General features: G+C 39.5%; 1 protein-coding gene across 1 annotated transcript; it reads left to right on the top strand.

Moving 5' to 3' along the window:
• Positions 1-60,852: 60,852 nt before the first annotated feature.
• On the top strand, positions 60,853-63,977 carry LOC149834936 (zinc finger protein GAI-ASSOCIATED FACTOR 1-like). Its single transcript, XM_090010338.1, has 4 exons — positions 60,853-61,429; positions 61,528-61,924; positions 62,016-62,266; positions 62,841-63,977. The coding sequence occupies exons 1-4, from the start codon at positions 61,243-61,245 to the stop codon at positions 63,644-63,646; spliced, it is 1,641 nt and encodes a 546-aa protein (XP_089866464.1). The 5' UTR covers positions 60,853-61,242; the 3' UTR covers positions 63,647-63,977.
• Positions 63,978-72,089: the final 8,112 nt, after the last annotated feature.

The following is a 72,089-nucleotide window of genomic DNA, read 5'->3' as shown; positions in this document are numbered from 1 at the left end:
AGTCTTCGCAATATTTGAAACAGAAGCCTCACACCTTCTGATTCACGGGGCTTTCAAACAGAGCCCTCCGCCAAGCATTTGGGAACATGGTTTTGAGCTTCAATAGATTCAAACATTTTCAGATAGGGATTCAGTGCAATCTCTGTTGTACACCCCTGTCCTGGGTTAGTCTGATCTCCGATCGAGGGCATGATGTTATGCAAAAATACACAAATGAATGGAAGAGCCATAGAACGCATGAACTCTTGAGAAAAATCCAGAGAATTGGATGAAATCAAACCGGAATGCAGTAGATAGCGTAGTGCCATCGCTATTAGCTTGAATGGAATATCGTGAAGGAAGGTATATGAGATACTATCCGATACCATTAAAACAAGGAATCAAACATAAGCAGATATTCAGAATAAAACGGAAGAGAAAAGAGAAACAAAAAAAAAATGGGTAAGTCTATTGGAATACGAATGTTCCTTTGCTATAGCATCAGGTAGATCGACGTTGCGATATACAAGTCGATCTTACCAATTATGCAGAAGAATGGGATCTAATAACAAAAGAAATCTTACAGAAAATCCCAAAGGGGAAAGGAAACTTAAAAAAAAAAAAAAAATCAGAAAAGCATGTAGTGAAGACATAGGACGGATAAATAGTACAGAAGGAAAGGGGAGAGGGGACCTACCGTGATCATACAGGGGTCTTGAAGAAGAGAATCGAGGCCTCTTGAGTCGCTCCTGGCTTATTTATATTGCTGGAATTGAAGATCTTTCAATCGATTAGAGGAGAAGCTTCAGGGTAGAGGGCAATGATCTTCTGAAGGAGAGAGAAGGGTGTTGGGTTGAATCACGGTGATCGATCGGCTTCCTTCCGATCATCAAGAAGGGGACCAGAGAGGAAAAGGAGAATATTAAGAAGAAGAGATTAGAAGGAAGAGGGGAAAAGAGAAGCAGTGAAGAATGCAAATGGCGGGGTGAGAACAGATGATCCCATGGGGCCTCCTGCGAGCTCTTTTTAAAGAGGAGAAGGAGGTTTGGGAAGGGCCGAGCGGTTAGGGATCGAGGGGGAAAAATGGCGGGACGATGATCGGAGGGTTTTGGGAGATGTAGGGTTTCGGTGGTGAAGGGTTTCCCATGGAGAGAATCGGGAGAGAGAGAGAGTGAAGAGCGAATGGAAGGGGCTGAGGGTTTCGGCTTCTTTTCCTCTTTTTTCTTTACGAAGGAAAAACCCTAAAAGGTTTTTGCAAAAGACCCCCTTCGGTTTTCAAATTTTTACGAAAAAGGGGCTTCCGAGGTCTTTAGCAAAAATCGATTTTTACACTCATTTGTTTTTCTCATAATTTTCCCATTTTTTTTTGGTTTTTGAGTTATCTTTTAATTTTTTTGTATTTTTAGAATAAAATCCTAAAGTTTGTGAGAAAACAAAGATTAAAACTAATTTTTTTTATGTTTTTGCAAAAATATTTACAAAAGGGAATTTTCCTGAGAATTTAAAAGCTATTTTGAGAAAATTTCTTCAAAAATGGGTTTGGATCCGGATTTTGAGGAAATATGGATTTAAAGCACTGGATTCAGATCCAGAATTGAATTTGAGTACATCCATATGGAATTTAATTCAGAAATTCTGAAGAATAATTGAAATTTAGCCTCGGTTTTCTCAGAAAATGGGACCGGGGGCAAAAGGGTCATTTTTACAAAACTTTGAAAAATTTGGGGTGTTTACAGCATCCCACACGATTTTTGGGGTTGGCTTTAAATGAGCATTTAGCATTTCAAATCTTGCCCCAAAACACGTGTAGACACTTTTAGAAGGACCTTTGGAATTCCAAAGGTTTTCCAAAAATCGTGTAAACCTCTTTAAAGAGTCTTTGGAATTCCAAAGGGTTTCCTCATTGGAAATGTAACTCATTTATAGCTGGGCTGGGAAATAGAAATTTCCTTAAATGCAATCCACGAAATTGGAGGGGTGATCTTCTACCAAAAACGCCTCTCAACACAAAGACTTAAATGCCCTTTTTCCCAAAATCTACACTAATTAACTAAGTCAATATAAAATTTAACCTAACTATTTTAATATCTATGCAAATGAGTCAAAGGGCAAGAACAAAAAGTAACGAATTGCACAAAAGCTAATTTAAACATGGTATCTATCTAATTTAAACCTCTACACGAAAATGAAAAATACTAAGTAAACTAAACGAAAATTTGGAATTATAACTAATCTAATTAAACTATGACTAATTTAACATCAAATACGTCTAACATTAACCTAACATACAGAATTTTTAATCAAACCAAAATTTAAACAAAAACACTACATGAAATCTATATGAAAATATCAATTAAACTAAAAACAATTAACAATCAAAATCGACCCAACTATCTAAATTACATTACACTAGCATACTTTACTGAATTGTAAAACTAAGAACCAGGAAAACTAAACTACTACTATGTTGAACATGAAACAAACAACACAGAGAACGCTAGATCAAAAACCTAATGCAATCGACTTCCTAAATCTAAAACGAAAATACACCAACAACTAACACCACAATCAGATTAAATCTATTGACATCTAAACAAAAATTAATGAATCTAAACTAATCTAACAATATGCTGAACATGAAATAGAAAACACAGAAAATGAATTTTACACAACCCTACAATTGACTACACTACGAACAAAACAGAAATTAAGAAGTAAACGAAAAATGCTACATGATGAAGACTAAATCCAAACAATAATGAAAACACATTAAACTAATTAATCAAAATACATTTAACCTAAATACTACAGCCGGCTGGACATCCTATCTAACAACCAGAAAAACAACATTCGACACTTAGTTTTCTCAAGATCTAAAAACGAACAAGACAAGGAAGGACATCTACACGGATTCTAAAGGACTGAATTCAACTAAAACAACATACATGAAGATGGGAAACACTAAAAAAAATGCAGGCACACTTCAAAGCACACGTACACACCCAAAGGATCCAACGTTGGATTAAAAACATCAAACAATTAACTAACCCACACACCTAAACATTCTATGTGCTGGTTGCAAGCACAAAAACGCTATTCTAAGGCTGACAAAATACAGAAAACGCACAGCCACCAAAACTCACACACAAAATAGGTTTTATCTAGAAGAGAGGGTTGAGAAGACCAACCTCCAGGGCAGTCCGACGACTGAGGGGGAGAAAAGAGCGGACTTTGCTTGGCTTCGCGCCACGAGGAACCTTGTTGATGTTGTCTAATCCTTTTGTTGTCTTATTTGCAGGGATCCATAGTTGATGTGCTCCGGGGTTCAAGGTCGACCGACCATGGAGGAGCTGGACCTCCACCATGATGGATACACTCCAGCTGCAGCTGCAAATAAACAAAACAAAAGTTAGTTTCAGCAGGGTGATAAGCAAGACAAGATCTGAAAAGAGAAGAAGGGGAGAAGAAGATGGCATCTCCATTGGTTCGGCATGGCATCCATGGCCAACCATGGATGAGGAAGAAGATGGATGAGAGGGGCGGCTGGGTGGAAGTGGAGTTGAGCTAGAATCGTGCTCCTAGGGCACGAAAATCAAAACAAAGACAAACTGGAATGGGCGCCCCCTCTCCCTTTTGACGTTTTGGCTTCTTTGGGCATTTTTACAAAAACAGGTTTAAAAACAAAAGATTTGTTGGGCGCTTCATTTTGCATGGGGGTTTAAAGAAAAGGTTTTATGAAAATGTGAATGGGTTTGGAGCTGGGTGGATTCTATGTAATTTGACCCAAATCCAGGATCCAAATGGGCGTCTGGATCCAAATCTCTCAAATTGGCTCCGATATTTGACTCGTTACACTGTAAATGCCTTAATTCCTTCAAATTAACTCCGATTTCGATGAAATTCGAACCAAAGCTTCCTAACCTCATTATGCATCTAAGTGTATGCTCTTAACCTATAGATGATGCATTTATGCATTGAAAACATGTTAAGAAAATGTGATATTTATGCATCATCATATCATATCCGAGAAGATAGCAAGCATACACCTCTGAAAAGTGGCTGGGGCATTGCAAAGCCCGAACGACATATGTCTGAACACGAAGGTGCCATAAGGACATGTAAATGTCATCTTCTCTTGGTCGTCAGGATGGACAGCTACCTGATTATATCCTGAATATCCGTCTAGAAAGCAGTAGTAGCTCTGTCCCGCGAGTCTCTCTAAGATCTGATCAATGAATGGCAATGGGAAATGATCTTTCCTAGTTGTCACGTTCAGCTTCCTATAATCGATGCAGACTCACCATCCTGTAGTGGTCCTCATCGGAATTTTCTCACCCTTCTCGTTCTCCACAACAGTGAGTCCTGACTTCTTCGGTACCACCTGAATCGGACTGACCCACTGACTATCAGAAATAGGGTAGATAATTCTGGCATCCAACCACTTCACTACCTCATTCTTCACCACTTCCTTCATATTGGGATTTAACCTTCTCTGCATATCCCTCACTGGCTTGACTTCCTCATCACAATGAATTTTATGCATGCATAATGAAGGATCAATCTCCTTCAGATCAGCAACTCCCCAGCCAATCGCTGCCTTGTGCTCTCGAAGAATAGTCAGCAATCTCTACTCCTGCTCCTCAGTGAGCAGGGATGAGATGATCACAAGCAGAGTCTTATCATCTCCGAGGTATGCATACTTGAGAGAATCCGGTAAGGGTTTCAACTCAAGTTTCGGAGGTGACTCGATCGAAGATTTGGCGGGGGTCTCCGCAAGTGGTGGAAGAGTCTCAATGATAGCTCTCCAGGGTGGTCTCTCTGACGACACTCTAGACACATCTACGCTATCTATACAACTATTCTTCTGTATATGGTACAACTCTAAAGAATCCTCAGTAATATACAAATCGGGCTGCTCCTCCAATAACTCATGCACAATATCTACATGAAAGCAGTCCATGTCTCCCGCTGGTCCCATAGTGGCATTGAAAATATTCAGCTTGACCTTCCTATTGCCGAATGAGAGATCCATGGCTCCAGTCCTACAGTTGATGCACGCATTGGCAGTTGCCAAGAATGGTCTGCCCAAAATTATCGGAGTCTGGTGCTGGCTATCCACTCCTTCCATATCCAGAATGATGAAATCGACGGGGAAGTAAAAATCATCCACCTTAACTAGCACGTCCTCCAAGACACCTCTCGGTACCTTGACAAAACAATCTGCCAGCTGAAGTGTAATAGGAGTCGATCTCATCTCTCCAAGCCCGAAAGAATCAAAGAAATACCCGGGCAGAATGTTCACGCTTGCTCCAAGATCGAGCAATGCGCGTTCTATCCGGATGTTCCCTATGGTACAAGCAATGATCGGGGCTCCAGGGTCCTTGAGCTTTGGTGGTGTCTGATGCTGAAGTAATGAACTCACCTGCTCAGTAAGATGGACCCTGTTAGAACTCTCTCTCTAGATTTTTGCTTCTGCGTACATAGCTCCTTCAGGAATTTGGCATATGCCGGCACCTGCTGAATCGTATCAAGCAAAGGTAAGTTGATCTGCACATGCTTGAAGATGTCAAGCATGTCCTGGATCTTCGCACTCTGTTTCCGTCTAAATCCGAGAGACTCTAATTCTTTGGGATAGGGTGGTGGGGGAATATACTCGGGTGGTTCCTCCTCTTTGTGAGAGGGCTCACTCCTATCCTTCTTCTGCACTGAGGATGAAGATGATGAAGATAATGAAGATGATGGTGGGGATGGTGATGATGGTTGAGCCGACGAAGGTGAAACAATGGTCTCTGGCTCCTCTATCCTCTCTCTACTCTCTCTCTCTTTGCTCTCAACGTGATACTCACATCCACTCCTCAGGGCCATAACAGATTTGGCCTGCTGCTGTGTCTTAGTATGAAACAGACCTTCAGTCATCTGGTTCTTGCCCTTTGGGTTCATGACAGCCTGGCTCGGCAATGTACCCTCGAGTCTCCTACTAATAGCCTCTGCTAACTGTCCCATTTGCGACTCTAACTTCGCAATGGACTGCGTATGTGAGCTCAAGATCTGGATACACTTCTCAAAGGCATTCTGATTAGAGGTTTTCACCTCTTGGAATGCCTAGAGAAGTCTCTCCTCAAAAGATGTTTGCGGAGCAGACTCCTGCTGAATCGAGGGAGGAAATAAAGAAGACTGAGAATAGCTCGGCCTCAGAAATGTCTGAGGAAAAGATGGTGGCCGAGCTGGCTGAGAGGATGTAGGCATCTGCATGGAAGACTGTGGATTCTTCCATGAAAAATTGGGATGGTTACGCCAACTCGGATTATATGTAGATGAGAATGGGTTATTCGGCGGTCTGACGTAACCCTGAGCTGCCTGAACTTGTTCTTGAATAAATTCAGGGTACTGAGCTGCCAAAGGGCACTTAGTGATATCATGTGTCAGATTGGCACATAGAGTACACACCTGCTGAGTCGTAGGTGGTCCTGAGAGAAGCTGGTCCAACTTCTGAGCAATCATATCTACCTTGCACTGTAGTGCAGTAGATGGACCAATCTCAAGAACACCAGCTTTCTTCTGAATGCTAGGTGTGGAGAGAATTCTCGGCCAATGTATCAAACAACCTCCATGCTTCATCCTCGCTCTTCAACATGAATGTCCCCCTACATGAAGAGTCGATCATCTAACGATTCCTGTCAGACAATCCATCATAGAAGCTTTGCACCAGTTGCCATCTCGGCACCTGATGATGGGGACATTTCCTGAGGAGATCCTTCATTCTTTTCCAGGTCTCATGGAAGTGCTCACCATCTAGCTCCACGAAGCCAGTGATGGTTCTACGATATTGGTTCGTACGACCAATGGGAAAGTATTTCCTAAGAAACTCATGCTGCAACTGATCCCAGGACTCTATTTCTACAGAATCTAAGGACTTTAGCCAATACTTGGCCTTGTCCTTCAATGAAAAGGGGAATAGAGTCAACCTCAAAGCGTCATCATCGAAATTTTGTATCTTTATAGTAGAACAGATCTCGAGGAATTCATCTAAATGCCGGTAGGGATCCTCGTGACTAAGGCCATAGAAAGATGGGAGCATCTGAATAATGTTGGCCTTAATCTCATAGTGAGGCGCTCCTACATCGGGTCTCTGAATGCAGGATGCTTGGACATAATCTGTGGGAATGAAGTATTCCCGCAGAGGATGTGGATGAACTGGGGGTGGAGGTGGAGGATCCATGTCAGCCATTGTTGTCGAACTTCAATGAGAATGTAAAATTCTCTCTGGGTTGTCAACAAATGGATGTAATGGTGTTCCTAGACCTCGTCGCCCCTGCATACACTGGTACTAAGACCAGATGTAAGCACATGACCTAAATCTCAATCTAAACTAACACAGATACTAAAATGTAAATAACACAAATACAACAACTACTACACAAATATGCTAAACTAATTATGTCAGAATTATCTAACTAAGTAAATGAAATAACAAATTAAACTGCTCTAAAGTACTTAAAAGCTAAATACAGAAAATCACAAACTAAGTTTTTCTAAAACCCACCTGTCTAATCGCTCCTTGCAGAATGAATATAAAGTGAATCCTAGAAAGAACAGTACGTGAATCCTATATTTACTAACTATGTTAATCCTATATTCACTTACTAATCCTACTAACTAGAAAATAAAACAACTAAGTAACTAACTAAAACAGATTAATAAATCAAACTCTAAGAAATAAAATAAGTAATTCGGCGTTCCCTAGCAACGGCGCCAAAATTTGGTTGATCTTTTGCAAATGGTATTTTTAAAACAATAATTTTCAATAAAAGCTTTGGAAAATCGTCAACCAAAGATATAAAAACCGATTTTCCACAAAGTGGTAAGTACGAATCGAATCCTCAGGGAATAGGAATTACTCAGAATATTTCTCAAAATTTAATTTATTAATTACAAATCTCAATCTACAATTACACAGTTAATACAACTATAATTAATCCCTAAAAGAATTGAAAAAGCAATTCAATCTTCAGTTGCACGCCAAGGGTATTTTGGTCCTTTCGCCGATTAGACAATCTTCGCACTTGGACAATGAATCCTGGCAAAACGAGTATGCTTTTCAACCTAAAAACAAAGGAAAATGAAAAGTTAGTAATTTATTCTAATAATGCAAACTATAAATGAAACTAAGTCTAATTTTCAAGAAATTAGTAAAACAAATTCTAATTAGGAGAAAACAATTAAATAAAATTTCAAACTAATTCACAAATCAGCTAACCTAAGTCTAACAATGCTGTATGATGCAGATGCAGCTCCTAAGATGCAGAACTGGATCTGCACCTAGTATGGCTCGATGTATGTTGGCCAGACCATCATCTCGTTGATCCAGCAGGGCACCACGGGTCTGGCGTGGGCTACGGGCCTTGCTGGTGTCGTGTGACTGCAGCTTCAAAGCCGTGGTCCCAGGCGGTACTCCATGGATCTACTGAGAACCGGTTGAGGCCAGTAGGCTCCCTCTTGTCAGACAATAGCAGGGGCTGCCTTTGTGCAAACCTAGTTGGCTAAATCGAGGGGTTCCGTCTCTCTCTAGCCTTGGGGTTCAGGAATGTTGTGGCAATGGCGCTGGCCACTACTCATAATGGAGGGTCAGCCATAGGGGTCCGTCGTGACCTGCTAGATTAGACAGTTGTGTTGCACCATTGATGTAGAAACAACAGTGAGTGGGTAACCCCATTCGGGTGCTCGTTGGGCCTTGCACGCATAAGTGGAGGATGGGTTTCTCCTCGAGCACAAGCAACAATTAGTACCCCTTGTTGTTTGGCATTACCTTGAGGTGGCGGCTACATGACCATGACACGGGCGTGCTTAGGGCAGCCCAATGTGGCATGAAGTCCATGTGACTTCAATCTGTGTGTACATAAATAAAGAAATGTGCATATATAAGATAAATAAAGCTTGCCGCAAATGGGGCTTAGTTTATGGGTACAAACGTGTATGCCATAGCTCATAAACAAATATGTAATTGTGGGCTCCAAGTCGAGCCATGTTTCGAGAAATGCTATGTTAATGGTGTTTATGGCACCCGAATCTTAAAATGCATACAAGTATGTAAGCCGAGTCGGGTTTAGGATTTTTGGAAATCCCTGTGGTGTGATGGCTCGCACAGGAAAATAAACAAAAATGAAAATGTATGCAACATCATAAAGTTGTGAGGCTCTCGGTATACCTGAAAGACGGTGTATGTTACCGGACCCCTCGTTGTGCGATGACTCGCACCTGGTTTTAAAGAAATGTTAAATGTATACATAATTATAAAAACCTTTGAGATTCTGGGTACGCCTGGAAGAAGGTGTATGTTACTGGATTCTTCAAGCTTTGGGTGCACCTGAGAGAACAGTGTATGTTACCGGATCCATGGTCTACCTTGGAGAGGGTCGGATACGATGTTGAATGCCTATGCGTACTCATAGGGTAATGGAAAGATAAACATAAAAAGTTTACATTGTTCTCGTAGATGTTTATGAATAAATGTTGTAATCCTTGTAGTGGATCTTGTAAATGATAAAAACACATAGTGCATGTAAGAATGAACACACACCTGGTATTTTCTTGTTTCATAGCAAAGTAGAAAGCATGCCTATTTCAGTAGAATTTTCCTTCTTAGCAAGTTATATTGCCTAGAACTTTACAATTATGATATCTGCAAATGTTGAACATATTTGTACACAAGACACTGAGCACAACATATAAATATAATCCTTCTTACGCAGACAGGGGAGACTGACCCTTCTGCATTAAAAATTTTCAGGTAACGCATAATTGGAGCATCGTGGCGTCGTATTTGGAAGTAGTCGAGAGATCTCAGTTTTTTAGTATTTTCTGTTTAAACTCTGAATAGTTAGATTTGTATTTCCATTTATGAGATGTACTTAATGATTTAATAAATGGATGAAATGATTTCATCACCTCTCTGGCTTACCTGTAACTCGCCCGACGCTTGGACTTGTCACTTCCGCTATTTCAAAAAAAAAATATTTACTCCAAAATTTTTACTATAAAAAGTTGGGGCGTTACAGTTATGGTATCAGAGCAGGACTGAAAAATCTGAGATCTTGGCTCTTTCAGTGACCGTGATGGCTTTGTAAGTATGTAGAAATGTTGTTTTCTTAATGTAGAGATAAAAACATATAATTGCATATTATATTTTCATGGATTTATAACTAAGGTTGTAACGGCCTTTTTATTGCCCAAACAAATGGCTTGGGTAAACCGTTGCAATGATATTATGGAGATGCTACATAACCTAGCCGAAGTGGTAGGCCGGCAGGCTACTACAATGCAGCTGATGGGCGACAATTTACATCATGTGACCCATTAGAGGATACATAGAAGATAAGTGCCACCTAAAGTACGTTATAGATTTTTCTGGAAGAAAAATGTGGACGCGCTTGAGGGCGTAGCTTCCCAAGCTAGTCCCGTTAAAACTCCTGCGAGAGTTGAAGTTCTTGACCGAAACTCAGAGACTGCTTGTGCATTTTACCTTCTCAAAAATGATTGGTGAATCGTAACGAGTCTTAAAATTATTATCCCAATCGCATTGGAAACGATGATTATTTTGATAAGAGTCATCAGATCAGGCTCTAAGTTAATGTTTTCTCTTTTCCAACTTAGTTGGAGATGTTAGTGACCCTATCATTGATGAAGGGTACATTCCCGAATAATCTTTCGGATAGAAGTCGAAAGCCTTGTCTGTGCTCGTTGAACCTTTGAGTTCCTCGTTGGAGGATGTTGTAAATCCCAGGTTGTTCTTGGTGATGAGAACGTAAATGATGTTATATGCTTAGCAAATGGCTTTTGGGTTGCAGATGATGGCAATCGACTCCTGAGAGGGTCATAGTTGGGGACTACATAACACTAGACTTCTGGGTGTTATGGTTTTTGAGAGAGCGTTGTGGGAATTCTTGTCTCCCAACCACACTCGAAAGGGATTGTGGTGAGTTGAGTTGGCTCAGATGGTGATTCCTGGTAATGTCAACGTTGTCATTAGGGTGGTGATGCTCTAATGATGTCATTAGAGTGGTGATTCTCTAATGATGTCATTAGAGTGGTGTTTCTCTAATGAAGATTGTTGGAGTGGTGATTCTTCAACAATGCCGTTAGAGTGGTGATTCTCTAATGATGCCGCTAGGGTGGTGATTTCCTAACGATGCTATTAGAGTGGTGATTCTGTAATGAAGGTTGTTAGAGTGGTGATTCTCTAACAATGTCATTAGAGTGGTGATTCTCTAATGAAATAGTTGAATTTGTGACTCTTCAACAATACCATTAGGGTGGTGATTCTCTAACAATGTCATTAGGGTGGTGATTCTCTAATGATGTTGCTGGAGTGATGATTCTTCAGCAATGCCGTTAGGGTGGTGATTCTCAAACGATGCCATTAGGGTGTTGATTCCCTAATGATGTTGTTGAAGTGGTGATTCTTCAACAATGTCGTTAGAGTGGTGATTCTCTAACGTTGTCATTAGAATGATGATTATCTAATGAAGTAGTGATTCTTCAGCAATGCCGTTAGGGTGGTGATTCTCTAACGATGTCATTAGGGTGGTGATTCCCTAATGATGTTGTTGAAGTGGTGATTCTTCAACAATGTCATTAGAGTGGTGATTCTCTAACGATGTCATTAGAATGATGATTCTCTAATGAAGTGGTGATTCTTCAGCAATGCCGTTAGAATGATGATCTTCTAACAATGTCATTCGAGTGATGACTCTTTATTTATGATATCAGAGTGGTAATTTCTGGATAGCATGTTAGAGTGGAAATTCTCTAACGTGGGTCGTCTAGAATGGTGATTTTCTGACGATAGCGGCCTTATGCGGTGTTGCTTGAGGTCGTTCGAAGAATATATGTATGGAATGAGTTATTGCACCAATAAATTTTATTGAGACATTGTTTGAATTGTGCATCGTGCATTTGAGAACTATGAAAGATTGCCAGGAATATTACTTAGCAAGCATGATTGTGTAACCTAACGATTAACTATTATTATGTTTCTGTTCTGATAGATGGCATGGGAGGCCAGGTGCAACGATAACATAGACACTGTGAACAACCTTGTTGAGGTTGTGCAACAGTAGGTGATTGCAATGCAACAAGTGGGTGCGAACCTCCAACAGGTGGCCCAAGATAGGCAGAACATAGGTACAGTCACTTACAAGCGCTTTATGGAAATGGATCCTCCTGCTTTTAAGGGCAAGACGGACCCTAAAGCTGCAGAGACATGGATACGCGAGATAGAACATATTGTTTGTGTTCTGAATGTTCCATAGGAACACAAGGTGAACTTCGGTACTTATCATTTGAAGGACCACACTGAGAAGTGGTGGGACACGATCTCTGTGGTCAAGCTCCAGAATGAAAAGGTTACTTGGGACGAGTTTGTTGAGGTTTTCAACTCTGCATATTTCCCTAAGCATGAACGTAGTAAGAAGATGCAAAAAATTTTAAACCTACAACAAGGGGCAACAACACTGGTGGATTATATCGCTAAGTTTTGCTGTCTAGAACGATATTGCCCAAATGTATACACCGTAGAAGAGGATCAAGCAATGAAGTTTGCTCGTGGATTGAAGCCAGCTTTGAGAACCAAGGTGTTCACCCGAGGGCCAAAATCACTCGATGAGGCCATCGAAGTAGCGACCCTATTGGAAGAAGACTGGGTCAAAGAGCAAAAGAATCAATGGAATAAACCCGAGCAACAGATCAAGGTGACTACTAATGAGAAAAATCCTAGTGAAAGGGAGTTCATACCATCTACAAAAAAGAAAATGCGGCAGGAAGGCTACCCGAACCGCCAACAACAAAGGAAATCGTAATAGCCAAAGGTTCAACAAATTTGTCGACAGTGCAATGAGGATCATCCCTTCGGAGTTTGCACTCTCTATAATGGAAAGTGTTTCAAATGTGAGCAACCAGGACATATTGCTAAGTTTTGCCTGAAGAAGTCTACTGAAAATTTAGTTTAAGCTGATTCAACTCCATTGAAGGAAAAGATGTGTCATTAACTAAGAAATACCATAACCTTTTTGTCAATTGATGTTTATGATTTCGCGAACGAAATCCTTTTTAAGGAGGGTAGGATGTAAAACCCATGAATTTTAAGAAATTTTCAATGAAATAAAAACGTGTGTTTATGTGAAATAATATGGTTTATGAAATATTCAATATGATTTTGAGGCTTGCGGGCCAGTAGAGCGAACCCGGTAATGAATACTAGAAAGGGTACTTGGATCCGAGCTTTAGCGAGATTCGATGATCCGACCTGGTTCACGAGGCCAAGTGGGGAAATTTGATAGTTCTGGGATAATAGTGTGAGATCCGAAGCACATTTAAGGTGAGAGGGTGCAAGGTTGAAACAAATGGGAGAAAAATCCACGTAGCAACGGGAGAGATCCACCAACGGGGGTAAACGTCTCAATAGGACATAAAGAAAATTTCTTTGCAAAAGTACACAACAAGCAGTGGTGTGGTGTAGTGGTAGGACACAGTTGTGTGGAGCCACAGCCCAAATTCAAAACCCATGGTGCGCCCACGTAGAAGTGAAAAGCATTATTTTTTTTATGAAATCCAGAACGAAACTGAAAGGGTTATATACAATTTAATTCACACACTTTGCAATGAAAAGGAATGAAGCACAACTGGTGGGGCTCCTTACCCCTTATGTTGAAGACCCTAGTTCAAAACCCCATGTGCCCAAATTATCTTTTTGCACAAAAAAGTGACGATTTTACTTAAGTGGAAAAAAAAACTAATAAACAAAGGGAAAATCGTGGGTGAGTTAAACCCCTACTTTCTAGACCCTCTCCCACAATAAACGTGTGGGAGTTGGCCTTTTTGCTTCCTCTTTTCCAAGAAACATGGGAAATCCCCCCCAAATGAGGTGGGGGTACCACTAAAGCAACCAATAAAGGTAGTTAGAGAAACTTTTGCTGAAGGTAAGGGGGGGAATTTAGGAAATGCTTACACCCACCAAAAAAAACGTAGGATGGGGGTTTGAGAGTTGAGAATTTGAAACTCCCCTAAGAAGGGGGGAATTAAATGAGAAAGTTATGATGGGAAGCCACATGAGACTACCCATCTCTCTCTCTCTCTCTCTCTCTCTCTCTCTCTCTCTCTCTCTCTCTCTCTCTCTCTCTCTCTCTCTCTCTCTCTCTCTCTCTCTCAATGTTTCTTTTTTTTCTCTTCCGGTGGTGGTCGACCTCCATTGTTGGGACTGTGTGGACTTTCACTGGCGACGTGGTGTGTCGCTCCAACGAAGGAACGAAATTGCATCTGTGTCGTCGCGAGACTCCAAAGAGGTAAGGAGTATTATTTTTATATGAGTGTTTGATGTCCCGTAGCCCAAATACGTTGCAGCACCATCGATTTGATCTTGAATGACACCATTTACACTAGTTGGCAGTTGGTGTCATGAGGCATACTCGAATGGGTTCTGAACCATCCATCCGCTTGAACCATGAGGCATGGAGGTTCAGCCAACAACCTCGTTGGGGTTGATGCAAAGATTGTGTGTTGTTGTTACATGTATGCATGTGATCTGGTGTAAAGCTACAAAAAAAAGGAAATATATATATATATATATATATATGTTACCTGCATAACCACAATATAGTTGAAATAGAATTTCTTGTAATATTATTCTGTAACGTCATGCTCATTCACTTCCTTTCAGTCATTTTTATAAATTGGGCATATGTAAATTGATTTATACCTGAAACGTTAGCCAATCTGTGTATATACGTATCCAGAATTTTATATGTGGAGCTAGTTGAGTATACAGACCATTTCTACATACCTGCACCATATTAGTTCAAGGAGGAATAATAAACATAGAGATAATAATAATGTAGGTAAGGGGCGTGGATGCACTAACTAGGGTCTGCTCCACCAGCAAAGACGTTGGGTATTCTTTTCACTGAACGTTCAACCCATGCTGGACATTATCAGATTGAAAAAAAAATGGAAACCCATTATTAAACTGGGTATTGTGAAAGTAGTCATTTTACGTTGGTTGAGGTCTTGAAATTTTAACATACCTAGGTAGGCATGATGGAGTCTTCCTTTTAAAGGGATTCAGTCATTTCATGAGAAGTAATACCATTTATTCACAGATTTGTATATGTAGATCAAAACTAATAAGTAGTTATAGAAATATGTATTCTCACTATCGGTTGGACCTAGTTCAATATGGTGATTGTTTCATTGTAGCGTCAAGATCAATGAATTCATTAACGATTCAATGATATATACTGTATCAAACTCAGTAATGACCCCAACCGTTTTCACAAGGCCTCTACATAGACGGGTGTAATCAGCTGGTAGTTGTTAAACATGATTCTAATCTAACTTGAGTCTTTGCCAATGCTAAACCACATCCAAATCCGATTCATATAATATTGGATGTGAGGCTTGTTCCGTTTAATATGAATTTTCTATGTATAGCACAAGAATATTATGGGTTCAGTTTCACTGTTTATATAATTTAAATGTTGCATTAGTTCGTTTGGGTGTTATCTAAACCAAGTTTGAGTATGGAAAATGGACCGAACATACTCATGTAATTCTTGTTAGGACAATATATATATATATATGAAAGAGTTTTACTCAGTATGACACACTCGGTGGGCTGAACCCCGTCAATGGAAGTGGGTGCCTCACTGACCCCTAGCTGGACTACCCTGCCACTTCTGGCAGCAGTCCATCAACGGGCTGGAAATTTCACTAACGTCAGCATGCAGGTTGAGCACGCTGGACCTGCACCTAGTATGGCTCGATGTATGTTGGCCAGACCAGCATCTCGTTGATCCAGCAGGGCACCACGGGTCTGGCGTGGGCTACGGGCCTTGCTGGTGTCATGTGACTGCAACTTCAAAGCCGTGGTCCCAGGCGGTACTCCATGGATCTACTGGGAACCGGTTGAGGCCAGTAGGCTCCCTCTTGTCAGACAATAGCAAGGGCTGCCTTCGTGCAAACCTAGTTGGCTGGATCGAGGGGTTTCGTCTCTCTCTAGCCTTGGGGTTCAGGAATGTTGTGGCAATGGCGCTGGTCACTGCTCATAATGGAGGGTCAGCCATAGGGGTCCATCGCGACCTGCTGGATTAGACAGTTTTGTTGCACCATTGATGTAGAAACAACAGTGAGTCGGTAACCCCATTCGGGTGCTCGTTGGGCCTTGCACGCATAAGTGGAGGATGGGTTTCTCCTCGAGCACAAGCAACAATTAGTATCACTTGTTGTTTGGCATTACCTTGAGGTGGCGGCTACATGACCACGACACGAGCGTGCTTAGGGCAGCCCGATGTGGCATGAAGTCCATGTGACTTCAATCTGTGTGTACATAAATAAGGAAATGTGCATATATAAGATAAATAAAGCTTGCCGCAAATGGGGCTTAGTTTATGGGTACAAACGTGTACGCCATAGCTCGTAAACAAATATGTAATTGTGGGCTCCAAGTCGAGCCATGTTTCGAGAAATGCTATGTTAATGGTGTTTATGGCACCCGAATCTTAAAATGCATACAAGTATGTGAACCCGAGTTGGGTTTAGGATTTTTGGAAATCTCTGTGGTGTGATGGCTCGCACAGGAAAATAAACAAAAATGAAAATGTATGCAACATCATAAAGTTGTGAGGCTCTGGGTACACCTGAAAGACGGTGTATGTTATCGTACCCCTCGTTGTGCGATGACTCGCACCTGGTTTTAAAGAAATGTTAAATGTATACATAAATATAAAAACCTTTGAGATTCTAGGTATGCCTGGAAGAAGGTGTATGTTACTGGATTCTTCAAGCTTTGGGTACACCTGAGAGAACGGTGTATGTTACCGGACCCATGGTCAACTTTGGAGAGGGTCGGATACGATGTCGAATGCCTATGTGTACTCATAGGGTAATGGAAAGATAAACATAAAAAGTTTACATTGTTCTCGTAGATGTTTATGAATAAATGTTGTAATCCTTGTAGTGGATCTTGTAAATGATAAAAACACATAGTGCATGTAAGAATGAACACACACCTGGTATTTTCTTGTTTCATAGCAAAGTAGAAAGCATGCTTATTTCGGTAGAATTTTCCTTCTTAGCAAGTTATATTGCCTAGAACTTTACAATTATGATATCTGCAAATGTTGCACATATTTGTACACAGGACACTGAGCACAACATATAAATATAATCCTTCTTACGCAGACAGGGGAGTCTGACCCTTCTGCATTAAAATTTTTCAGGTAACGCATAATTGGAGCATCGTGGCGTCGTATTTGGAAGTAGTCAAGAGATCTCAGTTTTTGAGTGTTTTTTGTTTAAACTCTGAATAGTTAGATTTGTATTTCTATTTATAAGATGTACTTAATGCTTTAATAAATGAATGAAATGATTTCAGCACCTCTCTGGCTTACCTGTAACTCGCCCGACGCTTGGACTTGTCACTTCTGCTATTTCAAAAAAAAAAATTTACTACAAAATTTTTACTATAAAAAGTTGGGGCATTACAATTTGGGTTTGGTAACCCCATTGAACAAATCAAATCCCAAACTAGATTTTTAACCCTCTAGAAATTCCAGATTTCCTTGTAGTAGACTTGTGGGTTTTGGATCTCCTTCATGGGAGATCTGATTCACTCCAAAAAAAATATAGTAGATTCATGATTAAATCTATTGTTTTCTGTATTTTTTGAGATTTTTTTAAAATTATTGGTATTTGTCAAAAATCAGTTTTTGCAGACCCTTGTGAAAATCGTGTTATATGTTTGTCAGGGTCAAGATTGACCTTAATCTACTGCGGTGCTTAAATTCGTAGGTCTAATGCCAAAACTATCAAAATAGGAGTTGTTCCTCATGAACTCATTTGTCATTTTCCAAAATTTCAGGATTTTAGGACTTCAGTTTCTACCATTTACAGATTTTAGAAGTCTGCCTGTCAAATCCCTGTTAATTTAATTTTATCAGACTTAGAGGTCTGATAATCCTCTATGTCCTCCCAATCTGTAAGTCAGATGCCAAAATAATAAAAAAAGGAATTGTTACTCTGTGTGTCAGGGACATCCCCCTAAAATTTCAGCCATTTTAGCTACTGTTTGCCATTTTTCTCTGATATTTTATGAAAATCTATTAGTTTGCCCTAAATTCCAGAGTCACCGGATTCTGACCGAACTTGTCGGAGCTTTAGATCTCCGACCATAGGTCAAATCCTAAATCTGTAAAAGAAAAAATCCTTGCCTAACTGTCCTATGTCATCCCATAAAATTTGGTAGATTTCTATGGTAGATTAGTATCTGAAACCCTGCTATCATTAGGCTAGATCTAGATTTTTAGGCAAAAATAATATAATTTAGGGTTTTTACTTTAATTTCCATATTAGAAAATGCCAAAAAAATAGATTTTTGAATTCCATTCTGTTTTTAGGGTTAGTATAGGTATCCATGCCAAATTTGAGCTAATTTCAAGTTCATTTCTCTTGTGTGTTAGTTAATTTCTAAAATCAAAAGCGAAACTCAGGCGAAATTCAGTGTTTGTTATATTTTTGCATTTTTAGGGTTTTAGAATGCATATAATCATTTTATATCATGTTATATTTGATTTCCATGTCATTTGCATTTCAAAATCCCCACTTTACAAAAATTATTCTGAAAACCCTGATTTCAAGGCCATAGTCTTGCTATTAGAAGCATTTTGGTCATTTTACCTCAATATCGAATTTTCAAACTTTGATTTTCATATTTTCAATCATATCATATTATCTTGTGTTTGATTTATTTTTATTTGGATTTTAAAACTCTCATTTTACAAAAATTATTTCTGAAAATCCTGATTTCAAGGCCATAGTCTTGTTATCATGGGGCATTTTGGTTATTTTCACAACAATTTTGAATTTTCAAGTCTTATTTTCGTATTTTCAATCCATTTTCATCATATGTTTCTCATGTTTATATCAGGGAGGTATGAATCAAGGTTTACATCTAGATAATATCCCGATAATTTCCTAATATTTTCAGATAAATCTTGATAAACCTACATTTTTGTGCTAACTTGCTCTCTAGTTTTGCAGAGATATTCAGAAGAAATATTTTTTATTTATTTTTTCATTTATTTTTTATTTATTTCAATTCAATGCAATATCAAGTTATAAATTTGGAATAAGAGTTATATTTCCTTTATAGAATAGGATTGCATTATATATAATTTGCATTTATAATTTCAATATCTGATGTATGATTCATGCATATTTTTTTCAAATCCACTATGGTTGGCATGAATGGAACGTGCACAAGCTCTTAAGGAGTTGACAAACTTGGTGGAATTCGTATTTATGGCCATAGTCAGAATACGAATGAAACCCAGATTTATGATCTTCGTATTAGACACATTCAGCCTACACTTTCAGGCTAACTTCAAAATGCACTGCATTTCTAAAATAATTCAAAAGGATTTTCTCAATTTTCTCAAAGAAATATCTTTCAAATCCATAGTCATTTACTCAATTTACATCATTTTCTAGCTCATTTTCCAATTCCATTTCAAAGAAATTGATTCTCTCAAAATTTTCCAAGTCTTTCTCAGTAATTGATTTTCTCAAAACTCCTAATTTTTCAAATGATATTTCAATCATTTTCCAAGTTCAAACCATGATTTTCCAATGTTTTAATATTATCAAAATTCCAAAATCCCAAGTTTTCCAACATCGATTTTCTCAAAATCTTTGAATTACATATGAAATTAGTTTTCTCAAAATTCTCAAATCTCCTTCAGAAATCGATTTTCTCAGAAAAAACAGTTCAAATCTAAAAAAATTGATTTTCTCAAAGTTTCAATTTTCTTGAGAATCCATTTTTTATTTCAAAAGTCATTTTCTAATGCAATTCATGATTTCCAATGAAATTCATGATTTTTCCAGAATCATCACTTTTCCCAAGTATTTCCAAGCATTTTTCCAAGCAAACATCATATTTATCAAAATGTGCATCTTTTCAAAGATTTCATAGCACATGCCTGATTCTCTGTTCATTTTAGGAAAATAGAGCATAATTCAAATATTTGAACTTCGTTAAAGCACACATTTGATCCTTGGTTCAATTACCCCTAGTAAAGGCGCCAGGAACGGTTGAACCTCGTACCGACAGGCGGATCCCATTCCACGGAATTTTCTCATAAATTTTTAAAAACGGAGGTGAGTTATTTTCAAAAACCAATTTCCAAAACTTTGGTCGAGTTTGACTCGCAGAATCGTTTCTCTCTCTCACAGAGGGAGGGAAAATTTTTTGCGATGATAACAGTGATGCATGCTATGCATGCACAACTCTGCTGTTGATAATCGACCACCCATCATAAAATTTCTAGAGTTGATACCATGCTCATCTCAAGAAATGCCAAGATGGGTGTCTGTCAAGCAGGTCACTGCATGCCTACCATGCAGGGACGCGGCATATAGTACTTGGCTATGATCATATCATGTCTAATTCTTGGGAATTGTTATAATATGGCAGATTTGTTTTGAACTTTTTCCATGTGAGCCTTGATAAACTACTCTTGGTGGGTAGGGAGAAGTGCTTATCGTGGTTACTGACCAGGTCTACTATCAACATGACATTGTTTGGTCAGTAACGTGATGTCTAAACAATAGCAGTGGGTTTCTTCATGCCAAACCAAAAAAAACAAAGTCCAAGCATGAAGTATCAACAAAACTTGGGGTCTATTTTACCCATAGTTCTAGTGTTTATTCCAGGCACGTCATCAACTGCCAGGGTGGGCATTGTCAATCCTTGGAACATTTGATCTTAAGTCCCACATGATGTGGGCCTCAACCAAGCAGCCCAAACTTTCGGTGCTTCATGGTGCCAAGCAAATCATATATAGTTCATGCATATGAATGAACCCAAATGGCACTTTCGTGTACGCTTCTCCTATGACAACCTTTTGTCTTTGTGGTGGTGATTGCTTTGCTTTCAAGGTTTGAGTATGAAAGGTTTTAATGGTTGCCAACTTTCTCTTTTCTTAAGGATGAGGTCTCAATGAACACGATCAGACATATTTCCCATATTTGAGGCATTAATTAACCTTAATGAAGATCAGACCATACCCTTCAACCAAATCCATATACTCTCTCATGGGCTAAAAGTGAAGGCCCTAGTGATGTGCCCTGATGTACCTCAACACTGAAATGACCTTTCAAACACACAATGGGAATTGAGTTAATCATCGCTCTTCAAGCGCACAACTGTAGTTGCATAATCATGTGTGCACACAATCACATAAAGAAAGTGAGGATACAAAGAGAGAATAGAAGAAGACAAGAATACCAAGAACTTCTATTAGCAAAAGTTAACAACCACAGAGGGACCCCTAATTCACCTTATAGCTGAGGGTTCTTAGGGAAAAAACCATTACAAGTACTTAAAGAAAACCAAGTGGTATTTACATCAAACAAACAAAATACGTAAAACATGATGGTTTGCAACACTCTCCCCTGCCTAAGTTGGCACTATCCTCAACGACAATCATGCGTGTTACTCCTCCACAAGTTGACGATGCTTCCACATATCTCTTGCTTTCTCCCAAGTAGCTTTACTCTCTGATAGATCTTTCCATTACACCACGTACTTTTTCACTTCACCAAGGTAGTTGTTGGAGTGATTAATGATAACTTTTGGTTCTCTACCTAGAATATTGGTTGTTGAAGGTGTGCATTATGGAATAGGAGCACACTGAAATATGCATTACTATAGATCTTCTTTATCTTCATGGAACGACTTGAGGTTGGATATATGAAAGACTGAATGCACTTGAAAATTTGTAGTCAAGTACAACTTGTATACCAAGTTTCAAACAGACTTTGTGACGCTGAATGACTCATCATATTTGTGAATGATGCCTCGGTGGTGTCCCCAAAAAATGGTGTGAAAGTGCACTAGGATCGAGGCAACGAGCACTAGAGGGGGGGTGAATAGTGCTTTTAAATATTGTATGCGAAATATTGAAGGATTTTGCAATTTGAAAAGCAAACACACAAAAAACACAAGATTTTATCCTAGTTCGGTCTATCCCGACCTACATCCAGTCCCCAAGCAAAACCAACTTGAGATTTTCACTATCAACTTTGTTAACTACAAGATCACACAGACCAAAACTGGTCCCACTTTCAGTAACAACCCTACTGAAAGCAAACAACTCCTTTACACCAAGGAGTCCTTCTTTTTACAGAAAATAAGTAACAACTTACAATACAACCTATGAGCCTTTCTTTTGAATGCGAATGAGATGCAACTGGCTTTTGAGGTTGTTGAAATACTTTACTCATGAATTCACTATCTTTCAAAGTGATTTGAGTGAAAAACTGAAGTGAAAATATCAAGTGAGTGAGAAAACAAATACTTGAATGAATAGGAGTGAAAAGCAAGAAGTAAATGATTCAAATCAATTGAATTCTTGTTGTTTTTTAGTGTAAAATGCACTCATATTTATAGTTGAAAGATTCCATACATTGAGAGTATGAAAGGGTGTCAAAACAGACCATTTTGAACGATCAAAACGTTTGAAAAATGAAAAGACACGCCTTTTTGAAGTTTCAGGAAAACGACAAAATTAGTCGACTGAAACATCAGTTAGTCGACTAATAGTTAGTTATTAGTAGACTGACAGTTATCGTCGGTCGACTGATCTGTTAATCGAGCCGTTTGAAAATCTGAACTTTTGAAACTTAGTCGACTAGAGAAAAATTAGTCGACTGATAATATCATTAGTAGACTGAAAAACCTTTCAGTCGACTGCTGCTAAAATCTTCTGAAAAACAAACATTCTGTCTGGTCGACTGATAAAAGCATTAGTCGACTGCTGCTAAATTTTCAGAAAACACATGTTCTGTTCAGTCGACTGATAAAACCATTAGTCCACTGCTGCTAATTTTCCAGAACACAGACATTCTGTCCAGTCGACTGATAAAACCTTTGGTTGACTAATTTGACAAAAATGACTTTTTAGAAAATATGGCGCGAAAGGATTAGTCGACTGGTAAGTCTATTGGTCGACTAATAAACATGAAAATTTAAGAAAAGAGTTTTCTAAAAAAGATTTTCAATAGGGTTTTTTTTAGAAAAGTTTTTCTAAAGACTTTTAAGGTGAAATGCAACCTAAATATGCACTCTAAGTAAGGCTCTTACAAGAATCTAAGACTTTTAATGAATTAAACATTTGCACACTAGTCTTCAAAGATTCTTTATCGAATTTTTCAATTTCTTCATAGCCTTAGCTGAAATGCAGTTGATTCCACTTGCTCATCATCAAAACCTTGTACTTGAAGTATCATGTATGGCTTCATTGTCGTAATAATCTTCCCCTTTTTGATGATGACAAACTTAATCAAAGATGAAGCATTTAGATGCATAGATGGAGATTTTACTCCCCCTATCAATATGCTGCAAAACATTAAAAGTTAGCACATTTAAAGCACATATATCATATATTGATTGATTTGCATTTTCATTCATCATTACTTCATGCATTTACAAATGCATTCATTCAAAGCTTACTTTTTCTCTTAATTTCGCATTTCTCTTGCAAGATCTTCTGTAATTTCAATATAATCCTATCTTTTATCTTTTATCTTTTTCTCCCCCTTTGTCATAATAAAAAAGAATAAGGGCAGAAATAGCATAAGCAAAAGAGAGATACAAGTTTAAAATATTACAACCCATAAAGTATAAAAGTTTAGACAACAAAGATCAGAAAAGTGAGTTGAGCAAATCCTTGATTGAAGTAATCTCTTTCTGAATCGAAGATAGTTGTTGAGTCACATCTTCACGAAAAGTGTGTTGATGCAGCTCCAAAGCTTCCAGTCTCTGCATAACTTCATCATTGTCTTGACTTTTAGAAAATTTCTTTCTTTTTGCATGAGATGAAGGTGTCGCAGAAGGTGAAGGTTCAGAAATTGACGGTTCAGTAGGATCAGATGGTTCAGTTTGATCAACATTTAAAGGAGGCAGATATTTAATTTTCATTCTTTTAAAAATTGTTTGATCAAAGAACTCTTTTTGCTCAATATATTTTTCATTTGTTAAGGAAACTTTGAAATGTCTAAAAATACGAGTTAGAAGACATCCATAAGGAAGAAATGGTTTTTGTTTCCACAAATTTGTAAAATACACATTGGTCCAATTTACAGAAATATTTCCAAATAAAACATAAAGAGACGTAGATAGATCTGTGGAATAATAATCAAAAGAACCAGTTTTAGGAAGAACATTGTGGGCAAGGATTTGTCCAGCAATGCGCGCACGAGTTTGAAGATTAGTATTTTTTAAAAGAGGACAGTGAGGTGCACCTGGAAGAAGAATTTGTTCAAAAATTCTTTCATCATTTAATTCAATAGTGTTGAAAAGAGTGTCTGAAGGTGGAATTTCAAGAATTTCTCCAAGTAGTTTCGAATCAAACTCGATTTCAACATCACGAACAAGAGAGGACAAAACTCCAGTTTCATGATTAATTTGTAAATTCGTGTAAAACAAGTGAATCAGAAAAGTATAGTGAAGGGTATCTGCACAAGCATCAAAAAGATGTGAAATTCCAGGAAATAATTCTCTTATGTTGTAACGAGAAAATAAGTGAAATAGAACATTTCGGCCTGGTAAAATAGGTAGTGCAGAAATTGATCCAAATGTATCATACAAAAGAGGATTTATGAGTAATCTGAGTGAAAAACCATGTCTTGAAGAAGGTGTAGGAGGAGGAGAACCTAAACCTTTTGCAGATGCAGACTTCGTACGAGGCATGGTTAAAAACAGAGTTACAAAAAAAAATGTCGACTTCCAAATGACGTCCGGCAAAAGAAAAATGTTGTTCGGCGTTCAGAAACGAAGGAAGATACGGTGGCTGACGGTGAGTGTGAAGTCGGCGACAAGGGGATTCCAGCAAAGGCGGAAAATACGCTGTCACGGCAAGAGGGTTCCGGCGTGTTTTGAAGATGTGCCAGTTACTGCAAGAGGATTTCGGTGTTTCCCTGTTACGGCAAGAAAATCCCGGCGAAGATGGGATCGAACGACACTCCGAGGGTTTTTCGGAAGAGAGAGAGGAAAGAGACCAAAAAGGGGTTTTCGTTTTAAGGGTTTTATTTTTAAGAAAAATGAAAAGGTACGAAATTGAAGTAAAACGATGCCTATTTAAAAAAGATGGTTTTTAAAAAAAAAATCCAAGGGGTATCGGGTCCCTTCATTTAAAATTTAAAAAAAAATTTAGTTGACTAAAACTTTATCGGTCGACTAAGAATGTACGACTCATTCTAAAAACATCAGTCGACTAGAAATATATCGGTCGACTAATATGGTGCGATTCATTCTAAAATTTTAAAAACATCAGTCGACTAGAATTTTATCGGTCGATTAATATAGTGCGATTTTGAGATTTTGTTCAAAAATCAACATTTTTACAAATCCAAAAATGAGCAAATACCTAGTTCTCTCCTAATTCTTATAAAAACTTCATTTTTAAGAGGTTTAGTGAAGATATCGGCATGTTGTTCTTTAGTGGAAATAAAATTTAACGAAATATCTCCTTTTAAAACATGATCTCTTAAAAAATGATGTTTAACTTGAATATGCTTAGTTCTTGAGTGCTGAACAGGATTTTTTAAAAGACTTATAGCACTAGTGTTATCACAATAAATAGTTGTTGTGGAGAAATTCAAACCAAAATCTTTTAAGGTCTGTTTCATTCATAGTACTTGTGAACACACTAAACTAGCTGCTATATATTTTGCTTCAGTTGTTGAGAGTGACACTGAATTTTGCTTTTTACTAAACTAAGAGACTAAAGAATTTCCTAAGAAATGACAAGTTCCACTAGTACTTTTGCGATCAGATTTACTTCCTGCAAAATCTGCATCACTATATGAAACTAAATCAAAGGAAGATGATTTTGGGTAAAACAAACCGAAATTTGAAGTATCTTTCAAATAACGAAGAATTTGTTTTACTGCAGTTAAATGAGATTCCTTTGGATTAGCTTAAAATCTTGCACACATACAAACACTAAACATAATATCAGGTCGACTAGCAGTTAAGTATAATAGAGATCCGATCATACCTCTATAGAGCTTAGTATCTACACTTTTACCATTTTCATCTGTATCAAGAGAAGTAGTTGTACTCATAGGATTCCTTCTTGATTTCGATGAGTCCATCCCAAATCTCTTGAGAAGTTCTTTTGTATACTTAGCCTGATTGATGAAGATTCCTTCTTCAGTTTGCTTTATTTGAAGTCCAAGAAAGTAGTTTAATTCGCCCATCAAGCTCATTTCAAACTCTTCCTGTATAGCTTTAGCAAATTCTTTACAAAGAGAATCATTAGTAGAACCAAATATTATGTCATCAACATAAATTTGCATAATAAGAATATCTAAATTAAGATTTTTAATAAATAAAGTGGAGTCTACCCAACCAATGGAAAAACCAGATTGTTCTAAAAAATTTCGTAGTCTTTCATACCACGCTCTTGGTGCTTGTTTGAGTCCATACAAAGCTCTTTTCAATTTGTAGACTTTTTCTGGATATTTCTCATTTTCAAAGCCTGGAGGTTGCTCTACATAAACTTCTTCATTGATGTGTCCATTTAAGAATGCACTCTTAACATCAATTAGATATAACTTAAAGTTCATGTAACTAGCAAAAGCAAGCATCATTCGAATTTACTCTAATTGAGCCACTGGTGCATAGGTTTCATCAAAATCTATGCCTTCTTCTTTATTATAGCCTTGTGCTACTAGTCTTGCTTTGTTACGAATGACTTCACCATTTTCGTCCAGCTTATTTCGGAAGACCCATCTTGTTCCAATTACTGGATGATCCTTTGGTCTATCAACTAGATCCCAAACATCATTCCTAGTAAATTGGTTAAGTTCTTCAGACATGGCCAAAAGTCAAAATTCATCATCACATGCCTCATTGATATTCTTTGGTTCTAATTTAGATATGAAAGCAACATTTGCATGCAATATATTTTTCTAATTGCCTTCTAGTTTGGACACCACTCTTTATTTCACCAATAACTTGTTCATGTGGATGATTAGAAACTTCTTTCCAAACCGGTTGAAGAGGAATATTTTCTTGAGAAGTACTCTCTATCAAGGGTTTTTCTTGAAGTATTACTTCTTCTCCTTCGCTTAGAGGTATAATCTGCTCACAATTCTCATCAAATGCAACATGTAAAGATTCTTCAATACAAGATGTTCTTTTATTGAAAATACAATAAGCTTTACTTCTAGAAGAATATCCAAAAAATATTGATTCATCTGATTTTGAATCAAACTTATCAAGATTATCTTTGGTATTTAACAAGAAACATTTACTATCAAAAATTTTGAAATATGAGATCTTTGGTATACGATCATAATACAATTCAAAACATGTTTTATGTAAAATTGGTCAAATAAGAACACGGTTCAAAACATAACATGTTGTATTTATTGCTTCAGCCCAAAAGTATTTTGGTAAATTTTTATCTTGAAGCATGGTTCTAGCACATTCTTGCAAAGTTCTATTCTTTCTTTCAACAACTCCATTTTGTGGAGCCGCTCTAGGAAAAACAAAGTTGTGAGATATACCATGTAAATCACAAAACTTTAGAAAAGATTCATTTTCAAATTCACCACCATGATCACTACGAATTTTAATTATAGATGTAGATTTTTCAGTTGTAATTCTTCTACAAAGTTTAGAAAATTCTGAAAAAGCATCATTTTTGCTTTTTAGAAAAATTACCAATGTAAACCGAGAATAATCATCTACTATAACAAAAGCATACTTGCTACCATTCAAACTTTGAATTCTAGATGATTCAAATAGATCTAAATGTAAAAGTTCAAGAGGACGTTTTGTTGAAACAATATCTTTTGCTTTAAAAGAACTCTTGATTTGTTTACTCCTTTGGCAAGCATCACATAAGTGATCTTTCTTATATGGTATTCTAGGTAAGCCTCTTACAAGATCATTCTTGGATAACTTTGAAATAATTTTAAAGTTAACATGTCCAAGTCTCTTGTGCCATAACCATTGAATTTCATTTGAAACAATAAGACATTTTTCATTAAAAGTGGGTAATTCATCTAGATATAGTTCATACACATTGTTCCTTCTTTTATATTTAAAAATAATCTTTTTAGATTGAAAATCAGAAATTAAGCATGAATCATTTTCAAAAGAAACATGAAAACCTTTATCACATAATTGACTAATAGATATTAAATTATGCATTAAACCATCTACTAAAAGAACATTTTCTATCAAGGGAAATTTTGGATTACCAATATTACCAATACCTATTACTTTTCCCTTGTTATTGTCACCAAAAGTGACGGTTCCTCCATCCTTATTTTGGAGGGTGGAAAATAACTTCGGCCTTCCAGTCATATGTTTGGAACAACCGCTGTCCAATATCCATTTGCTCCTTATGTTGTGTACCTACAACAAAATTAGAAAACAGAGCATTTGACCCCTTTCTATTTTCGGGTCCATGAGAGTTAGTCTTAGCAACCCATATCCATTTGGATTTTGGTTTCCTTTGATAATAAATATTCTTTCTATAAAAGGATTTATCATGTCTAGAATAATCATGTCTATGCATATAAGCATTATAGTTTTCATGATTAGATGCATTTCTATTAGAACTAGAAAGTTTAGTTCTATGAACAAAAGGTTGAGAATAATGTCTTTGATTTTTCACCACATAGTTTGGTCTATTTTGAGTATCAAAGAAGCTATATCCCAATCCGGTTTTATTAACCGAGCATCTTTAAGAACCAAGAAGTTTTTCTAGATTCTCTTGACCATTTGTGAATTTGGTCACTATGAAAAGAAGATCATTTGATTTTTCTTTTAGACTAGATATTTCTTTTTGTAAGAGATTGGTTCTAACTCCAATTTCTTTTATCTCAAATGCTTGGCAAGAGTTTTCCTTCTTGAGATCTTCTATCTCTTGAAGTAACACTTTATTTTGAGAGCCAAGAGTTAAATTTTCAGTTTTTAACTCTTTATTTTTAGAACTTAGACTCTTAAATTTAGCATATAAATCATTAAATGCTTCTAACAAGTCATCATAGTCAATTTGACTTACCGAATCTTCTTGTGCTACAAAACACATGTTGGCGACTTCTTCATTTGATTCTTCATCGGAAGAGGAGTCACTATCATCCCAACATGCTTGAAATGCCTTTTTCTTCTTGAATTGGTCCTTGGGCTTGATTTTGAGAAGAGGACAATCTTTCTTGATATGTCATGCCTTTTTGCAGTTAAAGCACTTGACTTCATTGGGATTGGAAGAATCTGCTTTCTTTACCTTTCTTTGAAATCTTCCTTTTTTGATGAATCTTCTGAATTGCCTTGTGATGAGGGCAATATCTTCATCTTCATCTTCTTCTGAATTTTCTGAGTTAGAAGTAGCCTTAAAAGCAAGAGATTTCTTCTTAGGCTCTTCTTCTTGTCTGTCTTGAAGTTGGACTTCATATGTCATAAGGTTACCAACCAAATCTTCAAGAGTGAGAGTATTAAGATCATTTGCTTCTTCAATAGCAGTGGTTTTTCTCTCCCATTCAGGAGTTAAATACCTTAGGATCTTTCTGACTAAATCCACTTGTGAATATTCTTTTCCAAGGGATTTCAAAGTGTTAGTTATATCGGTCATTATAGTTACCATGTCCGATATAGATTCATTTTGCTTCATTTTGAACAATTCAAATTTATGAACTAAAGAAGCAATTTTAGATTCATTTACCTTTGACGTACCTTCATGTGTCACGAGAAGAGTATGCCAGATTTCATTTGTTGTAGAGCATTGAGAGATGCGATTGAACTCTACCTTGTCAATGCCACAATATAATACATTCATTGCCTTGGCATTAAGTGAAGCAGTCTTCTTTTCTTCATCGGTCCATCGGCTGAAATCAGTTGATGGAGTTTGGTACTTTTCTTAAACAACTCTCCAAATATCTAGATCCATGGATTGCAAGAATATTGTCATTCTTACTTTCCAGTAACTATAGTTTGTTCCGTCAAAGAGAGGAGGACGAACAGAGGAGCATCCTTCTTTGTGCTGAGATGTTGTAGCTGTCATGCTAGATGATGATCAAATCAAAATAATAGCAAACCTGCTCTGATACCAAATGAAAGTGCACTAGGATCGAAGCAACGAGCACTAGAGGGGGGGTGAATAGTGCTTTTAAATATTGTCTGCGGAATATTGAAGGATTTTGCAATTTGAAAAGCAAACACACAAAGAACACAAGATTTTATCCTAGTTCGGTCTATCCCGACCTACATCCAGTCCCCAAGCAAAACCAACTTGAGATTTTCACTATCAACCTTGTTAACTACAAGATCTGTGTGGTCCCACTTTCAGTAACAACCCTACTGAAAGCAAACAACTCCTTTACACCAAGGAGTCCTTTTTACAGAAAATAAGTAACAACTTACAATACAACCTATGAGCCTTTCTTTTGAATGCGAATGAGATGCAACTGGCTTTTGAGGTTGTTGAAATACTCTACTCATGAATTCACTATCTTTCAAAGTAATTTGAGTGAAAAAACTGAAGTGAAAATATCAAGTGAGTGAGAAAACAAATACTTGAATGAATAGGAGTGAAAAGCAAGAAGTAAATGATTCAAATCAATTGAATTCTTGTTGTTTTTTAGTGTAAAATGCACTCATATTTATAGTTGAAAGATTCCATACATTGAGAGTATGAAAGGGTGTCAAAACAGTCCATTTTGAACGATCAAAACGTTTGAAAAATGAAAAGACACGCCTTTTTGAAGTTTCAGGAAAAGGACAAAATTAGTCGACTGAAACATCAGTTAGTCGACTAATAGTTAGTTATTAGTAGACTGACAGTTATCGTCGGTCGACTGATCTGTTAATCGAGCCGTTTGAAAATCTGAACTTTTGAAACTTAGTCGACTAGAGAAAAATTAGTCGACTGATAATATCATTAGTAGACTGAAAAACCTTTCAGTCGACTGCTGCTAAAATCTTCTGAAAAACAAACATTCTGTCTGGTCGACTGATAAAAGCATTAGTCGACTGCTGCTAAATTTTCAGAAAACACATGTTCTGTTCAGTCGACTGATAAAACCATTAGTCGACTGCTGCTAATTTTTCAGAACACAGACATTCTTTCCAGTCGACTGATAAAACCTTTGGTCGACTAATTTAACAAAAATGACTTTTTAGAAAATATGGCGCGAAAGGATTAGTCGACTGGTAAGTCTATTGGTCGACTAATAAACATGAAAATTTAAGAAAAGAGTTTTCTAAAAAGATTTTCAAGAGGGTTCTTTTTAGAAAAGTTTTTCTAAAGACTTTTAAGGTGAAATGCAACCTAAATATGCACTCTAAGTAAGGCTCTTACAAGAATCTAAGACTTTTAATGAATTAAACATTTGCACACTAGTCTTCAAAGATTCTTCATCGAATTCTTCAATTTCTTCATAGCCTTAGCTGAAATGCAATTGATTCCATTTGCTCATCATCAAAACCTTATACTTGAAGTATCATGTATGGCTTCATTGTCGTAACATGGTGGTGCACGTGAAGAGTAGCTTCACCAACACCTTATCTCCAATATGAAACTCTGAAGGTCGACAATTCTCATCCACCCATTTCTTCATGCACTTCTTTGCCTTGTTCAGATACACTTTATCCATCTCCACTTGGTCCTGACAACTTTTGACAAACTGGTATACATAAGGTGCTTTTTCACGTGCTCAAAAAGCAAGATAGTGAGTCTTTAGTTGTTGTCCCGTTGCAACTTCAAACAGACTGTGGTCAGATGACTTGCTCTGTAGAGGTTGTAGGAGAATTATGTTACATCAAGCAAATCCATTCAATCTCTCTAGTTAACACTAACAAAGTGTTTAAGATACTCCTCTAACATGCCATTGATTTGCTCGGTATGCCTAACTGTTTAGAGGTGAAAACTGGTGTTGAAATGCAAATTTATCCCCATCAATTAGAATGTCTCACGTTAAAACTTTTTAGTGATGCGAGCATTGTGATTGTTGACAATGCTCTCTTGGATTCCTCAATACTTCACCACATGTCACATAAATAATTTTATAGTGTTAGAAGTTGAGCAAGCGGTAGGGGTAGGTATGAAGATAATATACTTCAAAAACCTGTCCACAACCACAATAATTGAATTGCATCATTGTGCCTTTAACATACTGACAATAAAATTCATAGTGATACACTCCCACAGATGCATCGACACCGATAATGTCTCCAATAATCCTCTCGGTCTCTGGTTGACAGCTTTGTCTTCCTGACAGATCAAGCAGATGTGCACGTACCCATAAACATTGTCACGTATTTGCGACCAATAATATGCATACTCCAATAATGCCAATATCCTTTACTACCTTGGGTGACCAGTGTGTGTCATGAGACTCATGCATCAAGCGCCTTCACATAGTACCCCATTGTAGGATATATAAATAATTTCTAGTGGTGCAGAGCAAATAATCTTTCAACTAGAATCTTTGGGTTTTTTCTTCTTTCACCAAAGTGATAATCTATTGAGCCATAAGATCATTTTTCAATCCTTCTCAAACTTGCTCAAGAAGATTACTTGTTGGTTGGTTAGTATTTTTTTCTCTTTATGCAATGATGTGAGTTTCACCTTCTAACTCAAGCCATCTGCAACGACATTGGTCATGCTTGGCTTATACTAAAGGACCATATCAAATTCTGCAAAAAAAATCGATCAACGAGCTTTCTTTGAACTTAGCTTCTTATGAGTTTGTAAATAACTTATCATAATGTTGTTAGTGTGCATAACGAACTACGACCCTAAAAGGTAGTATCTTTGCACACAAAGGCAATGCGTAATAGCTAACATCTCCCATGTAAACATTATAACATTGTTCAACATCATTCAACTTGTGGATCTCAAATGAAATGAGATGTCTTTCTCATAGTAACAACTATCCAATCATGAAGTCAAATGTGTTTGTCTGCACTTCGAAAGGCTTTTGACAACCAAGCAACTTCTGCATAGGCTCCTTAGTCAATATGTGCTTTAGCTTCTCAAAATATTCCTTGCAAGCATCAGACTACACCCTTGGTCTGTCATTCTTGAGTAGATCAATAAACAAAGCGATGATAAAAAAATATCTTTGAATGAATTACCGATAATAATTGGTAATCCCTAAGAAAGAACACACTCAAGAATTTTAGCAGAAAGCTTCCACTCTTGAATTGCCTTAACCTTTTGGTGATCCATCCTCAACATGCCTCTTCCCAAAATATGGCAAAACATACACTTTTGATCGACCAAATAGACATTTCTCATGCTTCATGGACAACTCATTAACCTTTAGAGTCTGAAACATAATATGAAGGTGTTGAATATGCTCTTCTATCGAGTTATTATGCACCATTATATCATCCAGGTAAACTACAATGAACTTATCAAGGAATAGGTAAAATATCTTGTTCATCAGAGTAAGGAAGGTTGTACACGCGTTCGTCAAGTTGAATGACATTACAAGAAATTTGAACACCCCATACCCTATTACATAGGTGGTCTGGGCTTAGTCCTGTTTGGCAATTATAACTTGCCAATAACCTGATCATACATCCAACTTTGAGAAGACATGAGCCTTACTCAACTGATTAAACAAGTCTGCGATCAAAGAAAGCATATACTTGTAATTCATAGTCAATTTGTTTAGTGCTCAGTAATCCATACACAAGCACTTCGACCCATCATACTTTGCCTGAAATAATATTGACGCTCCAAAAAATGCTTTGGACGATCGAATAATCTTGACTTCTATCATGTCATCCAACTACTTTTGCAACTTCATTAACTTAGCCGTCACCATGTGGTACAGTGCCATTGCAGGTGACCGTTCACCCAACGCTAACTCAATTGCATAATCTACCTCTCTCCGTGGAGGTAACTTCTTTGATAATTCAACAAGCATTACATCACCGCACTCCTTCAACACTGATACTAAGATCACTGAAACATCAATAACGTTTCTCTCTTCCTCAATCTTGGGGATCGCCATGAGTAAAGTTTCATTACTTCTCTTAAGACCCTTCTTCTATTCGAGTGCAGAGACCAAGTGCTCATAAGGCTTTGCCATAGGTAGTATGGCAATCATGCAAGCCTTCTTTTCATCCTCAAAGCTGACAACATTTAGATGAGGCTTCAACACTAAATTGATGCTTCATAAGAACTCCATTCCAAGGATGACCCTGAAATCATCCATCAAATCTACACAAAATGTGAAGGGAATAACTGTGAGAAATGAGCGAGAAAAAAGAAGAAGATGGCATTGAATAAGAGTGCCTAAGAGAGAGTGGGGGGTTTAGATAGAAGTCAAGTGGGGGGGATCGGTTAAGAGTGCGGGTATGTGTTTTGGGTTGGATCTAATTGGATCCAACCCCAAACCCAAAGCATAAATGGGGGTTGGTTATGGGATTGGATTGGGTTAAATTCATTTGAACCAACTCAGTTTTATCATATATATATATATATATATATATATATAGGTCTTTACAAGTTTTGGGAACAAGTCCATAACTCAAGATCCAATTATAAACCTATAGTGTGTATCAATATGGATCTCATTTAGATCTAACTTATTTTAAGAGTGGATCCTTTTAACGGATCCGATCTTATGTCTTAAAGGTTTTGAGTGATCCAAATCTCTTTAGAGATTCGGCTATGAATTATTTCATACACAGACCAGGTACATTGATTGGATCTGAGTCCTTGTTATGATGTTTCACAAATTTGGATCATACACCGGATCCAAACATGTTTAATTAGGAGATTCAATGGGTCCTACACATGTCAAATGTATAACTTGAACAGGGTTTCATGGGGATCGATCCTCGTAGATCTTCCATCACGATCCAGATCCAAAGGTTTTTAAAAAGCTCATACAAATTAAATATCTTGATAAACATTCAAAAGTTTATCGATTATTAACTGAAATTCTCATAAAAATACTGTGAATAATCTCTTATTATTTTTGAAAAATCCAGAAAATTTGCGGACTTTAAAAATAGTAAATTCATTCTAATGAAGGTTTTAAATTTCACTCTAAGATGAATATTACAATATAAATTATAAATTACAAGAAAACTCTGATTTTTTTTTTTTAACAATACTAAACTCCCAAACAACTCATAAGGCTCTCAAAGATTCTCAAGGAAATAAAATCGTCTGAGCTGTCAAACAGCTCATAAGGCTCTGAAAGATACTCGAGGAAATAAAGACGTCTTGCTCAGACTGGGTGCATTTGAAAGTCCATTTGCTTTCTATTTATAGAGAGATTCTCCACCAACCCTAGTTTTATGGTTGACCATGTGATAAATGGCGAGTCGAAAAATGTAATTAGACTCACACTTCTCTCTCTTTCACACTCGCTCAACATGTGTAGCCCACCTTATTCTTGTAATCCAACTATATCAGATTCAAACCTAATTACTTAGGTAAAATATTCACATTGAAAATGACGGCGATATCAATGTATAATATTTGTCTCAAAAGTATTTTGATTGAATGGAATCCCTATGCTTTACCCATGTGCTTTGTACACTCACCTTTTGAAGTTTCGCGGTCAAATCTCTGTCTCTCTCTCTAGATTTTGGTTGGGGCTGAAAACCACTGGAATAAATGTAGTAATTGACCCAAAACTACATGAGCGTTGAGGTGGACCCTCAATGTCGACCATAATAATAGCTGTGGAAAGAGTAAGTAGTGATAAGAAAGTTTGATGGCCTTCATGATTTCCAATTTGAATAAAAAGGATTTAGATTGTACGTGAGGATAGGATGTTTAAAAAGCAAAGCTTCATGTGAAAGGAAAAGAAGATTCATGTAAAAATTAACACCGTCCTCACTTCTTAGGATCTCCATAATTTCTTTCCACTTCAAGAAGGTAAAAGAAGTATTCTTACACCACTTTATATATATTACGTAAATTCTCACCTTCACGTCTCTCCTCTTACCCCCTGAAATCTTTATGTGAATTTAAGTTTTTTTTTTATCTTTCAGTTCATGTAAAGAACTATTCGACCTGGAGAAGTTGGATCACTGATTCAGATAGAGATTAGGATGGATTCTTTCGCATTCAAATTCAAGAATAGGGAGGAAATTATGAACAGTGTTTATAAAGGCGTTTTAAGGGGGTTGAGATCACAGGTGATATTGAAAATAACCACCCATGGTGATATTTTCAATATCCACCCTTATTATGGTGGTACGGAGCACCCACCAATGAGAAGTCTTTTTAAGATTCTATCAAGGGCATTTTCGTACCACCATTTGAGCTCTCTTAAAACATGCCTCCGTACAAGATGTGTGGTGGTGGATATTGAAAAATATCACCTGATCCCAACCCGACCTGTTTTAAGGCGTTAAAGGCGCCTTTAACACCCCTCTAAGCATTAAGCCTCTGCTGAAAATCAGGCCTACCCCTTTTCGGCAAAGCAGGTTATATGTTCCCCCCCTGAACAGGGCAGTTAGCTACATCTCATGTTCGGGGGTTCCAAAGAGCACCACGTATGTAAGCATATGTGTCTCGCATCCCCATGTTTGTCAGCATTAATTAGCATTGGAGTTTGATGCGATTGCAAAGACTTAAGTACCCTCTCATCCATTGGTGACAAAAAAAATGACGATTCTTGAAAAGGAGTGGTTGTAAAGACTTAAGTGCCCCGAAGATGATTATTTAAGACTCAGTCTTTGCATTGCAGGATTATCTGAGAAAGAAATCTACCCTGGAGATGGCCATGAACATCAACCCTCTCACTCTCTATCTCCCTTTTATTTCTGTTTCTATGCACATCCAACAGAAGATCTTACATTGCTCCATCAAGCACCGGCTGACCTGCACATTGACTGTTGTGGAGCCTGATTCAGAGTTTTTACCCTTACAGGAGGAGGGTTTGGGGGTTCATCCCAGCGTGGATAGCATCATTCAACTAAATGAGTTGTAGATCCTGATTCAGAGTTTTTACCCTTATAAGAGAGGGGTATGGGGGCTCCTCCCAACGTGGGTAGCATCATTCAACTTGAAGAATTGTGGAGTCTGATTCAAAGTTTTTACCCTTACAGAAAAGGGGGGTCTGAGGGCTCCTCCCAGCGTGGGTAGCATCATTCAACTTGAAGAGTTGTGGAGTCTGATTCAGAGTTTTTACCCTTACAGAAGGGGGGTCTGAGGGCTCCTCTTAGCGTGGGTAGCATCATTCAACTTGATGAGTTGTGGAGTCTGATTCACAGTTTTTACCCTTATAGGAGAAGGGTTTGGGGGCTCCTCCCAATGTGGATAGTATCGTTCAACTTGATTTGTTGTGGAGCCTGATTCAGAGTTTTTGCCTTTACAGGAGAAGGGTTTGGGGGCTCCTCCCAATGGTCATCCAACGAAACAAATCTGAGCCATCAAAAATGTCTGTTTGAACTTTTCATTGTCATCTTCTTCTTCTTCCTTCTCCGTAAAACATTGTAAAACCCTCTCTCTCTCTAGAGAAGAAATCAAGGGAGGCAAAGAGTTCCCCCTGGAGAAGGCCATGAACATCAACCATCTCACTCTCTCTCCCTTCTCTCTCTACTTCTGTGCACATCCAACAAACGATCCTACATTTCTCTATTAAACACCGACTGACCTGCACACTGACTGTAGCATCGTTCAACTTGATGAGTTGTGGAGCCTGATTTAGAGTTTTTGCCCTTACAGGAGGGGGGTTTGGGGGCTCCTCCCAGCGTGGGTAGCATCATTCAACTTGAAGAGTTGTGGAGTCTAATTCAAAGTTTTTACTCATTCATATTTTAAGGCATTAGATCTCATGTTTGAACATCCACGCATGTGCAGTTTACTTTAATCATGTTCAATTGCTTTCTAGATTATACTTTGAATTTTAGTGCATTTTAGATCTATCGATTTGTATGTAACCAGAGCTTATTTTAATCTGAATTTTTTACTGCAACTTCATGAATATGTCTTCATGCTCTCCACCAAAAATCAGATTATTATGAGTTTGTTTGACCCACTTTAAAAATCGTGATTCAGAACCTATTATTTTGCACCGTCAGGATTTTAGCATAATCAGGACCAACTTGCGGGAGTGATTTCTCCCTAACCAGAGATGATCTTTCTGATCCGTAAAAAAGGTTGTTTTCTAAATTGAATCTAGTTTGTTCATACCAAATTTCAACGATTTCTATGGTGTGTTCATACCAGGTTTGTGTAAAAAACCATAACCCTGTCACCCTGTGTTATTTTAATGGCTCAGATTTTGATCCATTTTGTTTAAAATTTATTTCCCTAATGAGAGATCATTTTTCAATTCTGTAAAACGGGTTCTCTTCGTTTATGTGTGTAGTTCATCCATGTTAATTTTCATAATTTTTCATGGTCAATTACTATTTTATTTTTATTAAATACCATAACCTTGTATCCAGATTTTATAAATATTCTGATTTTGGCCTCCATATCATGACTGTTGTAGCACTTCTTCAACAAATCGCTATTTGATTGGAAATATTCTTCATCAAATCATTGTTATGATTTTTTGGGGTCTCTAATGAGTCCCTACTATGATTTGTAGTATTTTTGGGTCTCCAACGAGCCTCACAATGATTTATAGTGTTGTCCGGTCTTTTAAGTATGATTTATAGTGCTTTGGGGTCTCCAACGAGCCCCACAGCGATTTGTAGTGTTTTTCGGTCTTTTAACTATGATTTATAGTGTTTTCGGGTCTCGAACGAGACCCACAGTGATTTATAGTGTTGCTAGACCTCACTATAGCGATTTGTAGTGTTTCTCGCTAAACACTACAGCGATTTGTGATACAAATCGCTATCCGAATCAGGACCAACTTGTCAGGGCCATATCTCCTTTACCAGAGATCGGATTTCAAATCTGTAAAAAATGGTGTCTTTGTTATGAAGTATAATTTATTTCTGTAAATTTTCAGCGATTTTTATGGTCATTTGATACCCCATTTTGATCTAAAACTAGACCCCTATCAGTCAGCCTTATTTGAGTGACATAGGTTTTTATTTCATTTTGTAAGAGTCATATCTCCCCAACGGAAGATCATTTTCCAAATCCGCAAAAAGGGTTTTCTTCCTATATATGTCTAGTTTATATCTAGAAAGTTTTATAACTTTCTATGCTCATTTGATATTTCAAACCTGTTAAAAACCGAGACAAGTTATAATTAACTTCCATCCACTCAGTTAAAAGGGAATAATAACATGTCTCGATTTTTAACAGGTTTGAAATATCAAATGAGCATAAAAAGTTAAAAAACTTTCCAGATATAACTTAGACACATAAAGGAAGAAAACCCTTTTTACGGATTTGGAAAATGATCTTCCGTTGGGGAATTATGACTCTTACAAAATGAAATAAAAACCTATGTCACTCAAATAAGGCAGACTGATAGGGGTCTGATTTTAGATCCAAATGGGGTATCAAATAACCATAGAAATCGCTGAAAATTTACAAGAATAAATTAAACTTCATAACAAAGACACCACTTTTTACGGATTTGAAATCTGATCTTTGGTTAGGGAGATATGGCCCTGACAAGTTGGTCCTGATTCGAATAGCGATTTGTATCACAAATCGCTGTAGTGTTTAGCGAGAAACACTACAAATCGCTATAGCGAGGTCCAACAACACTATAAATCGCTGTGAGTCTCGTTAGAGACCCGAAAACACTATAAATTATAGTTAAAAGACTGAAAAATACTACAAATCGCTGTGGGGCTCGTTTGAGACCCCAAAGCACTATAAATCATAGTTAAAAGACCGAACAACACTATAAATCATTGTGAGGCTCGTTGAAGACCTAAAAATACTAAAAATCATAGTAGGGACTCATTAGAGACCCAAAAAAATTATAACGATTTGTTGAAGAATATTGTCAATCAAATAGCGATTTGTTGAAGAAGTGTTACAACAGTCATGATATGGGGGCCAAAATCAGAACATTTATAAAATCTGGATACAAGGTTCTGGTATTTAATCAAAATAAAATAGTAATTGACCATGAAAAATTCTAAAAATTTACAGGGATAAACTAGATACATGAAAAAAGAGAACCCGTTTTATAGAATTGAAAAATGATCTCCCATTAGGGAAATAAAATTCAAACAAAATGGATCAAAATCTGAGTCGTTAAAATGACACAGGTTGAAAGGATTATGGTTTTTGACCAAAACCTGGTATGAAAACGCCATAGAAATCGCTGAAATTTGGTATGAACAAACTATATTCAATTTAAAAAATAACTTTTTTTACGGATTGGAAAGATCATCTCTAGTTAGGGAGAAATCACTCTCGCAAGTTGGTCCTGATTCTGCTAAAATCCTGACGGTGCAAAATAACAGGTTCTGAATCGCGATTTTTAAAATGGGTCAAACAAACTCAGAATGATCTGATTTTTTGTGAAGAGCATGAAGACATATTCATAAAGTTGCAGTAAAAAATTCAGATTAAAATGAGCTCTGGTTACATATAAATCGATAGATCTAAAATGCACTAGAATTCAAAGTATAATCTAGAAAGCAACTGAACATGATGAAAGCAAACTGCACATGCGTGGATGTTCAAACATGAGATCTAATGCCTTAAAATATGAATGAGTAAAAACTTTGAATCAGACTCCACAACTCTTCAAGTTGAATGATGCTACCCACGCTGGGAGGAGCCCCCAAACCCCCCTCCTGTAAGGGCAAAAACTCTAAATCAGGCTCCACAACTCATCAAATTGAATGATGCTACAGTTAGTGTGAAGGTCAGTCGATGTTTGATGGAGAAATGTTGGATTGTTTGTTGGATGTGCACAGAAGTAGAGAGAGAAGGGAGAGAGAGTGAGATGAGGTTTTATCCCTCTCTTGTAAGGGTAAAAACTCTGAATCAGGATCTACAACTCATTTAGTTGAATGATGCTACCCATGCTGGGAGGAGCCCCAAAACCCTCCTCCTGTAAGGGTAAAAACTCTGAATCAGGCTCCACAACAGTCAATGTGCAGGTCAGTCGGTGCTTGATGGAGCAATGTAGGATCTTCTGCTGGATGTGCACAGAAGCAGAAAGAGAAGGGAGAGAAAGAGTGAGAGGGTTGATGTTCATGGCCTCCTCCAGGGGAGATTTCTTTCTCGGATAATCCTGCAGTGCAAAGACTAGGTCTTAAATAATCATCTTTGGGGCACTTAAGTCTTTTCAAGAATCCTCCCTTGATTTCTTCTCTAGAGAGAAAGAGGGTTTTACAATATTTTACGGAGAAAGAAGAAGAAGACTTTGAAGAGTCAACATCATCCTCGACTTTCTGGATGGAGGACATGTTTGTCCTTTTTTTGAACTGTTTGTTTTTTCTTTTTTGAATGAAGGGCATTTTTGTCATTTTCTCAAACCATCACTTTATGAGAAGAATAGCAAGAAAGGGTACTTAAGTCTTTGCAACAACACCAGAGTCCGATGCAAAGTTATGTCAACATACACGGGAATACGAGCCCCATGTGCTTGTATACGTGGTGCTCATTCAAAGCCCCGGACACATACGTGAATCATCGGGGGGGAACATACACCACCCTCTCCTTTTCGGTCACATGATGCTTGGGTTGGGTTCTCACAGAGGCTCACACCTCTTTTACCTTTTATGAGGGGTCTTGTCTTATTCCTTTTGTACGTCTTTTACCTTTGCCTTGGGGTCTTAAGGTGACAGGTAATAAAAGAAATACCTCTGATAGCCATAAATTTTCCAACAAGTATATTTACCGATTTTTTGTTCTTATATTATTGAGAAAACTTATTTGTTTATTGACTGAAAGAAGACTTCTAAGTTTCTTGTTCATCAGAAATTAGTTTATGTTATAAGATGTTTTGTTCCTTTTTGTATAATTGGATAAAATATTTCTTTGTTTAATTGATTATAGTTATTCTAGTAGCTGTGTATTTAATAATTTTTTAAGCTTAAACTTTGAAAAATATCCAGCCTTACACCTCGAGACTTACGCCTCATTCAGATATAAGAAAAATGCCTCTTTACGCCTCATGGCTTTGAAAACCTTGTTGTGATACGTTCAAAGGTGAAAAGATCAGGTGCAATATGATTGCACAAATATTTGCAATCATATTGCACCTGATCCGACTCCGTTCAAACTGTGATGCAGTCTATTTGTCTTTTTTATTCATAACTCTTCTACAATTCTAAGACTCATTCGAGGAATGACCTGATCTGCTTCCCTATCATGACCCAAGGTTACGTCATGTTGAATTGAATTGAGGTGCCCGGTGATAGGGATGCAAACTGTTCGGATTCATAACAGCCTAAATACATGGGGGTCTCCGATCCAATCAGATTTGGAACAGCCAAAAATTGTGAAACCTGCATCTTGGATCTGACCCATTTGCACCCCTACCCGGCGAAGCCAGCCTTCTGGACGAATGTGCTGAAGGCAGGCTTGGCCCAGATGGCCAGGCCAAAATGTTGGGCCCAAAACAGACAGTTTCTAACCTAAAAACGATAGTCGGGCAGTGGGTCCATGTTGGTCCCGGTCTATGCTTTGACAACCCTGGCCCATCTCTGGCACGTTCATTGAATAGTCTCAAATAATTAATAAGGTTCAGCATTGTCTGACTGGTCAGGGAGAAATGATAGGCCCAAAGTCTGCCATGAAGGGAACTGTTAGACCCTCAATAATCTGGGTAGCACGCGCGGCATGCGCAGTGCGCGCGCGACATGTGCATGCGTGTGCGGCATACGCGGCGCGGCGCGGCGCGGCATGCGCAGTGTGTGCGCGGCATGCGCGGTGCGTGCGCGGCATGCGCAGCGCGGGCGCGGCATGCGCGGCGCGTGCGTGGCAGGCTTAGCGCGTGTGGCAGGCGTAGCGCGTGGGGCGGATTACGAAGTGGCATGCGGAACAATGCGTGGCATTCGAATGGATGGTGCGTGCGGCAAGGAGGCGCCTGCACTTGCAAAGGGGTGTGACCCAAGTGACTGTTGGTGGCAAAGGGGTGTGAAGACACCTGTGTTTGCAAAAGGGTGCGACCCAAAGGATGCGATGATTGGCATGTCCCTTGAAAGCTATAAATGTGTAATGTCTGGGCATTGCAAGGCATGCAAGTCAGACCAGTGTAATTGTATCTTATGTGAATAATACAAGTGTGGGTATTCATTGTATTCGGCTTGTGTCAAAGAAAGACTTCCGTTGCTGTGAGGCTGAACGAGGTCGGGACGATCTCGTGCCGGCGCAAGGCAAACTTCAAAGGTTGAAGTTTAAGCTTGTGACAAGTGGTATCAGAGCCAGGTTTTGCCTATTATGTCTAATAAGACTGCGGAAAGGATAGGACTCCTGGAGGAGCGACTGGATGCATGGGGCACTCAGTTGAAGCTGTTGGAGACCTGAGTTACTGAATTTGATGTCTGCATGAGATCTTTGGAGGAAAAATTCGAGAAGTCTCCCGGGGAGTCTTCATTTCTCACCATGATTCAGCACGATGTCAAGTCCCTGGGGGATGAGGTAGGCCTTTTAAAACTGGCACTGCTTAGTAATTCGGCTGGCACTGAGACGAGAAAGATCAAGGTGCCAGAACCTAAGGCATTTACGGGTGTGCGTAATGCCAAAGAGTTGGAGAACTTCTTGTGGGATATGGACCATTACTTTAAGAATATTAAGACACCGGACGCTGAGAAGGTTGCTATGACCAGCATGTACCTGACTGAGGATGCTAAACTTTGGTGGCGCACTCGATCCAGGGAAACTGGACGTCCAACCATTGCCTCATGGGAGGACCTTGTTCAGGAAATGAAAGAGCAGTTCCTGCCTAGCAATACTGCATGGGTGGCAAGGAATGCTTTAAGAAACTTGAAGCAGGTTGGTTCTGTTCGGGAATACGTCAAGCAATTCTCTTTGCTCATGCTTGATGTCAAGAATATGTTCGAGGAGGACAAGCTCTTCAACTTCATGTCTGGGCTGCAGGGTTGGGCTCAGACTGAGTTGAGAAGACAAGGAGTGAAAGATCTCCAGGCGGCAGTAGCGGCGGCTGATGCGCTCGTCGACTACAAGTTGGCATCTTCTGGTTCGAATAACCAAGATGTCAAGGGCAAGTCAAAAGGAAATGGCAAAGGTAAGGGCAAGTTTAAAAAGAAGCTTAAAGATGATGCAGGCTTTAAAAAGATCGATAAAGGCGGGAAGAAAGCTTCTGGCTGCTACATCTGTGAAGGGCCTCACTTTGCTCGGGATTGCCCAAAGAAAGAGAAGCTAAATGCTTTGGTGGGTGAGGAAGGACCCACAAAGCAAGTCCGTGTGAATCCTCTCCAACTTCTCAATACGTTGAGAAAGGAGACTGTACGGAATGAGTTAATCTATGTGGAGGCAAAGATTAATGGAAAACCAGTAAAGGCTATGGTCGATACTGAGGCGACCCATAACTTCATTTCTGCAGAAGAAGTGAAGGCGTTCGGCTTGCCGTTGTCTAAGGACGGAAGTCGAGTGAAGGCAGTTAACACCAAAGCATTGCAGGTCGGTGGCATTGCCCATGTCCAACTGCAAGTTGGAGAATGGGTTGGCAGTTGCAGTCTGATGGCAATGCAACTGGACGACTTCCAGGTTATATTGGGGATGAAATTCTTGGCAAAGAATGCGGTCATTGTTATGCCGCATCTAAAGAGCATCCTCATCACAGGGACGGGGGTGCCTTGTTTCGTTCGGGGCTTGGAAGAAAATTCAGTTGAGGGCTTTGTGTCGGCTCTACAACTCAGGGAGGGAATCCGGAAAGGGCTTCCTACCTATGTTGTTACCTTGATAGAAGATGGTGGATCGAATGGTGCGGAACAATCAGGAGAAGTGAACGATATTCTGCGGGACTATGCAGACGTGATGCCGGATGAGTTGCCAAAGAAGCTCCCTCAGAAGCGAGATATTGATCACTCGATTGATCTGGTTCCAGGTGCACTTCCTCCATCTCAGATGCCTTACAAAATGTCTCCTCCGCATTTGGTTGAGTTGCGGCGGCAACTTGATCAGTTGCTAGATTCTGGATTGCTAAGGCCAAGCAAGGCACCGTATGGGGCATCTGTGCTGTTCTAGAAAAAGCAAGATGGATCCCTTCGAATGTGCGTAGATTACCGTGCTCTCAATAAGGTAACCATCAAAAACAAGTATCCAGTGCCTAACGTTGAAGATCTGTTTGATCGCTTGGGGAAGGCACGATACTTTTTAAAGATGGATTTGCGGTCGGGATATTATCAAGTCAGAATAGCCGAGGGTGATGAACAAAAGACTACCTGTGTGACTCGGTATGGGTCTTTTGAGTTTCTTGTAATGCCCTTCGGGCTAACAAATACTCCTACAACTTTTTGCACTCTAATGAACAATGTCTTTCGGGAGTACCTTGACTTGTTTGTAGTAGTGTATCTTGATGATATTGTGGTTTATAGCCAATCTCTTGAGGAGCATAAGATGCACTTGAAAATGGTTCTGACCAAACTGCGGGAGAATGAACTCTATCTCAAGCGGGAGAAATGTGAGTTCGCAAGGAAGGAAATTCACTTCCTTGGGCACATAATCGGAGAAGGCACGATAAAGATGGATCCACGGAAGATTCAGGCCATTACGGACTGGCCAGAACCAAAGAAGGTCTCGGAGCTGCGGTTGTTCCTTGGCCTTACGAACTACTATCGTAAGTTCGTGAAGAGTTACTCTAAGAAGACGGTGGCGCTTACTGAGTTGCTCAGAAAGGACAAGACCTGGGATTGGTCTGCTGAATGCCAGGAGGCATTCACTAAGTTGAAGAGGGTGGTAACATCAGAACCCATCCTTCGTCTGCCGGATTTTGGGAAGAAATTTGAAGTCCATACCGATGCATCAGACTTTGCAATAGGAGGGGTGTTGGTCCAGGAGGGACACCCAGTTGCCTTTAAAAGTCGGAAACTCAATGATACAGAGAGGAGGTACTCTGTTCATGAGAAGGAGATGACGGCGGTGGTACATTGCTTACGAACATGGAGTCACTACTTGTTGGGCTCCAAGTTCATAGTTCGGACAGACAATGTTGCTACAAGTTGCTTTGCGACTCAAAAGAAGTTGACGCCTAAACAGGCTAGGTGGCAAGACTTCTTGGCAGAGTTTGACTTTGAGTTGCAGTATAAGCCAGGGAAGGAAAACTTGGTTGCTGACGCCTTAAGCCGCAAGGAGGAGCCTGAGGTGATTGTTGCTTCAATCACGCAAGTATCTGGAGATATCTTGCAGAGTTTAAAGGAAGAAACTCAAAATGATCCAGTCACTATCTGCTTGTTGAAGCAAGTGGAAGAGGGGGTGACAAGGCGGTTTTGGATAGAGGATGGTGTTCTCTATGCTAAAGGAAGGCGACCCTATGTGCCTAATAGTGGCGGCTTGCGGAAGTTGCTACTAAAGGAGGCACATGATACCCCATGGGCGGGGCATCCGGGACAGGAGCGCACGATGGCACTCCTATCATCCAGTTACTACTGGCCGCGGATGGAAGAAGACACTGACTTATATGTCAGAACTTGTCTTGTATGTCAGCAAGACAAGACGGAGAGGAAAAAAGTTGCTGGGTTGCTGGAGCCCCTACCGACGCCGACCAGACCATGGGAAAGTATATCGATGGACTTCATCTCTGGATTGCCTAAGGTGGAAGGGTTTACATCGATTATGGTCGTGGTGGACAGGTTTTCAAAGTATGCAATATTTATTCCTGCTCCAAAGGAATGTACAGCGGAGATTACTGCACAATTGTTTTTGAAACAGATTGTGAAGTATTGGGGATTGCCGCTGAACATTGTGAGTGATCGTGACGTATAATTCACTGGGAAGTTTTGGACCACCTTGTTCGAGTTGATGGGCTCTACGCTTAACTTCTCGACAAGCAATCATCCACAAACAAATGGTCAGACGGAACACGTTAATGCTTTGTTGGAGGAATATCTCAGGCATTACGTGCTGGCCAACCAACAAAACTGGGTGGATTTGCTGGACATTGCGCAATTCTGCTACAATCTGCAACAGACCTCGACGACAGGTCAGAGTCCCTTTGAGTTGGCAACAGGGAAACAACCCTTCACTCCTCATGAGGTAGTGAAGCAGAAGGACCAAGGTCGCTGTCCTGCGGCATATCGGTTTGTAAGAACGCGGCATGAGAGGATAGAAGAGGCGCAAGATTGTTTGAAAAGAGCCAAGCGGCAGATGAAAAAGTGGGCAGACGAGAAGCGTCGACCACTTGAGTTCCAAGTTGGGGATAGAGTGTGGCTGACTCCCCAGATTTGGAAAAAGATCCTAAGGAAGACAGCACATAAGGAACTCATTCCTCGGTATGACGGACCTTTTAAGGTGACCAAACGGATTGGACGCTCGGCTTATAGGCTGGAACTTCCAGAAAGGATTAAGGTACATCCAGTGTTCAACGTTAGTTTCCTCAAGGAGTACCATGAAGACTTGGAGGAACCCTCGCGGATGGTGCCACGACGTGCTCCACCAAATATACGAACACAGTTTCAGAAGCAAGCTGAGTTCATCATGGACCGAAGGGTGGAGGGCCAAAGCAAGAAGAACTGGAGGACCTACTTCCTTGTCAAATGGAAAGGACTGCCAATAGAGGAAGCAACGTGGGAGAAGGACACTACTCTATGGCAATTTGAGGATTTGATCCAAGCCTTCGTAAAGAAGATGAACCCGACGAGGACGTCGGATTCATCTGGTGGGGAAGGCCTGTTAGACCCTCAATAATCTGGGCAGCACGCGCGGCATGCGCAGTGCGCACGCGGCATGCGCAGTGCGCGCGCAGCATGCGCGTGCGTGTGCGGCATGCGCGGCACGGCGCGGCGCGGCATGCGCAGTGTGTGCGCGGCATGCGCGGCGCGGGTGCGGCATGCGCGGCGCGCGCGTGGCAGGCTTAGCGCGTGTGGCAGGCGTAGCGCGTGGGGCAGATTACGAGGTGGCGTGCGGAACGATGCGTGGCATTCGAATGGATGGTGCGTGCGGCAAGGAGGCACCTGCACTTGCAAAGGGGTGTGACCCAAGTGACTGTTGGTGGCAAAGGGGTGTGAAGACACCTGTGTTTGCAAAAGGGTGCGACCCAAAGGATGCGATGATTGGCATGTCCCTTGAAAGCTATAAATATGTAATGTCTGGGCATTGCAAGGCATGCAAGTCAGACCAGTGTAATTGTATCTTATGTGAATAATACAAGTGTGGGTATTCATTATATTCGGCTTGTGTCAAAGAAAGACTTCCGTTGCTGTGAGGCTGAACGAGGTCGGGACGATCTCGTGTCGGCGCAAGACAAACTTCAAAGGTTGAAGTTTAAGCTTGTGACAGGAACCATCCCATTATACCTGGCAGGCCCGCTTACTCACTTAATCTGGGTAGGTCTGGAGTCTCGGTTATTCTTGAAAATTTACACAGAAAAGGAGAAGGATTTTATTGCGGGCATTGTCTTTTCATAGAACATTATGACCAAAGGTAAGCGCTATTACTCTCAGGGATGTCAATGGTTCGGATTCAAGTTAGATATCTGGTCGAATTCGAATCCATCTCTTCGGATTCAGTAGAAGTGTAGAACAAGAAGCGTTCAACAAATAATTGGATTAGGACTCCGCTTAGACTATTACATGTAAGTGTTATATCCGTTTAAATATTTAAGATAGTTGAATCCAAGTTGGGTATTAGTTTCTCCATTCAAGTTCTAGTTCAAATTAGTCCAGTTTGAGGTCCTAGACCAACCTGCTGATCCAGATCATGATAGCAGCAGACTGTCATTTTAGGTAAGCCACCCCTTCAGCCAAGAGGCATGTGGTTACTAATCATATTTTGATACCACCAACAGATTGATCGATTTCAATTCATCGTAAATTTGAGGTTTCCTTCCTCATTGGGCTTTCCATACACTTCTTACACAAAAGATACATCATGACTTTGGCTTTAACGGCATGATGTTGTCATTGACTCGTCATATCATGGTCTGAAAAGGTGTGCAATATCGTTTTTTTTTCTTTTTTTTGAGAGCATAATATTCAAACTAAAACGGAAGAGCTAAAAAAAAAAAAAAACTTGGTTTGGTAGATCTCTTCAAAGGCATAAAAAAATAAAAAAGAATGTTGCGAAAACATCACGTGATTATATCTTTGTGAGCATGCTTGGGCCATTCATCCCCATTTATTACATTCACATAAGTAGTGGATTTTGACTGGATGAGGGGACAAATTGCTCCCATTAGATTCTTTCAGTTATTTAGTTGATGGTTTTTTATAAGCATGCCTAATAATTTCAGCTCAGGTACATGAACAAGCCAAAATATATGTTGTTTTAACGTATGTAAGGTTCCAAATATGCTCCAAGTTCAAACACTAATCCCGCTAATGTCAACCAGTGTTGAGAGCAGCAATAACTAATGGATGAAAAACATTCGTTATGCGATGTTTATTCATCTTGGAATGGATGTAAGGGTCCAATAAAATTGAAGCCTTCACTAATTTCAAGAATCAATGTACCAAATGTTTAAAAATTTCCAAATATTGCTTGAATTTGTCCACATGTTTTACTAGTTGCCTGTTAAATTTTGTTAGCGAAGAAGCTTTCACGTTCGTAGTTGTCATTTCTAATCTATAACTTTGTAAAGCTGTAGTCCTTCCAGATTCCTCCCTTCCCCACTTATCAGTGTGCCATCTTTTTTTGTACTTGTAAAGGTCGACGAGTTGTTTTTATGTGAATCCAGTATCAGGTGCAATCACATTGCACAAAAGCGGCGTGCTGCTGGAGGGAAGATCAGGTGCAATGCATTGCACATTTTTGTTGTGCTGCTGTACCTGATCACCCTGCATATGCTGTTGGGCACTACAGCTGACAGGCTGTATCCTAAACATGGAGGGTGATCAGCTGCAGTAACATACTAAAAGTGTGCAATCACATTGCACCTGATCCTCTGAAGAGGCTTAAAATATATATTAACTTCATCCTTTCCCTTCTGAGTCACTTTCCTACGAAAACTATCCTCTGAAAGTGGTTCCTAGGATAAAATCTTTTTATTTTAGAAATCATCAATGCCAAAGAATTTCCCGCTGCCACCAAAACGTATGAATCTCTATTTGGATACACAAACGTACCTTCAACTGAGACCCATGGAAATGTGTGTAAAGGCCAACAAATGGAGCATCTTGCTTGAACTAACGTCGCTTATTGGACCATTGTTTCGGAGTTCATAAATAGGCTTCCCCTCATGGAAAATTCCTCGTCCATGTCATTCTGTGTGAAAAAGTCACCATTTTAATGCATTGTAGTTTCTGTTAAGAAGTTTTTCCATTTAGGAACGTTTGGAAAGTGAGAAAGAAAAAAAAAATCTATATGAATTATCAAAAATAAAAAACTTTTTGTGTTTATTTAAAAAAAAAAGAACACTTGCCATTCTACAGAACTGATTAATTTCTCCAGCTAAAGAGGTGGAAACATGATGATGGTGAAAGTTTTCACGCTTGATTCTCATACAGATGTTCAACTTTACTTTGATGCGTAGCTGGGTCTCAAATTAGGTTTAGTGGGCTTAGCTGAGCTCAGTTTGCTTAAGGGGTTAGGTCAACGTCAAATTTGGGTAATAGGGGTAGGTCGATTCTGACATGTTTAAGTAGAAAATTCACTATGCTCAAACAGCGTGACAAAAAAAAAAAAAATTTAGGAGAAAATTTTGGACACCTTATACTAGGTTGAGTTAAAATTTCAAGGTAAGAAGCTTAGTATTTTGCGAGTACTTGTTGGGGAAAGTGGTAGGTCAAATTAGAGTTTTTACATGCTAGATTGGGTTTGATCAAAACAGACCCGATTTGAAAAAATCATATTTTCCCACAGGAACCTTAATAAGTTGAGATTTTTGAAAGGTTTAAAGTAGATATCTTAAGGTGTGTTGAGACCAAAATTCGGACTCAAACTCTTTATAAATTGAGCTGGGTGATTTTTTCAATTCTAGCAAAAAACATAATTTATCAGATTTTTTGGTTTTGGGCTTCTAAGCCTGATTTAAGGGTTAAAGGCAAGGTCTAGGACAACTTATTGAGGTTGGGCTGAATAGGCTAGGGTATGCTATAGGCTTGGTTCATCTTGGGAAGGTCAGAGTTTGATGGGTTGGGCTTGAGAGGGTAGAGACTGCCGTAGTATTGATGTGGATTGCACAGGTTCAGGTGGGCCTTGACTTAACTTTGGTCCACTAAAAAGGAACAAACTTATTAGGGGATCAGCTCGCCTACTAAAGAATGGATGAACCCTTAGAGAGAGAGATGAGCCTAAGAGGTAGGCACTCGCAAGAGAGAGAAATAGAGAGACTCCAGCTAGAGAGAAAGTAAGAGTAAGACGAATTGAGAAAGTGATGAAGTTCTTTCATTCATCATTCATCTTATATCAATACAAAAATTGAGACATATATATAGGGCAATGTGAGTTTCTCAAAATCTAAAACTAAGTAAAACCTTTAAACCCATAAGTTATTCTTAGGTAAAGTTATTTGGACCAAAACTAAAAAATAGAGTCAAACACGATAAAAATAGGTCCCGGACTTGAACTACTATTCTCCACTTTTAGAGAGAGTTCACGGACCTTCACACTGACTTCCATGACCTATTCAATGCGGTCGGCCACACTTGATCTTCTTTGACTATTTCAGGAGGGATGCCCCACTTGAGTCAACTTCTTCAAAAATAGGAAGGGGCGTCTTTGGCTTGGACCCCACTTGGTCTTTCATGCTGGACTGATGAGGTTGTGCCCGAGAGATGGGTCATATGAATTGAAATACTTGGATATTGGATCCTGAGTCCTGATTCGGAATATTTGGCTCTTGGATCTACACGAAGATACTGGGCCTTTGAATTTCGATTGTGCTCTTTCACAGCTTGGTCTGCGAGTCCGCAAGAAATGGGTCTGCATCAAACTTTTTCATATATATATTTTCCACTTCCCAATGATGATAGAGGATCAAGTTCAATATAATTGCACATTTTAATGTGCTGCCACCACCTAATCACCCTCCGTCATTCCTTGAGCCCCACAGGTGACGGTTGTATATCAGAGTAGTTGGTTTAGTCCATGTTGAATTCATGCATAGCTAAAGCTAGCAGCTCTATCTTAACATAAGCGAATAGAGGACATTATTCAACGGGAGCGAATCTTTCCAGCTTCACACAACGAAAATACGGGAAGAAAAGAAAAGAAAAGAAAAGAAACTCTTAGTTTCCTTCTCCAGTTGTTCTACATTGCAAGGGTAGTAGGGGTTATTTATGACATTAATGAAGGTAATGTGAGTTTAGTTGTTTCCTGATGATTGAGACGTGCTATGTCCCTGAGTACCTAAAGGATGCCAGTAATTATCTAGTTGACTCAGCACTCCAAGTTGTCATAGCCCAACAAAATATTTGAGAGGGAGAGAGATAGCAGCAGCAATGATTTGAATGCAGCTATCGTGGATTGTATTTAGATGCAGTGAAAAGAGAGCACGTGGCTGTCTAGTTGATTCCAACTTCTTGTCTAACTCAAAAAAAATATCCCAAGAAGTTGAGATATATGTAGAGAGAGAACAAGTTTGAAATATTACAAAAACGTTAGGTCAACTAATGTTATGATAACCATTAACAAGTGAGGAAAGACATGTTGGCATCTCCATCAAATTCAGATTGTCATCATCGCTAAAGCCGTGCAATGGCAGGCGAGCAAATATTCTCCAATAATTTGTCAATTATGGGGATAAAAATCTTTTTTTTTCTGAAAAAATGTAGAAAACTTGGGTGCATTTGGATGCGCAGGAAAGTAGGAGACTGAGAATTCTCATTCCCACATGCCACTGCCATATCAGTAATTTCATGTTTGGGTTTCCAGTGGCAAATGGATTGAGAATTCCCAATGTCTGTTTTAAATTCTTGCCTACCCTAATGGGAAATGTGTCAAAAATTTTGAGAGGAAATCTCTCTCTCTCTCTCTCTCTCTCTCTATATATATATATATATATAATATGTTATGACGATGATTGCAATGTCACGATTCACGAACTGGGCATGGATGAACACACATGAAACAAGACTTATGTGGTTCGGCTTTACACGCCTACGTCCACGGGAGGAAGGAGGTTATTTCTATTTATATTGATAATAGATACTGGAATACAAGCCAATATAAATGGACTGTTGTTTTTCTTGAGATAAACCAAGATACGAGTCAGAGTCAGCATAACAACATGATAATGATGGATACTGCTAACAACCTTCATATGATCCTCCATACGATATGATGATCGATGCTAATCAACATTCCCCCTCAAGTTGGGATCTGATTTCGATTAATCCCAACTTGGAACTTATGTCAGTGAACCAGTCTTTGCTTAGAGCCTTGGTGAACACGTCAGTTGGTTGTTGATTGCTTCTCACATGACTGGTTCAGATCGTCTTTGATTGAATTTTCTCTCTGATGAAGTGACAATCCACTTCTATGTGTTTGGTGCGCTCATGAAAGACTGGATTGACATCTATATAAAGCATGACTTGATTATCACACTTAAAATCCATAGGTTAGCTTGTCGTGAAGCCCGTGTCTTCTAAAATGGATTTTATCTAAATTAGTTCACATGTTGCAGCTATCATTGATTTGTATTCAGCCTCGATGCTTGATCTGGCAACTACCGCTTATTTTTTACTCTTCCATGTGATTAGGTTGCCTCCAATGAAGCAGCAATATCAAAAGGTTGATATCATATCGTTTGGGTAGCTTGCCCAATCTGCGTCAGCAAATCCTGTGATGGATAAATTGTTGCTTCTTCTTAATAGAATGCCTATTCCTAGAGTTCTCTTGAGATACCTTAATATCCTGTATGATGCCTCTATGTGTTGCTTCTTTGGTGAGTGCATGAACTAGCTTAGTGAATTGATCGATTAAGCAATGTTGGGGCATGTGACTGTTAGATAGATTAAGCGGTCTATTAGCCTTTGAAAGTTGCATGTGTCCTTGATTATTTCTCCTTCATCTTTCATCAGTTTGAGATTGATTTTCATGGGAGTGTCGACTGGCTTGGCTCTAAGAGTACATGTTTCCTTCAACAAATCCAAAGTGTATTTTCTTTTACAAATGAAAATTCCCTTCTTCGAGTGCGCCACTTCTATGCCAAGAAAATATTTGAGTTGCCCTAGATCTTTGATTTCAAACTTTTTGTTCAAGGTAGCCTTAGTTTTATTGATTAATCAATTGTTGTTACCAATGACAATTATGTCATCTACGTAGACCAACACTATGGTAGTCTCAATATCTTTGGATGATACAAATAAAGAGTTATCTGCTGTACTTCTTTTAAAGCCAATGCTGGTAAGGTCCTCCTTGAGTTTGGGATACGAGGCTCTTGAGGATTGTTTAAGGCCATAGAGAGCCTTATTGAGTTTGCACACTTGATTTTTTTAAAGCTTGTCTTCTAAGCCTGGGGGGATATCCATAACTATTTTTTCTTCGAGACTTTATGGAGAAAAGCATTTTTCACATCCAACTGGTATAGAGGCCAATTTTTTACAGCGGCAACAGATAAAAAGATGCTAATGGTGTTCATTTTTGCCACTGGAGCAAAAGTCTCGTTGTAATCGACCCTCTCTACTTGCGTGTATCCATTGGCCACCAGTCTGGCCTTGTATCGTTCAATAATGTTGTCATTTTTATACTTGATGTAATAGGTCCATCGACATCCCACTGACTTCTTCCCAGTTGGAAGAGGGACGATATTCTAAGTTGTATTTTTTCTTAGAGCCTCCAACTCTTCTTTCATGGCTTTTCTCCATTCCGGTTTGGAGTTTGCTTCGCTAAAGGAGTTGGGTTCTGATGTTTCATAAATTTTTGCCAGATAGGCTCGGTAGCTCTTGGATAGCCCTTCAACCTTTAAGTATTGATCTATTGAGTGTGGCACTTGAGATGATGCATACATGGTGTAAAAATCTTTGAACTTTGAAGGGAGTTTAATAACCATGGTTACATCTCTCGATGTATAGAATTTGTGATTTATTGGGTCATAGCACTTATACCCTTTTTTAACTGCAGAATATCCCCAAAAAATGCACTTTGCGACTCTTTTTCAAAACTTATTTCTTGTGTGCTCTTGTAGGTATACAAAGCATGTGCAACCAAAAACTCTCAAATGGTTTAAAACAATTTTTATGTTTAGTACTACTTCGAGAGGACTTTTGAAATTCAACTTCATACTTGGGACTCTATTTATCAAATAACAAGTGCATGATATGGCTTCAGCCCCAAAATTTGTTGAGAACATTTATCTCAAACATGATGGCTCTTACAATATTCAAGATGTGGCAATTCTTTCTCTCACATACTCTATTTTGTTGTGGAGTACCAGCACGTGTTCTGGGGCAAAATCCCTTTTTCGTTTAAGTATTCTTCAAAAATCGAGTTGATGAATTCTCCTCCGTTGTCAAACCTGAATTTTTTGATCTTATAATTGTATTGAGTCAAAATCATCTGATAGAAGTTTTTGAAGGCGTTTAACACTTCATTTTTCCTTTTAAGAAAATAGATCCAACTAGCTCACGACTTATCATCAATAAACAACACGAAATACTTGAAGTCGGTTGAAGATTCAACAGGGGCTGGTCCCCACACATCAGCATGAACAAGTTTGAAGCATTACTCGCTTCTAATTTCAGAGGAATTAAAAGATAGTCTAGTCATTTTGGCAAAACTCGCACGCTTCGGAGGAATCAGAACAAACTTTGCAAAAAAGGAAATAAAAAACCTATGACTTTGTTTGATGGGTGGCTGAGTCTTTCGTGCCACAATCTATGATTTTTTGGATTACTGGCAGCAGTGCATGCCATTGCAGGGTTCTCCATCATGTATAAGCCATCGATCAAGAAGCCTTTACCAATCATCTTCTTGATCTTGTTGTCCTGAATCACAACCTCATGGAAAGAGAATGTTATATTGTAGTCATGATTCTCAGTTAATTTACATACCTATAGTAGGTTAGCAACAATTTTAGGCATATATAAGATATTGACCTGTTCATTATGATGCAACATAGCTATCTTGCTGATACCTTCAATTGGCACATGAGTGTCATTGGCAATGCATATTGGTGATCTCTCACATTTCTGGATGTCTAGCAGTCTGCTAGAGTCACCGATCATGTGATCGGTGGTACCACTGTCCGAGATCCACTTAAAGTTTTGACTACTGAAAATAAGAGCATGGGTATGAGTTTTACCTGAATTATTGGAATCACGAGAAATAGCAAGGTGTGATTTGGAGAACTGTTGGAAAAGTTTAGCGAACTCTTCCATGGTGTTGTCATTTCGAGCATTAGGCTTCCTTGGCTTGCCATTAAGATCCCATCACCTTTTACGGGTGTGACCAACCTTTCTGCAATATGTGCATCAGAGTTTGGGTTTTTCCTTCGGTCGTTCGAGATCAACTTGTTCGGATGCCTTCTGTTCCTTTACAACTTTGGCTTTGAAGGCGAGTTTCTCATGTTGTTGCTCGGTTTGAGAAGCCTCGAAAGACATGACTTCGCGTCATGTCTCTTCTTGTTGGATCATGGCACACGCTCTGTTGAAGGATGGAAGAGGGGAGGACATGATAATTTGTCCCTTCAGGGTGTCAAATTCAGGGCCAAGTTCGACTAGGAGTTTAAGAACTTGGTCTTCTTTAGGACGATTTTTTATGACGTCTGTACCTCAAGTTACTGGGTGATATTGCGAGAGATCCTCCCACATGCCCTTTAAATTGCTCATGTAAACATTGAATGGCTTGTCTCCTTTGGTGAGATTAGCAATGTCCTTTTGAAGTTGATAAATGTGGGCAAGGTTATTTATCTTGTTGTATACCTTGCTTAATGAATCCCATAGCTCTTTTGCGGTTTCAAGGAATAAGAAGCCTTCTGCTATGCTTGGCTCCATGGAATTGAGAAGCCATGACATAACCAGATGGTTGTTAGATTCTCAGTCATTGTAGTAAGGATCAGAATTGTTGGGAGCCTTTATCTTCCCGTTAATATAATTGAGACGAGATCTGCCACTTAAGAATATGATGGCGTCTTTAGACCAGCTCAGATAGTTCGATCCATTTAGCAGTGTGGTAGTGATCTTCAAGGACGATTTTTGCTAGACTGGTGCAGTCACAACATTGAAGTTGTTTCACTGGGGTTTCCTTCCTTATTGTTCCCTTCCTGTTCGACCATGAGGATCGAGAGGATGAGACGACTATGGTAATCCTCTTTGCTCTGATACCATGTTACGATTCACAAACTGAGCATGGATGAACACACATGAGATGAGACTTACGTGGTTCGGCTTTACAAGCTTATGTCCACGAAAGGAAGGAGGTTATTTCTGTTTATATTGATAATAGATGTTGGAATACAAGCCAATATAAATAGATTGCGGTTTCCCTTGAGATAAGGGTAAACCAAGATACGAGCTGAACTCTTATCAACGTTATGAGAGTCAGCATAACAACCAGATAAGGATGAATACTGCTAATAACCTCCGTATGATCCTCCGTACGATGATGCTAATCAACACACAATTCATCATCACTCATATCCTTCTCTTCCAATTGTCAATTCTGATAGAGCAGGATCTAGCCTTGGAATGAAAAAAAATCTCAATACCTACCCGTTCAGATTTTCCCAATCTCCACCCGTTCATATCATATCCATCTCTCTCTCTCCACTGAAAATTCTTAGGAGACTTTAAAAAAAAACTCAAGCAGAAGACAGGGGATTCATTTATTTAGAAATTTTTAAATTAAGAATTCTCAATTTCATGACAATTTTCAAGAATTTATCCAAATGCACCCAGAAATTGGAAATTCCCAATCTTTATCTCTTAGCAATATATGATGAGCATGTTCATCAACCTTGCTGGTTGCATTCAGGAATTTCCCTTTATAGAACCCGAGACCTTTCCAACTCTTTCACAACCCATAATTAATGTATAAGATTGTCATATTTTTTCATTTAGACACGTTGACCCATATATAACCAAAAACTCAAGTTTCATCATCTGATGCTGGGGAGAAGTCCTAATGAACTTACAAGTTGCAGCTGATCAAGACATTTAATCTGGATACTCACTGGCCGCTTGTTCATAGAATCAAGATGTCATTTTCCTTAGCTACACTGGTCTATGTGGTGACCCATGCCTTCTCAAAACCATGGGAATGGAAGGATGAACAGGTCATGTTTAGGTAAAATTTTCTTAGCAATTTGGGATATTCATACGTATCATATGAAAAGCAAGGGTTGTATGAACGATTTCACCACCATTTCTTCATCTATTTAGGTTCATGAGAAACTTTTCTTATGTATGGTTAGTGAAATTGCACAATCTTTTGTTTGGAATAACATGGGAAGATTCAATTTTTTCACATATTATAGAAACTTTTCTTTCCGCTCAATTCACACTCATCAACGCTTTCATAATTGTTTTTTTTTTTTCGTTCAATTCCCACAAACACAAGGTGCCTTTGGATTAATTTACTTTTTTATAGGGCCTTAGAAAGGTCTACTTTATTTTTTGTGGGCTAAGAATTCGAACTGTTGGCTTGAGCAAGACATTCAAGCCTCTAGTGGATTGGATAACTGTCGAAGCATGTATCATCATATTTGTTTTTGCCTATCATTTCGTGCAGGGTCTAGACTGTTTTAGAAAATTTCCATAGCAACAAAACAAACAAATAAGTGGATTAACTAAAGGTGCTTTGTTTTGTCATCATGTAAACTTAATAGCCAAGGAAATTAGGCGACTTTTCCATCACATTTAAGAGTAGGACAGTCATATACGCAGACTAAAAAGTTTGGAACTCTTATCACTACACAGTACTGTTTTTTTATGCATCCACAAAGAAAAGAAAACAAGGATAATTTAGCCCACAATACAGTATCCCAAGATATCCCAGACCTATTGATGAGTGCTACCTTGTAGGTGCACTCAAACACCCCTTGTGAAATTCTCAAAATCTTGGATCATAAACCTAACATTCATCTTAAGATTATCACATGGTTGCCACAGTGTTGAACGTTTGATCTGCAGCTTCCAGCCTAATCATATATTTTTTCTGTCACCAGTCACAACTAGGGGTGCATTTGTATCCTACGATTTTTTTTCTTTTGGATAATCAAGTTGGGGTTAGGCAATAGCATTGTTACATTTAGGCACACAGACGTGATAACATCTAGAATACTCGTGTAATCTAGACATGACAGGATACATTCTACCCCTTTCTTCCAACTGACTGTTAATAATACCCACCACTCATTAAATATCAAACCCAGTTTTCTCAAGTGTTTCATGAGAGAGGATATAAAATTATTTCTTTTAGTTTTAAGGTTCATGTATTTAGGAGGTCTTTGAAAGCTTGAAATTCGAGGATTTGAGGTGGCCTGGGTTTCGCTAGTTATATTATGGCCTGCATCCCACGTCAAGATCTGAGTCTATTCATGGATCTAAGATCAAAGATTTGAGATCTCTGGTATAAAAAGGATAGTGGGCATACACAGATTTGAGAACAAAGGGGGGAGGTATGTTCTCAAATCCTTGGATCTTCTTTTGATTTGTGATTCGAGGCTTTCAAACACAGCCTTAGGATTATCTTTTGAATCAAGGGTTTCAGAATCCATGTTTGTAGAAAAGCATGAATGTTTTTTAGGTTGAATTTTTTTTTAGGGAGGAAAAACATGATATTGTTATACGAATTCAAGTACACAAATTAGATTAGAGATACGTGGCATTCAAAAATGTGCTCAACAACACTAAAGGTACGTTTGTTTTAATCACATGAGATTCACTTCTTAATTTACTTTATATAGTAGATCTCATTTGAACATTACCCAAAAAGTATTGTTTTTTAATACATAACCTAAAAAACAAGCCTGATAGAAAGTGAGTGTGAACAAAACCTAAAAACTCATAAAATTTTGAAAGAGAATCTTTTTTGAACAATATTTTTGAGAAAATATTATTTAAAAGATATTTACTTTTAAAATTATATGATATTTCAAATCTCATCAATCCTAAATCATACAAATAAGACTCACTTCAAAAAAATTTGCCCATTAGATTCACTTTCAAAATCTTACTTTTGAGTATGTGTCAACTCACTTTTAAGAGGTTTGCTTTTAAAATTCTGTGCCAATTTTTTTTTATATTTAATTGTTTTTGAGGTAAATCTCATGTGATTAATGCAACCAATCATACCCAAATGTCATGAGTCATAGTCTTAAGGGATTTTACTGTTCAACCTGGCAAGGTGCACGAACAATGTCACACATGCAGAGGGCTCCATGTTGAACCTCATCTTGTGTTAGAATGAACTTAGTCCAGTGTTGTTAGCTGCCGGAGCTGATCCTGTGAATCCAGATCACCATCCAATCAAGGACAGCAATTCCTGCCATTTTATTCTTATTTCATTTTCACTTCAAATTTTATTAACTCGCTCAGTCTCTCTCTCTCTCTCTCTTCCATCTATAAAAAATAAAATATTTAATATGATAACTCCACTACACGACAGATGACGCATGCGTCGAGCGGGAGCCTCAGTAGATTTCCACGTGGACGGTAATGATCTGTCTCTACCTGAGTAAAGGCTGTTTAATTAATAAATATCATTTAAATTTTGTCTCTCGGTATCGCTAGAGTCAAGAGGGTGGGTCGGCTTAATATGAGTTAAGACCTGACCATGGTTACCAGCTGTGGTCATCAGTCAGGAGTGAGGTGTGTCGTCTTGCGACTCTTGTCTTGCCTTCAAAATTTTGAGTGAATTATTTTCGTGTTTATTTATTTCAACAGGAAAAGGAGTGGCCCTTTCCGAGCCCTAGTCTATGAGAGACCGGAAGCGTAGCGAGCAAGCCGCCTCGGACGACACGCCCGGGTCCATAGTCTCAACGCCGGAATTATTTTCCGGCGAATACCGGCGAAGGTTTTGCTCCTGAGCTTCAATTCTAGAGCCCCGAATGCTTAGAAGAAGTTGATCCCTTGGTCTACGGCTACCGCAAATGGTGAGATGGGTAGGTTGAGCATTGACTCCCGGGCTCGAACTGGTAGGTGGGGTTTGCGTTTTAGGCCGGGCGCGTCGGAAAGGAAGCGAAACACTTCTCCGGCGACGGTGGTGCCGAGTTGGTTATGTAGCAGCTGAGGTGAGAAGAGTGACGTTTGGTTAGCACTTCTCCGGCTGGAGAATACTGATGTTGGTGGAGGCCGCGGAGGAATTGGAGACTTCTTCGGCCATGACAGTGTCCAACTTGACGTCGGCGTCCGGCGAGGCGAGCATCGCGTCAAGCGGCAACCACAACCAGAATCAGGAGGCGCCCGCCGTGGCTGCTGCTGGTGCTCCGGCGCCGAAACGTAAGAGAAATCTGCCCGGAATGCCAGGTAGGGAGGAGAAGAAATCGAATCCGCAAGCACCTTTTTCTCTTGCCTTTCATTTTTCCCACTGATTTTGGAGTGTTTCTTCATCCTTTTTTTTTCAGATCCGGACGCGCAGGTGATCGCTCTGTCGCCGAAGAGTCTGATGGCGACGAACCGATTCATGTGCGAGATCTGCAACAAGGGGTTCCAGAGAGACCAGAACCTTCAGCTACACCGGAGAGGGCACAATTTGCCGTGGAAGCTGCGGCAAAGGACGAGCAAAGAGGTGAAGAAGCGCGTTTACGTGTGCCCGGAGGCGACGTGCGTCCACCACGATCCGGCGAGGGCGTTGGGGGATCTTACGGGGATTAAGAAGCATTTCTGCCGGAAACATGGGGAGAAGAAGTGGAAGTGCGACAAGTGCTCCAAGAAATACGCCGTCCAATCCGATTGGAAGGCTCATTCCAAGACGTGCGGCACTCGCGAGTACCGCTGCGACTGCGGCACCTTGTTCTCGAGGTCCAAGGGTTTCTTCTTGCGAGCGGGCGCTTCTTCCATTTTGGGGAAAGGATTCTGATGGTAGGTTTCTTTATTTCTGTGTTTTGTATAGGAGGGATAGCTTTATCACCCACCGAGCGTTCTGCGACGCGTTGGCGGAAGAGAGCGCCAAGGCACACGCTGTGGTGGAAAGGGGCGCGGCCGCTCCCTCCGGCCCAGCGAACTCCTCGTCGTCGGATACATACAATCCCAATTCGAAGACGGAGGATGCTGCTGCTGCCCAACCTGTCGATTCTAGCAATCCGCCCTTCCTCGCAGAACCTCCCACTCCTCCGGGGGCTCCCCCTCTCGCTACACAACAAGGTGAGAATGAGGATAAAAACATATGCACGGATAATCCAAAATCACCACCCAAACCCTTTTGTTGCATTGCTGTTGTTCGTTGATGCTGCCAATAAATTGGAGTTTGTCTGATATGTTTGTTAACTATCGAAGAGGACTGTTGGTATATCGGGAGAATTCATCGCTCAAGTTAGGCATCGCCGCCGCGCCTCTTTCCCTCTCTCTCTCTCACACACACACACACTTTATTTTGTTTTATGGATCCATTTTATTAAACAAATGTTTTTTTTTAAACTCCACCGAAAAAAGATTAAAAATATTCTTTCGGATGGATGGGCCCAAAGTCTAAAGACTCTAAACTCTAAATGGTTCACATGAAAAACTTGAAAACTTTCAAGAGTCGCTCTTCTTAGCCTGCTGTTCTCTGGTTTCTAACTATCCTTTTCCACTGGACTTTTCGTTTGCCTTTTTAAATTCTCTTCTTTGTTGTTGTTCTTGGAGAAAGCCGCTTTTATTTGTTTACTAATTAGTTGAAAGCATTCACAATATGAATCTCGAGGATGAATTCCCTCCTTTTTCTTTTGTTCTTTTCTAGAGACTGGATATTCAGGTGGGTTCATAGAGCCTGTTGTGAACAACAATGGCGGGTGCAGCACCAGCATCTTCGCTACACTCATGGGCTCGGTCAGTGTACAGACGCAGACCCCGAGTTTCACAGACCTAATTGGCGCCATGACGGGCGGAGATCGTGCCGCATCTGGGTGCTCGACCTCGACCTCATCGTCTTCTTCCCTCGCTCCGCAAGTCGCTCTCTGCCTCTCGTCCGCCACCTCGCCAGTCGGGCCGTCGACACCTGCCGGGGTGACGGCATTGTTCTCGCCTCTGGCTCAATCTCAGAACCATCACCATTTCATCCCTCGACCACCTCATATGTCCGCTACGGCATTGTTACAGAAAGCAGCTCAGATGGGTGCAACCTCAAGCAATGGTTCGCTGTTCCGTGGATTCGGTCTGTCATCACCGTCTTCTTCGTCTGCGCTGCAGCAGGATGAGTGGGTCAATCGTTTGCATCAGCCTCGTCCGGCAGCGGGTTTGGGACTCGGCTTGGTGCCGATTCCTTCATTGAGCTATACCAGCCACAATGAGGATGTGGGTATGCCGGAATTAATGGGTAGCTCCATTTTCGGATCGCCAGAAACGATTCCGAAACCGACGACTCTTGATTTCCTTGGACTCGGAATGGGTGGTGCCTCTCCGGGTGGTCTATCCGCACTCATTACTTCGATAAGTGGTGGCGGTGGTGGTATGGATATGGCAGCAGCCACCTCCTTTGGTGGTGGTGGTGGCGGGACTCATAGCGGTGCCGGAAAATCTTCCGGGAAGTCTTGGGATGTCAGCTGAGTGTTTGTTTTCTCGATGGCTAGTAATTTCTTGTGTGGAAGGAGAAGGTATAATTGAGAATCGGACTTGCAGCTTTGGAGATGCATTGACGACGCCTATGGATGAAAAGTCAGAAAGGGAAAATAATCATCTCATCTTCTTGAACAAAAAGTTTCTATCTGATCTGCATCTCAATCATCGGGAGTGTGGATGGGGGTAAACCTCTCCCTTTCTCTCTCTTTCTGTAGCACACGCCACAGTAGGGCAGTTATTTGTTTTCTTCTTTTCCTTTTCTTATAGGGCGGGGATCATGTACATAATCTGTTATTTAAGGAAGATGCACTTCTCTCTCTCTCTCGGTGGGTTATTGTTATTCAGCGCAAGAAAAGGGTGGGTAAGAACTGAGAAGAATTGCCGCAGATTTTGGCAGAGAAATGAATTCCTGAAAATCTCCTTTCCCCGGAACTAAGAGCACATCTTTCTTCTTTTCATCTCCGTCTTTCCGTTCCGCCTCCCTTTTACTGTACGCTCGCTTTTGGAACTTTAGTCACTCGTTAAGGTTGACAATTGGTTCACTTTTTATATTTCTAGGTTCTATTTTCTTCATGGCAAACTGAAAGGAACTGGTTTAGAGTTTAGAGATATGGACGGACGGAGTTTTTTATTTTTTATTTTTTATTTTTTTGGTTTGTTCCCGTACTCGTTTACATAGTAGAGCTACTCTGCTTAATACATAGCTGCTTAACAGCAGCTTAATGGTTGATGGGTGGTCAGCACTCAAAAATGAAAAAGAAGTCTGAAACAGCCTAAAACGCCAAAAAAAAAAAAAACTTCAGTGACACACTTGGAGTGGCGCTAAGGTTTTAAATGATGCGCACTTGAAGTAAAAAGATTTCAGTTTTAGCACCGCAAAAGCCTTTTTTTTGGTGTTTTAGCATTGTTTAACATTTTTTTGACTTTTTTTTGCGCGTGACAGTTAATCAACACGCTTGGTGGATGGTGAACACTATTAAGTAGGTGCGTAAGTAGCTATTAATCAAGCAGCTACGCTCTATTCCTAGTTTACATATTTGTTATTTGAGTTTTTTAGCGCCCCTCAAAATATATCGATAATAAAAATCATGATAGGCAACACAGCAGTGTTGATGAGTGGGCCTTGTAGTGCGCTTCCTTGAGAAAGGAGGGAAGTCGATCGGGATAACGTCACCTCTCTTGTCGTCTCCTGTTTTTTTATTTATTTGTTTATTGTTTTGCGTCCTTTTTGAGTATGGCTTTGGCTTGTAGCTCGTGGTTGGGAGGCGGTCTGCTTGTCGTTTAGTGCCTCCCTAGCATCATTTTTTTTCATAATTTTGACTCTTACCATCGACGGATAGGGTCCGTGGGATCCAGTCGCTCTGTTTTGCCCTTTTGTGGAATAACTATCTTCGAATTTCGTCTCCCACCTCCTGATAAATGCAATAATTGAGTCCGTTACACTTACCTCTCTAGAGAAAGAAAAAGAGATGGAGAGAAATAAAAGGGGAAAGCTCGGTTCGATTTTCTTGAGGATCGGTTCTAAGGCATGTGGACGTCATTGGACTTGGTGGGTTCGGTTGAGCCTACTCACCTTAGATAATGGGCTTAGACGAGTCAAATAGGTACGGAGATGGCAGCAACGGCCGTATGTGCTGATGTGAAATAACTTGGACTTGTGGAATCCAGACGGGGCCGTTCTTGGGTATGGAGACAGAGCTGCAACATTGAACAAGAACAAAGAAAATGCGATCAGATCAATGTGCAGCTTCCTGTTGATACGAGTCCATTGCAAATTGTTGTGGCTGTGAGCACTATTGCAATTTACTATGCATGTGTTTCTCTCTCTCTCTCTCTCTCTCATGATGATTTATCAACAGGTAGTGGTGTTCGGGGTCTTAATGTTCGATAGCCAAGGTAAAAAAAGGCAGCAGGGCCGACGCAAGTAGGTGACTGGGGGATGGTGGTTATAAATGACTGGCGCTTAAGTAGTGCGAAACTGCTAATGCATATTACCATTAATGGTGGCTTCAGTGGTATCAATTGCTTACCAGAGCAACTACGTACATGACCATATGCGTGAGTTACTGAGGCATTTGTGGCGCTATAGTAATCAGTAAATTCAAGGCATGTCCGTGCCCATACATCGTCTGTTTCCCGTTCCAATGCTTCCTGTGAAACAAACAACCTGATAATGTGAATGTTATGCCTGACTTAGCTAGAACGACACAGTCAGGTTACCATCTTTTTTCTTTTTTGATAACGAGGAGACATTACCGTTATGGTTAGGATGTCTCGGTGTGGGGTAAATGGTGGCATGACTGCACACTTTTGCTGCACTTATCAGTTGATTAGTCATATATAAGTTCACGTGTTTGGATGTGCTTGATGCTGGTGCTAACCCACAGTGTAAATGTTATTTTACATTAAATTCAGAGTACAGATTTACCTTGACCCAACCTTCCAAGGTGGGAATTCACCTTTCAGCATAAGGCCATCGTTTTCTAGTCTCACTGTATTTTTTCTTGAGAATGTTAAGCTAATTAGTGTTCTTTTTATTGATAATACTGTCTCCGATCATCGGCAAGGAATTACACACTAACCTTTCATTGACTTCTTGTTGAGAAAATGAGGTGAACAAGCACAAAAGTTCTGGTAAAGTTTGTCAAAAAAAAATGTCTTAAGAGAGCCAACTTATGGCAGTAATTTTGTACCATAAAGTCTAGGATTCCGGATGTCACATGCTTACTTTTTTCAATAAGCCAGTGCGGCACGATGGTCATTCCTTACCGCCACAAGTTTTTTTATTGCTCTGTCACGGGCATAGAATGCTTCGCAAACCCATGACGCGCTAAGCTGCCCAAACTGGTCAGCCTAACGGTCAAAGGCCGCATACCAACATGTTTCCATGTGCTGAATCATTTTCATTGGCCCTGTGCACCACCCCGTACGCAACTGCCTAGCGAAAGTTGATCAAACACATTTCCAAATGCGTATTCCATATAGTCCATGCCGCTTAGTGCATAGCCGTCCCATACCAGCTATCACTTTCGAAAGAGGCATAAACTTTGCCTTAGCCTTGCATGCCATGAAGCGTATTGCGGCTCCATACGCACGACATAACAAAAAAATTTTACTTAAAGAACAAGACCTTGCGGCCCCCAGTTCGAAGACCAGTTGATGATTGAACACCATAGCGAAGAGCACCATCCAAACTCATTCGTCGGTGCCTAGGCATTCACTCGCCTAGCCCCGAGTCACCATACTCGGTTGGAACTACCTAAGGTGATTTTTGTGGGAATTAGCCCTAACCTACACGCACTCCCGTGCATCCAACCGCTAGGCATGAGAACATCTCTTGCAAGCCGAGAGGTCCTTAACCAAATCTCCAAAGGTTATATCCTTTGATCCGCTGGCACTGCTTGACCGAACAATGCACCATGTCTGTGCCGCTATAAAATGATGCACTAACGACAATACCGATGTTTATCGCATGTCGTGCTACCATCGCACGTCACCGATCAAGCGAACACATACCGTACATTCCTACACTCGATGCATTTTTCACTCAGTAGAGCTTTACACTGCACATGCCCCATTCTGAAAGATTGGCCCGGGACATTCTCCCCCACCCAAAACCATTGTCGTCCTCGACAATGCTGATGCAGGTAAGAACACAGTCTTCACTGATATGCCAGTTTTCTTTTATACTTATCTTTGATTTACTCTTTTTCTTCAGCTTACTCAACTTGTTCTGGTTTACATCCACCATCACTGCAACCTTTAACACGCCAAGTCCCACACCTTTAAAACATCTCTGATCACTTAGACAACGGTTTTCTATTTTATCAATATCGAGCATTCTCTGCTCGTGAGACCCCAGTGCAGTCTTAAACACAAACGGGTCATCTTTGCCCGCACGACAAACTTGTCATATTCACGCTTATGGTTGGGGTGCCTTCGAACCTAAGCAAGGGAAAGTTCAGGCCCTTCGTGGTCCTCAAAGAGAAAGACGACCACCAATGCATACCACAAGGATATCAACTCCTAGTGGCATAGCTAGGATTCATGTGAGGGGGGGGGAGGGGCAAACAGGGGTGTAGCAAAAAAAAAGTTTTTGGTGTGATAGTCGGGGGTTCGGTGGCAGCGCCCCTGTTTTTTTTTTTGAGATAAAATAAAAAATGGCTACAATTATTAATAAAAATCTATTTCATATGGACAAATCAAACTATTTGCTGCAGTCAGGGCTGGGCTAGGACTGGACTGGGCTAAAAAAATTTATAAAAATCTATTTCATATGGAATCAGGGTTGGGCTAGGACTGGGCTTTTTAAAAAAATTTGTTTTTTTTAACTATTTTGGAAGGCAGCCCAGTTCTACCCCCCCCCCCCCCCCCCGAGCTCCACCTCTGTCAACTCCCTTAAGCACCAACTTCCAGTTTTTCACTAGCCCAAACTAGTCCTCACGTGGAGGACACCTTCTTGCGTATCACCCCAAAGTGGTCCTTTAAAGCGTCTTCCTAGGCACTCGTCCTCACATGGGCACCTTTGGCTCAACAATAAAATTCTTCTCCCGAAGTTAGCATGTTGTACTCTCTCACACAGTCAAGAAAACATTCTCGTAGGAACCAACAAGCCACAAACAACAACCTTTTATGTACACATAATTCATTGAGGATCTGCCAACTCAAGGGACCAAAACAATGAGCATTCTGCTCAACGTGGGTATTCCACTAACCCACAATCTTGAGAGAGTATCTAGAAGTTTAATTGAGTCTCCCATATCCAAAGATGCAAATCCATCCAGCCGAATCCAACATACATTCTCTGCATGCACAAGGCAAACATCACGCTCCACCAGTGAGCCTAACGCACAACTGGTAGGAATTTTTGGCTTATCTACGTTTCCTTAGCCAACTGAACAACAACCTTACACTTCTGCTTATCATCGACAAGATATCCCATACCATCCTGCCAACATCTTGATTATGTGCTCAGCCAACCACACTTCAGCTACGCAAAATTATGTAACCAAGATAAACCATTGTTGTCCTCTTCAGTGTCTCACATAATGAAGAACAAGATCTTTGTGATTTTTTCTCCTCTAATACCAATTTGTCACGAGCTTATTTTTTCCAATAAGCTAGTGCAGAACGACGATCCTTCTATACCGCCGTAAGCCTATCTATCACAGGCATAGAATGCATTACCCACGACGCATCCAAGCCGGCTAGCCTAACGACCAAAGGCTGCATACCAACATATTTCCATATGCTGAATCATTTTCATTGGCCCTACACACTATCTCGTGTGCAACTGCCTAGCGGAAGATGATCAAACACATTTCTAAATACACATTCCATGTAGTTCATGCCGCTTAGTGCATAACCGTCCCATACCAACTATCACTTCTAAAAGAGGCATAAACTTTGCCTTAGCCTTGCATGCGATAAAGCGTATTGTGGCTCCATGCGCACGACATAGCAAAACCTCACCACTGAAGAAACAAGACCTTGTGGCCCCAGTCCAAAGATCAGTTGATGATTGAACACTATAGCGAAAAGCACTACCCAGATTCATTTGCCGGTGCCTACGCATTCACTCATCTAGCTCTGAGTCACCAAACTCAGTTGGAACCACCTAAGGTGAATCCTAAGAGAATTAACCCTAACCCACATGCACCCCTGTGCGTCCAACTGCTATGCGTGGGAACATCTCTTGCAAGATGAGAGGTCCTTAATCAAATCTCCAAAGGCAACATCCTCTGATCCGCTGGCACTGCTTAACAGAACAACGCTCCACGTCTGTGCCACCACACAACGATGCACTAACGATGATACTGATGCCTATTGCATGTCGTGCTACCACCGCACGCCACCGATCAAGCAAACATATACCGCGTATTGCTACACTCGATGCATTTTTCACTCAGTAGAGCTCCACACTTCACATGCTCCATTCTGAAAGATCGGCCTGGGACACCAAAAGGACAATAATTAATTAACAGAATTTCCCTTGCATAGTTATTGATAATACATTAGATAATTAACATAATATGTATGTCATTATCCATATTTTTATTGTTAAAACCCATGTTTATGTGGAGTCTAGTCATAGGAAGCTATGTTTCGAATTTTGTCCAATTCAAAGTTAAATTGGCGAAGTTATGAGTTTTTTCGTGAAACAGGGAGAATTCCGACGAGATCTAGATCCAAACCAAAATGAGCATAACGATTTTTTGGATTCCAGATCAAGAATGGATCACATTGAACCAACCCAAGACCCATTCACGTTTTCTAAAAGGGGCGCCTAGTAATTTTTGAGAAAAGTTTTGAGTGTTTTCAAAATTACTCTTTCATAAGAGTGTTTTTGAATTTCTTAAAAATATTAGACAAAGGGGGGGGGGGGGGGCTTCCCATTCTGAGTTTTTGTCCAGATTTTTTAGAGAACCTTCATTACTAGCACATCACTTCCATCCCTTACCTTCCACCTTTGTTTTCGTTGCACCGTGGAGTTTTCTGGGTGTTGCACTGTCGAGGAGCTTTCCGGGCGTCACCATCTTCTTCCTCTCCATTTCTTTTTGTAATTTTTTTTTAGTGTCAAGTGTATTCTTAAATCTGATTTTTGTGTGTAGCAACAAGGAAGCCATTGACAAAACTATTCTTCGCACCGTAGAGCTTTTCGGGTGCTATCCGACCGAGGAGCTTTTCGAGCCTTCACGCGAGCCGAGGAATTTTCTGGGCTAGCGCTTCGTTCCTGTCTATCATTCTTTGAATCTCCATCACCGTTTCGCCATCATGCTGCTAGAGGTTGCAGACATAAATCAGATGTTAGATCACACCGTGGGAGGCCTCCGAGCTTGGACCGAATGATGATGGTTCGGTAAGATCTCATTCCTCTTCTTTTTATTTGGGTTATTTTGATTTTTAGCTAGTCGTTTTAGAATATTCCATTCACCTTAAAGTTTGCAAATTTTTTTACAGCCACGGGCATGTCTGCAACCCACATTTTTACAAGATTATATGGCTGAGTTTTAGTTTACATTAGAGTGTTATTCAATTTGTGTTGTGTGCGTTTTAAGTAAAAGTGTCAAAATCAGCTAGGAGTGATCTAGCCGATTTTGATGGTTTTTACGCTTGGAGTTCTGATTTTTGTAGCAGCGTACAATAGACAAAATTAGGTTTTAGACACCCTAAGGTCGAATCTAGCTAGAAGGTTAACATAAATAAAAATTAGTTTTTAGTTGTTGCATTGTGGTTAGTGAAATTTGTTTTTCTTAGACATAGTGTAACATCATTTTTTTTATGTTTAATATTATTTTAGGGATGTCGTTTTCCTCACAGGTCTATCTGGCATGACTGAAGCTCAGAGCTGCATGATAGATTAGGAAGGTTTAACTCATAAACCCAAACCCTAGAGTCTAGATATATTGAATGTAGGTTTTGGTAAGTTTGGTCCATTGTTAAGTAATTTGGTTGTTTACCTATTAAATTTTTTATAAGGTTTCACAAATTTTTTTTCCATTCAGAGTTAGTACATGCATTTAGTTAGTCATTAGATAGGTTAGTATATAGGTAAGTAGCTTAGTTTAGTTAATGTAATTGTTAGAATTCAAATTTTAAATAGAGGGCATTTTTGAAAATTCAAGCATTGGGCAAATTTTGATATTTAAGTGGGATTCAAGATTTTGTGGGGTTTCATTTGGAAAGTGTTGGGGCTCTTTAAAGATGCCAACCTTGAAGAGATCCTCTTCTTGCATTTTAAGTAAGTGCATTAATTTTTCAAATATGTAGTTTAAATTTCAAAGGCACTTGACATAAAGGGAGGATATATTTTCTTAATTTTTAAAATTTAGTCAAAACGTGTGGGCCCTCTAGGTCTGGCGTTTTTTACTTTGAAAGGTCTGAGATTTTGTTTAAGGTAGGATATATGGGGCTGTGATCATTGCAAAAAAATTTCTCTTTGTTCTTCTTTTTTCCTTCTCTTTCCCTTTCTAGCCTCTATTCCCTTTTTGAAGGGGAATAAAAAATAGAGAAGCAGAGAGAAGAGAAAAGAAAAAAAGAAAGAAGAGAGAGGAACTCTTTTGCAAAAGTCTCACTTGACCTTAATTTTGAAAATATTTTAAAAATTACTTGCGTCCATTTTTGAAAATCTGCGGGAAAATGGAGAGACGGGATTCGTTCGTCGATACGAGGTTCGATCATTCCTGGCACCTTTACCAGAGGTAATCGAACCAAGGATCGAACTTATGCCTTTGCTTTGCCTAAATATTGTCTAAGATATTATTCTAAGTTTAAAAAAAATTCACAAAGAATCATGCTTGTGCAATGCAAATGCAAAGATGTATGCTTTCGAGAAGAATAATTTTTAAAAACCTTTTACCCAAGTGATTTTGACATAAATTTGAAGATACTTGAAGGAATGAAAAAGGGTTTGAAATTGGTTTGAAAAAAT

Source organism: Nuphar pumila, chromosome 6 (genome assembly GCF_984573655.1).
Source record: "Nuphar pumila chromosome 6, dmNupPumi1.hap1.1, whole genome shotgun sequence".
In the NCBI taxonomy this organism is placed as follows: Eukaryota; Viridiplantae; Streptophyta; class Magnoliopsida; order Nymphaeales; family Nymphaeaceae; genus Nuphar; species Nuphar pumila.
The sequence above is the reverse complement of the archived record's forward strand: the minus strand, read 5'-3'. Positions and strand labels throughout refer to the sequence as shown.

Excerpts from the sequence above, each read along its gene's own strand:
- LOC149834936 (XM_090010338.1), top strand. The coding sequence starts at position 61,243 with ATGTTGGTGGAGGCCGCGGAGGAATTGGAGACTTCTTCGGCCATGACA. Across the intron at positions 61,925-62,015 it reads TGCGGCACCTTGTTCTCGAG|GAGGGATAGCTTTATCACCC; the intron begins GTCCAAGGGTTT and ends TGTTTTGTATAG. Across the intron at positions 62,267-62,840 it reads CCCTCTCGCTACACAACAAG|AGACTGGATATTCAGGTGGG; the intron begins GTGAGAATGAGG and ends GTTCTTTTCTAG.